This window comes from Oncorhynchus masou, chromosome 7 (assembly GCF_036934945.1).
Source record: "Oncorhynchus masou masou isolate Uvic2021 chromosome 7, UVic_Omas_1.1, whole genome shotgun sequence".
NCBI lineage: Eukaryota > Metazoa > Chordata > Actinopteri > Salmoniformes > Salmonidae > Oncorhynchus > Oncorhynchus masou.
Window position 1 is genome coordinate 18920037 of NC_088218.1, and position 72089 is coordinate 18992125.

Consider the following 72089-nt stretch of genomic DNA (forward strand, 5'->3'; position numbering starts at 1 on the left):
GAAACATCTCAATGATGATCAATGGAAAGAGGATGCACCTGAGCTCAATTTCGAGTCTCATAGCAAAGGGTCTGAATACTTATGTAAATAAGGTATTTCTGTTTTTTATTTGTTAGACATTTTAAACAATTTCTAAAAAACCTGTTTTCGCTTTGTCATTATGGGGTATTATGTGTATATTGCTGAGGGAAACAAATGATTTAATACATTTTAGAATTTGTCTGTTATTTAACAAAATGTGTAATAAGTCAATAGGTCTGAATACTTTCCGAAGGCATAAGGCTGAGACAATAAGACACAGTGGCAGAATAAATTCAATCACACCTTTGTTTCATCACAAAACCGGAGAGCAACATCTATCCGGTGAAGTCCATAAAGCATGTTGCATGTAACAAACATTTACATGACCTACACACCATGGTCAAGCAAGTTTAATGTTTCAGAAATTTTTGGACTACTAAACAACTATTGATTTAGAACCACAGAGAGTTATCGCTAGTTGAAAAGAAAATAGGAGCTGCCTCCTAAGCTTCAAGTTCCTCGGCGTACACATCACTGACAAACTGAAATGGTCCACCCAGACAGTGTAGTGAAGAAGGAGTGTATCTTGAAGTGTCTCTTCAACCTCAGGGGGCTAAAGAAATGTGTCTTAACACCTAAGACACTCACAAACTCTTACAGATGCACAATTGAGAGCATCCTGTCGGGCTGTGTCACCGCCTGGTACGGCAACTGCAACTGCACCGCCCACGACCGCAAAGCTCTCCAAGAGGGTGGTGAGGTCTGCCCAACGCATTACCGGGGGCAAACTTCCCGCCCTCCTGGACACCTACACCACCCGATGCCATAGGAAGGCCAAAAAGTTCATCAAGGACATCAACCACCCGAGCCACTGCCTGTTCACCCAGCTATCATCCAGAAGGCGAGGTCAGTACAGGTGCATCAAAGCTGGGACCGAGAGACTGCAAAACAGCTTCTATCTCAAGGCCATCAGACTGCTAACCAGCCATCACTAGCACATCAGAGGCTGCTGCCTATAGACATAGATTAGAAATCATTGGCCACTGTAAGGATATGAAGCACTAGCCATTTTAATAATGTCTCCATGTCTTGCATTACTCATCTCATATGTATAAACTGTACTCTATACTATTCTACGGTATCTTAGTCACTTTAATTGTGTGTAAATATTGCATCGCCCATCTCATATGTATATACTGTACTCTATACTATGCCACTGTATCTTAGTCCAATGCCACTCTGACATACACTACCATTCGAAAGTTTGGGGTCACTTAGAAATGTCATTGTTATTGAGAGAAAATCTATTTGTTTGTCCATTAAAATAACACCAAATTGATCAGAAATAGAGTAAAAACATTGTTAATGTTGTAAACAACTATTATAGCTGGAAATGTATGATTTTTAAATGGATTCCGTTTTTAGCTGTGCTGACATACTTGCAAAAGCGTTTCATAATGATCAATTAGTCTTTTAAAATGATCAACTTGTATTAGCTTATTCAACGGACCATTGGGACACAGGAGTGATGGTTGCTGATAATGGGCCTCTGTACGCCTATGTAGATATTCCATAAACAATCAGCCATTTCCAGCTACAATAGTCATTTACAACATTAACAATGTCTACACTGTATTTCTGATCAATTTGATGTTATTTTAATGGACAAAACAATAATTTTTCTTTCATAAACAAGGACATTTCTAAGTGACCCCAAACTTTTGAATGGTAGTGTATATGTATATATATTCTTAATCCATTACTTACTTAGATGTATGTGTATTTTGGGTATATGTTGTCGGGAGCTAAAAGCACACGAATTTCGCTACACCAGCAACAACATCGGCTAAACACGTGCATGTGACCAATACATTTGATTTAGATTTTTTTATTATACCTCAGTGGGATAACGAGCTTGGGCCTGCTGTGCATGTGAAGCAACCGGGTGCACACAGGGTTGCCATGTCTGCTGTTTTTGAACACATTGGGGTACTTTCAAAAAATATGTCGCGGGTGAAAATGTATTGGCATTTGGGCTGCTTCTAAATTGCACGCGGCCGCCACGGCAATTTCATACAAATATATATTTCACCGTGACCTGCTGCTGCTGACTATCAGGCAGTGAGGCAGTCTGTTTTTGAGTGAGTGGGAGTGGTGGGGAAAGACGGATGAGTGTCTGTGTGTGTGTTGAGACAGCTGAGTGAGAGGTGTGAAAGGAGACAGAGCAGCACGTGCAGGTAGGCTGTTTAGATTGTCATTACGGAGACACATATTTCCAACCCCTTTTCCATAAAACATATTAACACGCTAGAACTGATGCGCATCAAGAAATAACGGTGACGAAGCACGATAAATTCCCTCAGGGGTGGTTTAAACTGCATTCTAATGTCAACTTTGTCAAGATAAGCCAAGTGTCGCAGCGGTCTAAGGGCACTGCATCTCAGTGCAAGAGGCTTCACTACAGTCCCTGTTTCGAATCCAGGCTGTATCACACCCGGCCCGGATTGGGAGTCCCATTAAGGAGGTGCACAATTAGCCCAGCGTCGACAAGGTTTGGCCGGGGTAGGCCATCATTGTAAATAAGAATTTGTTCTTAACTGACTTGCCTAGTTAAATAAAGGTTACATGTAAAAAAAAAAAAATGTAAAAAAATGTAAAAAATGATCAAGGGAAGGGTTTTCCACATGCTCAGTTCTTGGATCTCAAGCGCTGCGCCAGTGGCAATTTGAAATGGAAGTTAAGGAACTACCTCGCGTTTTTCTGTTGTGAGGAAAAGTCCAGAATGAAACTGACATTAAATGTGGAGAATTATACATTTGCATCTGTTGGCCATCAATTAGGCTATTTATTTATATGCATATTTAGCCTACCATTTTATACAATAAATATGTGGAAATTATTATATCTGGAGTCATTGCAAATTTGTGCCACTTGTATAGCCTACCTGGAGCTGGCAAACGGTTTAGTAAATAGCCTATAACTTCAGTTTGTTGTTGTAACCTTGTGTTGTTATGCAAATATTAATGGCCATGTTTAGTTCAGAAAATGGGAGGTTATCAATTATGATTATGGTCACAGTTCTATTGCAATTGCTGACAGACACTTTATTTTGGGACAATCTCTTGTTTCATGCAGTGAATCTGCTATTCAATGCGTTTGTATGGGCTAATAGCCCAAAATGATTTTGTGTCATATAATTTTGTAAGGCGGTGCCTGCATCTAACTAACCGAACCATGACGAAGTTGAATTACAACAATAAACCCAGATTTTAGTCAGTAGGCCTAGACTATGCCTATTGAAATTATCTTGCAGATAGGCCATTTATAACGGTTTGCAGTCTTAACATCTGGCACATAATAAAGGCACATTCGTATTTTAAAGTTTAATAATGGCAAATTATATTTTCTCTTGTGACATATTCAAATTAATTTATTAGTCACATTTTCTCGCAATAATTAGTAATTTGATGGAAAACCGAATTTTGCTTCGGTCATTAGAAGTTAAATCAAGATTCCTTCTTAATTGGCTCAATAACGTTATGGAAAAATTGTTTATTGGTTAGATGTGGCAACTCCTCTCTTGCTGCGAAAAAAAAATGTGGACTAGTTTTCAGGCCTGTGTGTGGGTTTTAAGTAGTCATTGTGCTATAAATTCAGAAAAACCTGGCAACCCTGGGCGCATATGCGCCTCTAGACTTATCAGGTCAGGCAGACCGGTTGTAGTTTTTATGGCCGATATAACGAGCTGGTGGGGAAAACTTTGATTAAACAATTCAGGGACTGAAATAAATCAATCAGATTACATAATTATATGTCAGGATAGGAAATCGAAATAGAATTACAAAATCATATGTAATTGTCAAAGGTAAAACAAAGCTTAAGACGATGTTTGACAACCTTGAAAACAGAAAATGAATGTGAATTCGTCTGGACACGGTAGACTCCTCCTCACCGGTCTATTTATTTACACATTTTGGCACGGTGTCATAACACCACAATGGAACAACTGAAGAGAGATGTGCAATTTAATCCATTAACAACAGCCAATTTATTTTCACGGGTGTTTTTCTGGTAAGTATACAACGCTGTTTACAGTTAACACTGTAGCTCGATATTTTGAAAGTAGCCGATTAGTAAGGGATAATCAACAAGGGGCTGGCTATGCGTTCTATGGAAAAATAACGAGTGGAGTGGAACTGACCTTTCACGGAGTTGCATTATTTTCCAGAGAACACATAGAGCCCCGAGTTGAATGCTCTGCACCATTGGCTACTGCTTACTCAGGCAAAAAGCAAGTTCAACTTAAAAAAGAAAACAGATACAAAAACGTAATGTATCACAGCGCCTCTCCTCTGTCTAAAGATCTAATTTAACTACTGTATATATAAATATGTATATATGAATAGTGTGTAAATAGTGTTTTTGTTGTCCCTTGGTGTCTTTCCTATATATCACTTTTATTTAATTTTGGCGGGATTTTTTAAATTGAACTTAATGTCATATCGTATGCTGTTGGTCTTGTTCTGTACTTTGTGACGTGTCTGTGCGTTTTATGTGAATCCCAGGAATAGTAGCTGCTGCATGTGCACTGAAGTAGCTAGCAAGTTTACCGGAAGCTAGCTACAGTAGTTGCCTTGATAAGCAAACAACCAGACTTGATAGTTTAGCTAACCAAACCATCAGTCTTAGCTTGCTGTTATGAAAATCAATAAAAGTTCACAATAAGTTACAGAGCATTTGATTTGCCTGCTAAAACCATTAACAACAGTCAAGGGGATTGCTAAGTAAATGTTGATATTAACTATTTGATTGTAATACAGTATCATTAACCTCTTGAAGCAACCTGGCCTCAGAGCATTTTGTATGATTATGTATGTAAATCCTACAATATACACTCCATTTAGTATGATATGTAACATTTCGTATGGATGTATTAATTTGTGGATGTCCATTGTCCTTTTCGTATGATATGTTATGAATTTGCAAACGTACAATATATTAGGAATTTGAAAAATGTATGATATGCTACGAATAGTTAGAACTACACATTTACAATTATTCCATGCCAAACAATTGTGCATGTTTAGCTCTATCATCAGAGTTATACAGCAAATAACTTCATGATGAGTAAACATAAATTGATCATGCAATTACAGATAAGTGAGGGTAGCCTCAAGATATCTCTCTATTGGCCACCATTAATTGTATATTTGAGTGACATAAAAGTGAACTATACCTGACAAGTGTTTTAGGTGAATTTCCCAATCATTTATGGGCTCTGCCTGTCGAGCAGTAGATGGCCCATTTGTGACCTATCGGCTCGATTCAGTCTTATGTAGCAAAATTTGAAATTGTGTTTTTTAAATTGGATAGAAGTAAAGACTCAGAGCTAGACAATTGTATATCATACACTACAGAGGATCAATGGAAAAGTAATTATGCTTTGAAAGTTGATTAACTTGTAACCCCACTTTTGAGAAAATGGTCCTTGAATGTTTTGGTACACCTACTGGAGAGCTCTTTGTCTACACTCATTCAGCATAGTTCACACCCTCTTAAGTCAGCCTTAGCCCTTCCCATCTCTTTAAGGATACACTTGAGGCCATGTGCTAAACAGAGTGAGTGCAGAAGTGTACTAAACAACCAAATATTTCAAGACTAAAGGCTGGTTTATACTGCGTTTACCGACATGTCTGTAGACCGTTAGCATCATGAACATTCTATTGTCGTCCGACATCAAACTTGTCATTGTCATTATGAAAAAGTATAAACACAAAAACTACAGGCTGCATGACACCAATAAACCCATCTGTTTTAAAAATTAATTTAGTATGTGTCAATGTAGCAAACCAGGCAACTAAATACAACTTTCTAAACAATGTTTTGGTTTGCTTCAATTAATGACCATATCATATAGCTGACCATCTTAACTTTAGCTAATTTGTATGAATTATTACAGGAAAATAAGCTTACAACAAGATCATTATTTACAAGTTAATAGCAAGCTAATTGCAGATAATAGATTACGGTTGTGAGTGTGATAAAAAAAGTCATTTTACCAGATACTTTTTTTTTCTTGGACACTGTCTCATTGGCCTAACCTTATATCCTAACTTGACTTTGGTGCAAGTCATGTTGTTCCTCATATTACCGTCTCTGGTAAACACACACTATATCAAAGTTTATTGGTCACATGCACAGGACACAGAAGGTGTAAACGGTACAGTGAAATGGTTACTTGCATAGTGCAGTCTTTTGTTCAGACACGTAGCTAGCTAGCTAAACAATGAACCATAATCCCAACTCATAATGTTCCTGCCCTGCATGAATCTGCAGGTAGCTAACCAACTAGTTTCAATGTTAACTAGCTAGCTAACATTAGGCTATAATTAGCAATGCAAATTGCTCCAAGATATGAATAATATTACTACACAGATCAAACCAGTAACATTAGCTATCGAGCCAGCCAGCTAACGTTAGGTAGCTAGCTAAGAGTACGCTTTAAATTGCAATGAAAACTACTTTCTGAAAAATTTGAAACTGGTCATATCTGAAAATGTAGCTAGCTGGACTCTTAACCTGTCACGGATGCCATGGTTGCCCTTAGTTTGAAGATGTAATCTCGAGAAAGGTGTTTTACACAACAGCCTGTGTGTTTTCTTTTCGACTCCCTCCACATATTTGCAATCAAAAGCCAGAATTTTCTCAATCTCCTTAGCTATCATACTCTGCTTCCACCGGGCATTCCACTGATCTCCAAACTCGGCCCTCCAGAAAGTGGAGAGCAGCAATTTTGCAGTTCCTCTTGATATCTTTTAAAAAAGACACATTAGAAAGAATTACCTACACATAGTACAAGTTAGAGACAGAAGCGTGCTACATGGCAGTCCAATCCGAACTCATCACTCGACATGTCCAGCCCATCCATTATCTCAGCCAGACATGGCTAGCAGGTAGGTTCCTGTCTTTTTCCGGGGCTAAACCAACTATGCTCGTAATTTAAGAATTTATTTGTATTTACAGATAGCATACACATTTGTTATTAAGGCAGATGAAATGTTCACATGTTCCAGAAGGTCAAAAATGCATTTTGATCAAATATAAATGTTTACGTTCAAATGCCTCTCCTGTGAAGTAGTGATGCACGACATATGCCTAGTTTCCTGAAACGAGTCGATGTACACTTAGCTGATAATGGTTACTTTGCAAGCTACCGGTAGAAACTTTGTACAGTTGCCTGAACATAGTGGTAAGTAAACCCAACATAGGCATACCTAGCGAAGTATTCAGACCACTTTTTCCACATTTTGTTACATTACAAATATTTCCTCATCAATCTACACACAATACCCCATAATGACAAAGCGAAAACAGGTTTTTTGAAATGTTTGCAAATTTCTTAAAAAGAAAAAACAGAAATACCTTATTCATAAGTATTCAGACCCTTTGCTATGATACTCGAAATGAAGCTCAGGTGCATCCTGTTTCCATTGATCATCCTTGAGATCTTTCTACAACTTGATTGGAGTCTACATGTGGTAAATTAATTTGATTGAACATGATTTGGAAAGGCACACGCATGTCTATATAAGGTCCCACAGTTGACAGTGCATGTCAGAGCAAAAACTAAGCCATGAGGTCGAAGGAATTCTCTGTAGAGCACAGAGACTGGCCTGTGTCAAGCAACAGATCTGGGAAAGGGTACCAAAAAATGTCTGCAGCATTGAAGTTCCCCAAGAACACAGTGGCCTCTATCATTCTTAAATGAAAGAAGTTTGGAACCCCAAGACTCTTCCTAGAGCTGGCCACCCGGTCAAACTGAGCAATCGGAGTAGAAGGGCTTTGGTCAGGGAGGTGACCAAGAACATGATGCTCACTCTGACAGAGCTCTAGAGTTCCTCTGTGGAGATGGGAGAACCTTCCAGAAGGACAACCATCTCTGCACCACTCCACAAATTAGGCCTTTATGGTAGAGTGGCCAGACACAAGCCACTCCTCAGTAAAAGGCACATGACAGCCCGCTTGGAGTTTGCCAAAAGGCAACTAAAAACTCTCAGACCATGAGGAACAAGATTCTCTGGTATGATGAAACCAAGATTGAACTCTTTTCTCTGAATGCCAATTGTCACATCTGGAGGAAACCTGGCACCATACCTACGGTGAAGCATGGTGGTGGCGGCATCATGCTGTGGGGATGTTTTTCAGAGACTGGGAGACTAGTCAGGATCGAGGCAAAGATGAACAGAGCAAAGTACAGAGAGATCCTTGATGAAAACCTGCTCCAGAACGCACAGGACCTCTGAGGTGAAGGTTCACCTTCCAACAGGACAACGACCCTAAGAATGGGAGAAATTCCCCAAATACAGGTGTGTCAAGCTTGTAGCGTCATATCCAAGAAGATTTGAGGCTGTAATCACTGCCAAAGGTGCTTCAACAGAGTACTGAGTAAAGGGTCTGAATACTTATGTGCTATCATTTGTATTTATTTTTATGAAAAAAACAAACATGTTTTTTTGCTTTGTTATTATGGGTTATTGTGTAGATTGATGAGCGGGGGAAAAAATGATTTAATCAATTTTAGAATAAGGCTGTAACCTACCAAAATGTGGAAAAAGTCAAGGGCTCCTGAATATTTTCCAAAGGCACTGTGTGTGTGATATATACTACCGTTCAAAAGTTTGGGGTCAGTTGGAAATGTCCTTGTTTTTGAAAGAAAAGCTGCATCTTTGTCCATTTAAAATAACATCAAATTGATCAGAAATAGAGTGTGGACATGGTTAATGTTGTAAATTACGGTTGTAGCTGGAAACTGCAGTTTTTTAACGGAATACATAGGCGTACAGAGGCCCATTATCAGCAACCATCACTCCTTTGTTCCAATGGCACATTGTGTTAGCTAATCCAAGTTTATAATTTTAAAAGGCTAATTGATCATTTGAAAAGCCTTTTGCAATTATGTTAGCACAGCTGAAAACTGAAATCTGAAAAGGAAATCCTGGCCGGCCAAACCCTTCTCTAACTCGGACGACTGTGGGCCAATTGTGCGCCTCCTCATGGGTCTCCCGGTCAGCCTGGGATCGAACCAAGCGCTGTAGTGACGCCTCAAGCACTGCGATACAGTGCCTTAGACTGCTGCGGGCACGCAGGTGGCCCTCAGTCAACAACATTCTTTGTTTAATTTCTTTCCGCACTTTTCTGTGGGAGGAAATACAGTACTCAAGAACATCACTTTGGATAGGTTAAACATTTTGTTGATATTGATTCTTGACTTGAAGTTGGTAATTCGGTTGATCGTTTATTTACTTCTTCTTTCACTTCCAACTCTTTTTCTCCCAATTTCTCTCTGCAAACTCTTTATTGCACACAATCAATCCCAATATTTTGATTTCTTCCTTTACCTCTATATCCCAAGTAGTTTTCTTTTCAAGTTTTCCTGTCTATACTGCCTCTGATTTGGCCTGATTTAGCCTTGCAGCAGATACATTCTCATAATGCCAAAAGTACTCTGACAATGTCAAATTCCTTTTTGTGTGTGTGAACAAGAACAGTCACGTCGTCGGCGTATCCTAGACTCGACACTTTATCTTGATCTAATAATACACCCTTTTATCTTCTTTGATGTTTGCCAATAAGGGACTTATAGCCATACTGTATAGGGCTGTGCAAGGGCAACCTTGTTTAACTCCGCTCTTTATGATCACATCCTCTGTCAGGTGGCCATTTACTGTTCACCTGGCATACAGACGTGGCATACAGAGATTTCACCTTGTTTATAAACCTTGTCGGGAATCCATAGGCTGCCATAGCGTTTCCATAAGTATTAGCGTTCCATAAGTCAAAAGCCTTCTTTTGATCAAGAGCCACTATGTCAAAACCGTGTTCACCTTTATTTGTTTTGCTCAGGATCTCTCGTAGGGTACATCAATTGTCCTACATTAGTCTACCCTTTACAGAGCGTTTTTTTTTTCAGTAAAAGTGTCCAAGCCTTGTGATATTTAATTATTTATTTTTTTATGTCTAAAAACCTGTTTTTTTGTCATTATGGGGTATTGTGGTCCTTTAATACATTTTAGAATAAGGCTGTAGCATAACAAAATGTGGAGAAAAGTCAAGGGGTCTGAATACTTTCCGAATGCACTGTTTCAACAACAGTTTTTCTGTGGAATTGTCCAATTTTTCATGTGTCAGTGGTCTTTTAAAGAGACTATCTGGATATTCTCTGCTGTCACGTGCTCATTTCAATTATCATAACCCAACATATGGTTGTATTGTTCTTGTTTATATTTTTGTTGTCTTTTGAGTTTTGTAAACAATCAATGTAAAGCTTCAAAATATCCCATGGACTGTCACTCCATGCATAGACCCACATCTATTACATTTGAGAGCGGTTACACTTCTCCAGCCCAATCCTTCAGTTGAAGTGAGATTATCCATTCAGTGCTGCCTGATTATCCATTCAGTGTTTTCTTGGTTAGAAAACACCACAAAATCAGTAGAGCAAAGCAAGCAAACTGATCACAGGTCAGTCAAAAAGTTAACCTTCTATCCCATGAGCCATACTAGAATTCAGAGAATGTTGCACAGTGTTGATGCACAGTATGATGAACTGGTTGTTTTGAGCAAGATGAAGATTTGTGATTTGACACATCCAGATCTGAATGTGCCATTCCACACTGCTCAATGCTTCAGTCTAGAAGGAGGCAACCAGTTGCAATGCTCTTTCAAGCTGAAAAACAAGGTAACAGTAGTTAGGTTTCCATCCAATTTGCGATAGATTTCCATGTGAATATTCAAAAATCTTTATAAAACTATTTGCGCATTTTAGACCTGAGATGTTTCCATCAAACAGACTTTTTGCGGATAAAAGGCTGTGTGTGAGGACAGTGCACATAACAATAACTTTTGCCTTTAAATGTCCATGTACTGAATGAAAAATACAAGTTAATTGGGTTTCCATCACATTTATCAACACTAGTGATTGTTTTGTCACAACTGTTGTCATATGACAAATGTGCCCACTCTAAGACTTGGCACATGCGCTTTAACCAACAGCTTGCTGATGCAGTGTGGATAGTCTACCTACATTATGAGATTATTATGAATAACCTTTTGTAGTTGTCAAACGACAGCCAAGCATCGATCATCATGTCACCAGAATAAGACCCTCTATATTTATTGGAAAGGAGAATCACCTTGCACATTCACCATCCAGTGAAGTTCCTCTTCATTTATTTAATCTGTTGTTTAATAAACTGCATACTTTCCCGAGTCGTAGTGGGAGGACAACACGACACATCATCGCATGACTCTAAGTTTACTTCAATATGATGGTTATTATATCAATATTTGCCCATAAATACATTTTATCAAGAAATTGATCCCACCATGCTCGAACTTACCATATTCTGTCGACATTTATACAATTGTGCCGGCGTGGTTTGTGGTACTGAGAAAGGGGTAAAGTTCACAGTGCTCCTTGCATTTAGATGTAGAAACATTGTTCTTGCATGCATATTGATCACGCAACAGTTACCACCTGTAATAGAATATTCTTTGTTCCATACTAATTCCTATATCAGTGACACTGCTGAGGGAGAGTGGCTGAGGTCACGTAAAGTTGGCTGACACAACTAAAACAAATGAGCTATTGGTTAACACTTGAACCCTGAAGCAGTCATTCGTAAAAAGATAAAGCTACTTATTTAAGGTACATTTAATTTGTTACTCTTCAACCAAGTTGTCGTAGGGCGGTGCCAACAAACTAGGCCAGTTGAATTCTTCCAAAAACCAGGCCCTTCTACTACATGTATATCCTAATAAAAAATAAAAAAACATAAAGCAGAACATTTAGTACAGTGCATTTTGACGTTGGGGTTCATGGATGAAATGTTGCTCATACACATCCATTTCCTATTTTGTGTTTTCTCTTTCCTCAATCTGCATTGGTTAATTATTGCGTTAGTTAATTGGTTATTGCATTGGTTAATTAATGCATTGGTTAATTGGCTATTGCATTGGTTAATTATTGCGTTAGTTAATTGGTTATTGCATTGGTTAATTATTGCGTTAGTTAATTGGTTATTGCATTGGTTAATTAATGCATTGGTTAATTGGCTATTGCATTGGTTAATTAATGCATTGGTTAATTGGCTATTGCATTGGTTAATTAATGCATTGGTTAATTGGTTATTGCATTGGTTAATTATTGCGTTAGTTAATTGGTTATTGCATTGGTTAATTATTGCGTTAGTTAATTGGTTATTGCATTGGTTAATTAATGCATTGGTTAATTGGCTATTGCATTGGTTAATTAATGCATTGGTTAATTGGCTATTGCATTGGTTAATTGGTTATTGCATTGGTTAATTAATGCATTGGTTAATTGGCTATTGCATCGGTTAATTGATACATTGGTTAATTAACCTGCTCTGTCTCTCTCTCCCTCCTTTTTCTTCTCTATCAGTTGGGTAACCCCTTTATTCAGTATTGGAAATAAGCGGAGGCTCGAGGAAGATGACATGTACCAAGTGCTTCCCGATGATGCTTCTCAGGGCCTGGGAGAGGAACTACAGAGGTATGACATACTGTGGCCCAGCTCTATTTTTCTCCCTAGGACCTAGCCCTACCCCTGGGCCTATCCCCTAACCTAGCCCTATCCCCTAGCCTAGCCCTATCCCCTAACCTAACCCTATCACCTAGCCTAGCCATATCCCTTATCCCCTAGCCTAGCCCTATCCCGTAGCCTAGCCCTATCCCCTAGCCTAGCCCTATCCTCTAGCCTAGCCGTATCTCCTAGCCTTATCCCCCAGCCCTATCCCCTTATCTTCTAGCCTAGCCCTATCCCTATCTCCCAGACCTATCCCCTAGTCTAGCCCTATCCCTTAGGCATATCCTTTAGCCATATCCCCTAGCCTAGCCCTATCCCCTAGCCTTATCCCCTAGCCTAGCCCTATCCCCAAGCCTTATCCCCCAGCCCTAACCCCTTATCTTCTAGCAGAGCCCTATCCCCATCTCCCAGACCTATCCCCTAGTCTAGCCCTATCCCTTAGGCATATCCTTTAGCCATATCCCCTAGCCTAGCCCTATCCCCTAGCCCTATCCCCTAGTCTAGCCCTATCCCTTAGGCCTATCCTTTAGCCATATCCCCTAGCCTAGCCCTATCCCCAAGCCTTATCCCCCAGCCCTAACCCCTTATCTTCTAGCAGAGCCCTATCCCCATCTCCCAGACCTATCCCCTAGTCTAGCCCTATCCCCTAGGCCTATCCTTTAGCCATATCCCCTAGCCTAGCCCTATCCCCTAGGCCTATCCTTTAGCCATATCCCCTAGCCTAGCCCTATCCCCTAGGCCTATCCTTTAGCCATATCCCCTAGCCTAGCCCTTTCCCTCTTCATTGTTTACATCCCTTCTTGTATTGTCTGTCTTTTTTTGTTTTGTTTTCTGAGCGTTGATTGATGACTTTTCCTGGCTCCATTTGGAGTTTCATGCTAAACCACTGAACATAGCACCATCCAAATAGTCCCAGGTAGAGATTACAAAAATATGAATGGCCTATGTTCTGCTTTCTGATCATAGTCTTAACAATGTGCTAATCTTTACAGACATTGGGATAAGGAGGTTCGAATGGCTGCCAAGGAACTGCGTATGCCCAAACTCACCAAAGCCATCGTGAAGTGCTATGGGAAACCCTACGCAGTGCTGGGGATCTTTAGTTTCTCTGTAGTATGTAGAAATATACGTTTGCCTGTTTTTTAAAAGAACATTTGATCTATGTACCTACAGTACATGGTGAGTGGGTTATCTATCCATATATGTCAGCTTTTACAATGTAAATAAGTGGATTTGAGTTCAGGTTGAAATCGCTCTACCTCTCTCTTGTTCCCCCAATAGGAGGTGGTTAAGGTGATCCAGCCAGTGTTCTTGGGAAAGCTGATCCAATACTTTGAGAAGTACGATCCAAATAACATGGATGCACTCTATGAGGCCTTTGGCTACGCTGCTGGTGTCTCTCTGTCCACCGTTGCACTGACCGTCCTCCAAAGTCTCTACTTCTACCACGTCCTGAGGATCGGCATGAAGATACGAGTGGCCATGTGTCACATGATCTACAAGAAGGTCATTCTACGCTGCATACTTGCATACAGCATTAAACAAATTTAAATCTTTAAGAACAATTTACTAGTAAATTGAATTCCCCCATAGGCCCTGTGTCTCAGCAGTGCAGCGATGGGAAGAACAACCACAGGCCAAATAGTGAACCTGCTATCCAACGATGTCAACAGGTTTGATGAGGTAAATGCAGGAAGTGCATGAAGACATGCGGTTACTTTGGATGAAATGGTTGAGCAGATCATCACCCTTCATTCCATAGGTTTCTGAAGAGTATGGCTCTAGCTTATATAACAATTGACCCTTTGTCAAATGGACAGGAATGGAATGCACCAATATTTGAGCCGTCTTGTCATCCTGTCCTGGCAAATAAAGTACATAAGTTAAATCCAGACGTAGAGAACAAAGTCATGGATGAATGGAAAATGCAGATGGTTTCTTAGCACAAATGTTTACAATAGTCAGACGCTAAATTCAAACCAGACTGAAAGAATATAAATGTATATAACATGGGGAGCCCATGCAGCTTCTTCAGTGGTATGATGACAAGCGTGGCCTGTTGGCCGCTGTATTAGGTCATGAATCCAGCTCGAAGGATCATATCATCTATGTTGTGCTAAATGCAACTACTTAGAAACAGTATGTAACAGCTACATTAACCAAGGATCACTGGTCTTTGTAGGTGACCACCAATCTGCACTACCTCTGGATAGCACCTCTGCAGGCTGTGGTGGTTAGCATACTCCTGTGGTATGAGATTGGCCCGTCGTGCCTGGCAGGTGTGGCTGTCCTTTTGTTCCTTATGCCACTACAGACCATGTTTGGAAGGCTCTTCGGCTCCCTCAGGTGAATTACATACGTTACATGACATGACTTTAATTTACAGTCAGAGTGGGGTCTTAGTAGAAGTTGACTATGTCCTTATCTGTAGGGGGCAACATGTTTCAGTGAGTGTTTCCTATGCTTCAATGATTATGTCATAGAGGTACCTTAGGTCAACCTATATTAATGATGCCCATGTTTTAAACCCCTTTTCAGTTATGACTGTAAAGATGACCTCTTGGAACACTTCAAGCACATGTGAAGAAAAGTTAGCTTTGTGAACACTTGCTTGGGAAGTTGTTCACATGATCAACGACACAAGTGCTGGACGTAATAGTTCTGATTAGGCGCTATGAAACCCTAAAGCAATGCAGACTTCTCTGATTCTACGAAAGAGCTATCTTAATTGTAAACATTGCCATTGGTTCATTAAACTCAGGAAATGTCAGAAGTTTTTGTTCACAAGGAGATATGTCTGAACTGACTGAGGGAACTCCTTTCATTGCAGGAGTAGAACTGCTGTCCTCACAGACAGTAGAATACGCACCATGAATGAAGTGGTGTCTGGAATCAGGATCATCAAAATGTATGCCTGGGAAAAGCCCTTCTCAGCACTCGTCAATGAAGTCCGAAGGTAAAAACTACACTAGTAACATAAATGGTATATGTTTATTTCTATTAGCTAGATACACAAATGATACGATAAACCAAGGTCCCCCAGCTAGATGGGATTGATCCCTTTAACATTCACATTCCTTGTACAGTCCATTTTGTCTTGATGGTGGAGCCATGGTGCTTGAACCCCACCATGGCTGTTTGCAGCTATATTTTTTTACATGAATTTCCCTTATGGGAGAATAAATATGTATTGATTTAATTTGAAAATAACTTTTTGCATGTTTGCACCTGTAGTTTTCAAAAGGGAATATCGAAGACCAGAAAGTAAATGGGTCGTTCCACCAAATGAATACCTTCTGTGTAGTGTAACTTATTTCACCTATTTTTAACATTCTGTCATAAAGAGCACATGTTCAACTTAAAGGAGAAATCCACCTAAAACCCCTCGTTCCTTTAATTTACAGTGTTAAATAACACTAATATGTGAGAACAATATTGTTCGTAAACTAATGTTATAACTTGACTTGTTCCAGCTCAAGTCAACTACAAAATCCACAATGCAATGCTCTCTCTATGGGCTGGCTAGCTAGCTAGCTAGATAACACATGTCACTACACACAGTAATATAAAGACAATATCAGCATGTAAAGTGGCTAATTAGCTGTAAAATCACCTAAACAAACTGCACTATCAATTTAGAAGTCTACAATATCACCATGTTCAACTTGTAGATTGATGTGCCTCACAGAGTGGTCTTAATATTCGCAACGGCAGATACCTTTGAGGATATGGAAAATGTTGCCCATGCTACATCAAGGAGCGCTTATGGAGCCAGATACCTGCCAATAGGTTGAACATACGTATCATTAGGATCGTAACACGGAACCCAAACCGGCTGCGCACGTGCGCCATCGTGCATAAATTTATTTTGTCCCCCTACACCAAACATGTATGGCAATTTAGCTAGTTATCTTGCACTTGCAAGCTAATTTGTTATATTTAGCTAGCTTACTGTTGCTGGCTAATTTGTCCTGGGATATAAACTTTGAGTTGTTATTTTACCTGAAATGCACACTCCGACAATTAATCCACACATAAAACGGCCAACCAAATCGTTTCCAGTCATCTCTCCTCCTTCCAGGCTTTTTCATTTTTGAACTTATATGGTGATTGGCATCTACACTTTCATAGTATTCAAATCAAATCAAATCAAATTTTATTTGTCACATACACATGGTTAGCAGATGTTAATGCGAGTGTAGCGAAATGCTTGTGCTTCTAGTTCCGACAATGCAGTAATAACCAACAAGTAATCTAACTAACAATTCCTAATCTACTGTCTTATACACAGTGTAAGGGGATAAAGAATATGTACATAAGGATATATGAGTGAGTGATGGTACAGAGCAGCATAGGCAAGATACAGTAGATGGTATCGAGTACAGTATATACATGTGAGATGAATATGTAAACAAAGTGGCATAGTTAAAGTGGCTAGTGATACATGTATTACATAAGGATGCAGTCGATGATATAGAGTACAGTATATAGGTATGCATATGAGATGAATAATGTAGGGTAAGTAACATTATATAAGGTAGCATTGTTTAGTATTACCACGACAACCGGCAAAACATTTCATCAAAACATTTCATCTTTCAATCACCCACGTGGGTATAGCCAGTGAGGAGATGGCACGTGGGTACCTGCTTCTATAAACCAATGAGGAGATGGGAGAGGCAGGATGCTCGCGCACACGACGTGTCCGGTCTGGTTAGCATGTAAGAAAGGCCATGCGTGAAACATGAACGTAAACGTGAAATTTCATCTGTGAACATACAAACACCATGTTACGATTATGGACCAACATTTTAGACTTGAACAAATCTTGTGTTGCAAGTCAGACGCACAATAATACCTTTCAGAGGTTTGGCAGTTTCGTCTCACCAACAGAAAAAAACATACACTAAACTGCCTGTGAGGAGAGCAACCTGAACATGCAAAACACAGTATAAAAAAACGTAAGTCGGGGAACCAGGAAGAGGTATCCTCCACATTTTCAAGTTAAGTCTCCATTCCCCATTACTCAGTTGAGTTTACTTCACATTTGATAGCTAATGTAATGCATTTGTTTGAAGGAAATAAGTACAAAAGTATCTATATCCACAGTAAAACGAGTCCTATATCGACATAACCTGAAAGGCCGCTCAGCAAGGAAGAAGCCACTGCTCCAAAACCACCATAAAAAAGCCAGACTACGGTTTACAACTGCACATGGGGACAAAGATTGTACTTTTTGGAGAAATGTTCTCTGGTCTGATGAAACAAAAATAGAACTGTTTGGCCATAGTGACCATCGTTATGTTTGGAGGAAAAGGGGGAGGCTTGCAAGCCGGAGAACACCATCCCAACCGTGAAGCACGGGGGTGGCAGCATCATGTTGTGGGGGTGCTTTGGTGCAGGAGGGACTGGTGCACTTCACAAAATATATGGCATCATGAGGTAGGAAAATTACGTGGATATATTGAAGCAACATCTCAAGACAACAGTCAGGAAGTTAAAGCTTGGTCGCAAATGGGTCTTCCAATTGGACAATGACCCCAAGCATACTTCCAAAGTGGAGGCAAAAGGGCTGAAGGACAACAAAGTCAAGGTATTGAAGTGGCATCACATAGCCCTGACCTTAATCCTATAGAAAATGTGTGGGCAGAACTGAAAAAGCGTTCTGCCCACACACCCCTTATTTTTGGCACTAAACAGTCTCCATATATACTACCATTCATTTTTTTCTACTGGTACCAGGGGACCTTCGGATGAGTCTTGTGAGGCCCCAACATGTACGTGTTTGTGAGATTCTCATCTTCTCAGCAGTCATATTCATTTGTATGCCAAACCGTTCAGATACTTCAGACGATTTTGTGAGAAGACAGATTTTCCAGATGTCTCATGGTCCGACAGACACCGCTTTATCTCTGTCACCTTTTACCGCAGATGCGGAAGTGCATCTTAGGCAGATTGAGACACATCCAATGATATCTCTTGCTTAAATTGACCAATTTTTTTTATGGGTATTTTTGTGCTGATTAGATTCCAGAGGGGGCGCAGACATCGACCTTGGGGGTTTTAAAGAGCATTTCAATCATGAAAGGGGGATACCTAATCAGTTTTCCAACTGAATGTATTCAACTGAAATGTGTGTTCTGCATTTAACCTAACCACTTTGAATCAGAGGGGTGCGGGGGGCTGCCTTAATCGACATCCACGTCTTCAGCGCCCAGGGAACAGTGGGTTAACTGCCTTGCTCAGGGGCAGAACGACAGAATTTTAACTTGGCAACTCGGGGATTCGATCCAGCAACCTTCCGGTTACTGGGCCCAATGCTCTAACCACTAGGCTACCTGCAATCGAGTACAGGCTTAACATGACAACAGAGACAGAATATCATAAGGAATTTTATTGAATACTTTGCGGCCGGTAATTATGCTGTATTGGAAAGTATCATATGGAATGTTTATGGATGAAATGAGACATCTGTGTGTATGTCTACCCAGCCACACGATATAAGCTATATGCATGGTTAACATGAAACGGATTTCTGCATAAATTAGTCATATCATTTGATCTGATCTTCATCAACAACAATAGACAAACAGTGTGCTTAAACTAATAACACACATTATTGTATTTTTCTTGTCTACATTGAATACATCATTTAAACATACACAGTGTAGGTTGGAAGAAGTATGTGAACCCCTAGGCTAATGACCTTTCCAAAAGCTAATTGGAGTCAGGAGTCCAGGAGAACTGATTGCTGGGGCTGATATCAAGCAAACGGAAGACATTTTGTTTATGATGAGATTATATAAAAATGCCAAGAGTTAAATGCAGCAGTAGGTTTATTGAGCTCATAAAGCATTGATGACATATATGAGTCGCTGATGAATCGATTGATCAAATGACTAATGTTGCAAAGCTTCACTTGAGCAAGGTTACTTAAAATCAAATATAAATGACTAGCTTACAGACCACGATTGCTGAGATGGATTGTCAATGAGGCCATTCAACAAGTTATCTTGAGTTCAGCTTAGTAAAGTCCACTCCTATGCAGCCAAGAAGCTCTGAACAGTACTCAGTCTGTGTAGATCAGTGGACGGGAATTCTCATACCCGCCAGGGTACGATCATGGATGACACACCAGTGTTATTTAGTGTTCCATACGTTGAGCCACTACCAACAGCATAGATGTACCATTTTCCCTGTAGAGGATAGCTAAATTGCATGTTGTTTAGCAAATGGTGTTTGATATTGCCTGCCTTGACAGCAGAGGGGGCACTTGATAATTGTAATGGCCGTTACTGCAGCACCTTAGTTCCAAGTCCACTCCTATCCAAATCATATAGCTGTGAACAGCACGACAGCAATCAGCCTGTGTAGACCAGTGTACGGGAGTGCTCACGGCTGGCCGGGCACGACCATGAAAGACGTGCCGATGTTATGGCGTTCCATACATTCTAATAGACTTAATAGAGAGGAGAGAGCAATAGCAAGGGAAGAGGAAACAGCACAACATGTTAAGGGGAAAGAGTAGGCCCGTGGTCTATACACCAGAAACCATACATAATGCCTACACTGCGCTAGATCAACATGACATGATCAAATTGGCATAGCCCTATGATGAGTGAACAAGATTATCTATCCTGTATATATGACAATAACATTTGATTTTATTGATTTGTGCAGGCATGATATCTGCTACAAAGAAGACTACGCTATAATGACTCTGCGTTATGTGCAGAACTTAAGAATGAAGTGACAATGAGTAACAATGAATATCGTCAGATAATAGGCTAAGAAATGGATTATACTTGCGAGCCACTACCCGCAGCATATAGCCAATGTGACCGTGTCCATTCGGTGGATATATCTCTGTGTACTTCCTGAAAAATAAAGTTTGACATAAGACAACATATTAAGCACGTTCATATTGCACCATAGCCCTGGGCTAAGGGAGATTTTAGTAAACGTGCATTTACAATGATCCATCCAGATCTTATAGCCAGTCATAGCTGTGGGAACTAGGGGTGCTGAGGCGTCCACCCCTTGCATCGATTTCCACAAATAATTCCACTTGTTGAATAGCCTACAGAAACCAGCTCAGAAACCAGGAATTCAAAAATATGCCATGGATAGTGAAATTATTTGATTGAAATGAGCAACAATTCCCATACAGAAATACCTGAGGTAGCCTACACAATTGCCATGAAGGCAAAGCATGACTGTGTAAATTACAGAGACGATGTGGATGAGTTGTCAAAAACTGTTGCTGTAAATCTAATACAACACGTTACTGAGTACCACTCTGTATTTTCAAGCATAGTGGTGACTGCATCATGTTATGGTTATGCTTCTAATCATTAAGGACTGGGAAGTTTTTCAGGATAAAAAATAAATGGAATGGAGCTAAGCACAGTCAAAATCCTAGAGGAAAACCGTGTTCAGTTTGCTTTCCACCAGACACTGGGAGATAAATTACCTTTCAGCAAGACAGTAACCTAAAACACCAAAGGCCAAATCTACACTGGAGTTGCTTACCAATAAGACAGTGACCGAGCTACTGTTTGGAATTAAATCTACCTAAAAATGGTTGTCTTGCAGTGATCAACAACAAATTTGAAAGATTTTGAGATAAAAAAGTAAGAATAATAGGAAAAGTTGCAAAATCCAGTTGTGGAATACTCTTAGAGACTTACTCAGAAAGACTCACAGCTGTAATTGCTGCCAACGGTGCTTCTACAAAGTATTTACTTATGTAAATTAGATATTTTTGTATTTGATTTTCAATAAATTAGCAAAAAATTCTAAAAACATGTTTTCACTTTGTCATTATGGGCTATTGGCTATATTATGGGTGAGAAATAAAATCACTGCAATCCATTTTGTATTCAGGCTGTAACGCAACAAAATGTGGAGTCAAGTCAAGTGGTATGAATACTTTCTGAAGGCACATATGCGTGTGTAGTTTATAGTATTTGGCTGAGGGCCAGGCACCTCTAGCAGGGCCTCACAGAGGGAGCAAAGTCACATTAACTTCACCAGCTGCCAACAAACAGCTTTCAGTTACATCACAGGTCTGGTCCCCTGATCCCTCTCACCATGAACAGCCAACACTATCCAGCCACGAGACCTGGCTCTGCTTCTCTTTGGCCTTAACATGAGGAGAAGTTGCATGTTTTTAATTATTAACTACTATTTTTAAACAAAAAAGGTAAATATGTGATTTTTCTCTCACATGCTATCATCACTTATGACCGAAAATAACTTCTGGACATCAGAACAGCAATTACTCACCTCGAACTGGACAAAAATGTTTTCTTTAACGAGTCCGACGTGAAGAATATACTTCTTTCTCAGGAACGGGCCCAAATCCCCATCATTTGCATGAAGTTAAGACGTTGGAAAAGGGAGGCAGAGGTCGGGCTGCCTTCTGAGAATTTGTAGGCGAGTGAGTAATCCCCCTCCACCATCAGTCCTGTTAACCAACGTGCAATCATTGGATAACTAAATGATTGAGCTCCGATCAAGGATATCCTACCAACGGGACATTAAAAACTGTAATATCTTGTGTTTCACGAGTCGTGGCTGAACGACGACATGGATAACATACAGCTGGCGGGGTTTTCAGTCCATCGGCAAGATAGAACAGCTGCCTCCGGTAAGACAAGGGGTGGCGGTCTGCGCCTATTTGTAAATAACAGCTGGTGCACAAAATCTAATATTAAGGAAGTCTCTAGGTTTTGCTCGCCTGAGGTAGAGTATCTCATAATAAGCTGTAGACCACACTATTTACCAAAAGAGTTTATCTATATATTTTTTTGTAGCTGTCTATTTACCACCACAAACCGATGCTGGCACTAAGACGGCACTCAACAAGCTGTATAGGGCCATAAGCAAACAGGAAAATGCTCATCCAGAGGCGGCACTCCTAGTGTCCGGGGACTTTAATGCAGGGAAACTTAAATCCGTTTTACCTCATTTCTACCAGAATGTTAAATGTGTAACCAGAGGAAAATAAACTCTAGACCACCTTTACTCCACACACAGAGACGAGCACAAAGCTCTCCCTCACCCTCCATTTGGCAAATCTGACCATAACTCTATCCTCCTGGGATTCCTGCTTACAAGCGAAAACTAAAGCAGGAAGTACCAGTGACTCGCTCAATAAGAAAGTGGTCAGAGGTTGCAGATGCTAAGCTGCAGGACTGTTTTGATAGCACAGACTGGAATATGTTGCTGGATTCTTCCGATGGCATTGAGGAGTACACCACATCAGTGACTTGTTTCATCAATAAGTGCATAGATAACGTTGTTCCACAGTGACCATACGTACATACCCCAACCAGAAGCCATGGATTACAGGCAACATCCGTACTGAGCTAAAGGCTAGAGCTGCCGCTTTCAAGGAGCAGGACTCTAACCCAGACGCTTATAAGAAATCCCGCTATGCCCTCAGACAAATCATCAAACAGGCAAAGCATCAATACAGGACTAAGATTGAATTGTACTACACTGGCTCCGATGCTCGTCAAATGTGGCAGGGCTTACAGACTATTATGGACAACAAAGGGAAGCACAGCCACGAGCTGCCCAATGACACCAGCCTACCAGATGAGCTAAATAACTTCTATGCTCGCTTCGAAGCACACAACACTGAAGCATGCATGAGAGCATCAGCTGTTCCGGACAACTGTGTCAACATTCACAAGGCCGCAGGGCCAGATGGATTACCAGGACGTGTACTCCGAGCATGCACTGACCAACTGGCAGGTGTCTTCACTGACATTTTCAACCTGTCCCTGACAGAGTCTGTAATACCTCCATGTTTCAAGCAGACAACCATAGTCCCTGTGCCCAAGAACACTAAGGCTACCTGCCCAAATGACTATTGCCCCGTAGCACTCACATCTGTAGCCATGAAGTGCTTTGAAAGGCTGGTCATGGCTCACATCAACACTATTATCCCAGAAACCCTAGACCCACTCCAATTTGCATACCTCCCCAACATATCCACAGAGGATGCAATCTCTATTGCACTCCACACTGCCCTTTCCCACCTGGACAAAAGGAACACCTACGTGAGAAAGATATTCATTGACTACAGCTCCACGTTCAACACCATAATGGCCTCAAAGCTCATCACTAAGCTAAGGACCCTGGGACTAAATACCTCCCTCTGCAACTGGATCCTGGACTTCCTGGCGGCCACCTCCAGGTGGCAAGGGTAGGTAACAACACATCTGCCACGTTGATCCTCAACAAAGCGGCCCCGCAGGGGTGCGTGTTCAGTCCCCTCCTGTACTCCCTGTTCACCCACAACTGCATGATGACTCCAACACCATCATTAAGTTTGCAGATGACACAACAGTGGTAGGCCTGATCACCGACAACGACGAGACAGCCTATAGGGAGGAGGTCAAAGACCTGGCCGGGTGGTGCCAGAATAACAACCTATCCCTCAACGTAACCAAGACTAAGGAGATGAATGTGGACTACAGGAAAAGATGGACCCAGTACGCCCCCATCCTCCTCGACCGGGCTGTAGTGGAGCAGTTTGAGAGCTTCAAGTTCCTTGGTGTCCACATCACCAACAAACTAGAATGGTCCAAACACACCAAGACAGTCGTGAAGAGGGCACGACAAAGCCTATTCCCCCTCAGGAAACTAAAAAGATTTGGCATGGGTCCTGAGATCCTCAAAAGGTTCTACAGCAGCTGCAACATCGAGAGCATCCTGACTGGTTGCATCACTGCCTGGTACGGCAATTGCTCGGCTTCCGACCGCAAGGCACGACAGAGGGTAGTGCGTACGTTTCAGTACATCACTGTGGCTAAGCTGCTTGCCATCCAGGACCTCTACACCAGGCAGTGTCAGAGGAAGGCCCTAAAAATTGTCAAAGACCCCAGCCACCCCAGTCATAGACTGTTCTCTCTACTACCACATGGCAAGCGGTATCGGAGTGCTAAGTCTAGGACGAAAAGACTTCTCAACAGTTTTTACCCCCAAGCCATAAGACTCCTGAACAGGTAATCAAATGGCTACCCGGACTTTTTGCATTGCGTTCCCCCCCAACCCCTCTTTTACGCTGCTGCTACTCTCCGTTTATCATATATGCACAGTCACTTTAACTATACATTCATGTACATATGTACATACTATCTCAATTGGCCCGACAAACCAGATGTCCCACACATTGGCTAACTGGGCTATCTGCATTGTGTCCCACCACCCGCCAACCCCTCTTTACGCTACTGCTACTCTCTGTTCATCATATATGCATAGTCACTTTAACCATATCTACATTACATACTACCTCAATCAGCCTGACTAACCGCTGCCTGTATGTAGCCTCGCTACTGTATATAGCCTCACTACTGTTTTCACTGTCTTTTTACTGTTGTTTTTATTTCTTTACTTACCATTCACCCAATACCGTTTTTGCACTATTGGTTAGAGCCTGTAAGTAAGCATTTTACTGTAAGGTCTACACCGGTTGTATTTGGCGCACGTGACAAATAAACTTTGATTTGACTTGAAACCACTACTAAAGGACACCAATAAGAAGAAGAGACATGCTTGTGCCAAGAAACACGATCAATGGACATTTAGACCGGTGGAAATTTGTCTTTTGGTCTGGAGTCCAAATTGGAGATTTATGGTTCCAACCGTTCCAACTGTCTTACAACTTCTTATGGCTGGGGGCAGTATTGAGTAGCTTGGATGAATAAGGTGCCCAGATAAACTGCCTGCTACTCAGTCCCAGTTGCTAATATATGCATATTATTAGTATATTTGAATAGAAAACACTCTGACGCTTCTAAAACGGTTTGAATGATGTCTGTGAGTATAACAGAACTCATATGGCAGGCAAAAACCTGAGAAAACATCCAACCAGGAAGTGGGAAATCTGAGGTTGGTCGTTTTTCAACTCATTCCCTATTGAAGATAGTGGGATATTGGTCATGTTGCACATCCTAAGGCTTCCACTAGATGTCAACAGTCTTTAGAACCTTGTTTGATGCTTCTACTGTGAAGTGGGGCTGAATGAGAGGGGATTGAGTCAGAGGTCTGCCAGAATGCCTTGAGCTCGTGACGCTCGTTCACGTGAGAGCGAGCTCTGTTCCATCACAATTCTACAGACAAAGGAATTCTCCGCTTGGAACATTATTGAAGATTTATGTTTAAAACATCCTAAAGATTGATTCTATACATTGTTTGACATGTTTCTACGGACTGTAACAGAACTTTTTGACATTTCGTCTGCTCCTAGTGAACGCGCTTCGTGAGTTTGGATTTGTTTACAAAACGCACTAACAAAGGTAGCTATTTGGACATAAATTATGGACATAAATTATGGACATTATCGGACAAAACAAACATTTATTGTAGAACTGGGATTCCTGGGAGTGCATGCTGATGAAGATCATCAAAGGTGAGTGAATATTTATAATGTTATTTCAGACTTCTGTTGACTGCACAATATGGCGGATATCTTTTTGGCTTGTTTGGTCCCTGAGCACCGTACTCAGATTATTGCATGGTTTGCTTTTTCCGTAAAGCTTTTTTGAAATCTGACACAGCGGTTTCATTAAGGAGAAGTGTATCTAAAGTTCCATGTATAACACATTTAGTATGAGTATTTCTGTCAATTGATGTGGCTCTCTGCAAAATCACTGGATGTTTTTGGAACTACTGAACAAAACGCGCCAATGTATATTGAGATTTTTTGATATAAATATGAACTTTATCGAACAAAACATACATGTATTGTGTAACATGAAGTCCTATGAGTGTCATCTGATGAAGATCATCAAAGGTTAGTGATTAATTCTATCTCTATTTCAGATTTTTGTGACTCCTCTCTGGCTGGAAAAATGGCTGTGTTTTTCTGTGACTTGGCTCTGACCTAACATAATCGTTTGTGGTGCTTTTGCCGTAAAGCCTATTTAAAATCGGACACTGTGGTGGGATTAACAAGAAGTGTATCTTTAAAATGGTGTGAAATACTTCTATGTTTAAGGAATTTTAATTATGGGATTTCTGTTTTGAATTTGGTGCCCTGCACTTTCACTGGCTGTTGTCATATCGATCCCGTTTGCGGGATCTCAGCCCTAAGAAGTTTTTAATGAAAGCCTTCACTCTAATTTTGACAAAGTATTTTAATTTTAAGTGAAAGTGTACTGTTAGCTAGCTAGCTAACATTAGCTAGCTGGCTTGCGAAGTAACATTACATCATGTGTTGGGATTCATTGTTTACTTAGCTAGCTATCTAGCTACATTTCTTAACAAAAGACTCATCATAGTGTGCCAGAGCGCAGAATAACTGATGCATTTTTGAACGCTCAACACCCGTTGAATATGTGCTGTGTCAGTAAACTATTGTTGTAAGCAGCACAGTTACCAATGCTCTAGATAACATGAAAAAAGCATAACCAGCTCTGCTAGGGCGAGTAAAATGATCAGAGTGGGGTGTTCTTTCATTATGTGTCAGGAAGTAGCTAGAAAATGTTAGCCAGTTAGCTTGGGTGCTTGACTGTAGTTGTGAGGTCAGAGCTTTCTGAACAATCCTACTTATTGGCCAGAGCGTCCAGTGTGCGATAGGGCGAGCAATATTCAGTGAGCTGTTCTCTCTCTCTTAGATGTCTGGAAGTAGCTGGCAAGTTAGTACAGAATGGTTGGATCAACCTTTAAAGAGATGGGTGGCGCTAAGGCTTAAGACGGTGTGAACAATTATGAATGGGTGTAGACAAAGAAGGGCTCTCCAATAGTAGTACCAAAACATTGAAAGACAGTTTTCTCAAGTGAGTTTACAAGTTGATCAACTTTCAAAGCAGAATTACTTTCCCATTGTTTCCTCAAATGCAGTGTATCATATACCATTATGTAGCTCTGAGTCTACTTTTATCTAATGTAAAAAATAAAATATATATATTTTTAAATGTTGCTACATAAGACCGAATCCAAGTGTTGAGTCACAAATCTAAAACATTTTTTGATTTGTTTAACACTTTTTTGGTTACCATATGATTCTATATGTGTTATTTCACCATTTCATTATTCTACAATGTAGAAAATAGTAAAGATAAAGAAAAACCCTTGAATGAGTAGGTGTTCTAAAACTTTTGACCGGTACTGTATATACCTAAAGGTGTCCTAAAATTCAAAATCAAATAGCTAAATGATCCTTATGGTATGACCATCTTAAAACAATTCCATATGTTAACTTAGTAGAACCTCCCCAATGACTTTTACAGGTTAAAGGAAAGATTTATAAAGACTCCATGAATTTAACACGTGTTAACAGAATGTTTTGTTTTATTGCGTTATTATTGAAAGACTTCACTTTCATTCTTCCCTCAGGAAAGAGATCTCCAAGATCATGTCTAGCTCCTTCCTGCGAGGCCTAAACATGGCCTCCTTCTTTGCGGCCAGTAAGATCATTGTTTTCATCACCTTTGCCGTCTACGTCCTCCTGGGGAACACCATCTCAGCCAGCCGGGTGTTTGTGGCAGTGTCTCTATATGGTGCCATCAAGCTCACGGTGACCCTCTTCTTCCCACTGGCCATCGAGAAGGTGTTCGAGACCATCATCAGTATCCGCAGGATCAAGGTACTCTATAGATCATCTGGCACAAAATGGCTGCTGTGCCTCACCAAGGTGCAATGAGTTATTGTAGTTTAGTAAGGTTTGTTAGGCTGAATCATCTCTCTGTTGACCCACAGAATTTCCTTCTGTTGGATGAGATTGAGAGACCCAACATGAGATTCACCCTGGAGGAAAAGAAAGACGCCTCTGTTGAGATCAAGGACTTAATTTGCTACTGGGACAAGGTGAATATTCTGGCAGGGTCAAATATTTAATGTCCACATGTTTTATAAAATGTTTATTATTACATTTTTTTGTATTTTGCAATCTTTCTCCTCAAATTCGATCTCGCCTCATCGCTACAACCCCCCAACGGGCTCGGGAGGTGAAGTTCGAGTCGTGCGTCCTCCGAAACATGACCCGCCTAACCGTACTTCTTAACACCCGCCCACTTAACCAGGAAGCCTGCCACACCAATGTGTCGGAGGAAACACCATTCAACTGACGACCAGAGTCAGCCTGCAGGCACCCGGGCCATCCACAAGAGTTTCTAGAGTGAGATGAGCCAAGTAAAGCAATGTAAAGTTTTTACAACTTAATTGGTTCAATTGATTAGACATGATTTGGAAAGGCACACACCTGTCTATGTAAGGTCCCACAGTTGACAGTGCATGTCAGAGCAGAAACCAAGCCATGAGGTTGAAGGAATTGTGCGTTTAGTGCCAAGACAAGATTGTGTCGAGGCACAGATCTGGGGAAGGGTACCAAAAAATGTCTGCAGCATTGAAGGTCCCCAAGAATACAGTGGCCTCCATCATTCTTAAATGGAAGAAGTTTGGAACAACCAAGACTCTTCGTAGAGCTGGCCACCCGGCCAAACTGAGCAATCGGGGGAGAAGGGCCTTGGTCAGGGAGCTAATCAAGAACCCGATGGTCACTCTGACAGAGCTCTAGAGTTCCTCTGTGGAGATGGGAGAACCTTCCAGAAGGACAACCATCTCTGCAGCACTCCACCATCCAGGCCATTATGGTAGAGTAGCCAGACGGAATTCACTCCTCAGTAAAAGGCACATGACAGCCCACTTGGAATTTGCCAAAAAGCTCCTAAGACTCAGACCATGAGGAACACGATTCTTTGGTCTGATGAAACCAAGATTGAACACTTTGGCTTGAATGCCAAGCATCACATCTGGAGGAAACCTGGCACCATCCTTACGGTGAAGCATGGTGGTGGCAGCATCATGAAGTGGGGATGTTTTTCAGCGGCATGGACTGGGAGACAAGTCAGGATCGAGGCAAATGTGAATAGAGCAAAGTACAGAGAGATCCTTGATGAAAACCTGCTCCAGAGCTCTCAGGACCTCAGACTGGGGCGAAGGTTCACCTTCCAACAGGACAATGACCCTAAGCACACAGCCAAGACAATGCAGGAATGGCTTCGGGACAAGTCTTTGAATGTCTTTGAGTGGCCCAGCCAGAGCCCGGACTTCAACCTGATTTGAACACCTCTGGAGAGACCTGAAAATAGCTCCCAACACTCCAACAGCAACACTCCCCATCCAACCTGACAAAGTTAGTGAGGATCTGTAGAGAAGAATGTGAGAAACTCCCTAAATACAGGTGTGCCAAGCTTGTAGCCCAGGGGTGCAGCGGTCTAAGGCACTGCATCTCAGTGCAAGAGTTGTCACTACTGTCCCTGGTTCGAATCCCTGCTGTATCACTTCCGGCCGTGATTGGGAGTCCCATAGTGCGGTAGGCGTCATTGTAAATAATAATTTGTAATATCATTTATTTTTAATTTTTAATAAACTAGCAAACATTTCCAAAAAACTGTTTTTGCTTTGTCATTAAAGGGTATTGTGTGTAGATTGATGAGGGGAAAAAAAACGATTTAAACAATGTTAGAATAAGGCAGAAAACTGTTATGTTTTAATTCTCAGAGTAAAAACTCTATGGACACTATTAAAGCTCAAACCAAGTTTATTCTTTCGAGTGTCAATACAGCTGCATTAGACAAAGACATTCACACAAGCACTGATATTTAACCTGTTCTCCTATGCTGAATCTCCTCTTACACATCTGAACAAACATTGCATCTTTATTGCTAGGCAGGAAACTAAGTGATACAGGCCATAAACTGGCACCCCTCAGGTCTCTATTACAACTAATGACTAATAACATTTAAAGTTCAGAATTCCAATCCTATCAAAACTAACAAAATGTGGGGAAAAGTCAAGGGTTCGGATTACTTTCCGAACGCACTGTACAAAACAAGAAGACGCCTGTCCTGTGTGGTAACTTCATTTGTTGCTATGACATGTCCCTCCCTTCTATCACCACAGTGTCTGGAAGCCCCGTCTCTCCAGAACCTGTCACTCACAGTGAAATCGGAGCAACTCGTTGTTGTCATTGGACCTGTGGGAGCTGGAAAGGTCAGAGGTCATGCATAGTTAGGACTGTTACTGTGACCATATTACCGCCACTCCGGCGGTCACGAGTCATGAAGGCAGTCAATATCCACGTTACCATTTAGTCACAGGAATTAGGCTTCTCCAAGCTCTGATGGTCATTAGTAGCCTTCCAAACTTACTAACTGCCTGGTACTCAGCACTCTATTGTCCCTCTAATCACTCTGACATCAATGCAAATGTGTCGAAAATGTAATCAAACACTTCATGAAAGCCCATGAGCTCAACATTTGTATAGGCTATGCAAGCGCACATGAAAACAGAGTGGTGGCCTCTATTAAAAAGAGGAGGACCCCATCAGCTTTCTATAGGTAGGCTATATTTATTTCTCAACTTTCCTAATATTAAGCACATTGCATCTCTTTACAACATGAGTATAGCCTACCTGGCTGGCCAACAAAATGAACCACGGGACAAGCGTCCTCCATTCGCTATTTAAGTGCATAGATTACATTAATTTGATTCCCCTGCCCCTGTTTTGAGATAGGTGCATGATAATGGTCCATTTTAAATCAAAACAAAATTTCACACATACAGTACCAGTCAAAAGTTTGGACATACCTACTCATTTCAGGGTTTTTCTTTATTTTACATTGTAGAATAATAGTGTAGACATCAAAACTACGAAATAAAACATATGGAATCATGTAGTAACCAAAAAAGTGTTAAACAAATAAACAAATTTGAGATTCTTCAAAGAGCTACCATTTGCCTTGATGATAGTTTTAGTATATGTAAAGTCAGTGTTAAATCAAGAATAGTCTGATGGATGACAATATTACCCTATCACTTATATATTATCACCTTTTCTAATCATAGTTGCACACCTTATGTACACTGTATGTAGCCTTGCCCATAGGCCTATATGTTTTGATAAGGTTTGTATCACAACTAAAGTGGACAAATAAAATTAAAATTAAACACATTAATTTGCTTTATGAGGGCTGTAGAGCCTAAATGGTATACATAAGCATCGCGTGAGTTTCAAGTTTGGGTAAGAATTTTCACCATAAAAATGCACCTTAATAATAAAAGCATTACTTTTGATAATGGTGTTTTCCCGCTAATGGAACATTCACGCTTATAGCCTACTGCCATGTGCGTATTGCTGCGCACATAATGTGAAGAAATAGCCAAATAGTTAATCAACATTTTAAGCTAAACGTTCTGATCTGTTGCTTCAGCCTCATTGCGTAAAACAGGTTTATTGATGCTGGTGGTTGTATTAATTTGGGATCTATCGCTTCCCACAACTGTCCCAGACTATATATATCTTTCTCGCACAGAATAGGTCACCTTTTGTACTATGGGGTAGTGTAGACTGACATAGGCTAGTGCTTTTACTGTTCGTTAGGCCCACTCATCTTGTTGGCTGACGAAAAGTACATGTGGACAGTTCTTCCAATACCTTTAATATGCACCTTGGAATTGGATAAGTACGCCCGCAGTTGCGTCACCGACGTGTCTGTCTTCACTTGTAGCCTGTGAGAAAGACCCTTCTGCTTTTGAGAATACAATACTCAGGAAGAAGGGAATTATAATTATTATATTGAGCCCAATGGCACTGTGTCCACTGGCTGCAAAAGGCATGGATTTGTTTAGGGGACATTACGGCCACACGGGATGTAAGAGAATGCCTCCGGGAAATTCGAGGCATTATCAAGTGCTTGTCAAGTTGTGAATGAGAGTGATGAAGTGTGTACAGCCTGTGTAAAAAACAAACAAAGCAGGGCTCATTCCTTTCATGCAATGTTTTTCAAATCATCAGAGTCACATCATGCAGCCTTACAATGTATTCAAACTCAAAACATATAGTCCAACATTTGTAGAATAACTAAAGTTACATTAATAATTCTATATTAAGCATATAGGAGTACCTATCTTTGATAACCACTCAACACGGAATAGCCACATGTGCGCACTCCTTCAAATCGTTTGGAGAAAATATCCTTGCTATTTTATTCAGCTTTGTTCAATTGGATTCTTCATACTATAAAGTAATGCCACGAATTCTAATCAAATCTTGTCTGCTAAATGAACTAGTGTAGCCCACAGCCATATGGCATAACATAAGGATAACTCAGAGTTAGCCATTCTGAAATAGACTACTATTTCTTCATACCATGTTTCTTTAGACCTGTCTAAAATAAATATTGAATCTATTGTGAGGGTGTAGACTATATTAAATGGATTTATTAGACTTTTTAAAATGTAGATGTTCCAAAGGTCTGCATCAGTGGCTTATACTGTAGGCTGTGTGTTGAAGCCAGGAGATGCTAAATGTGTTTGCTAATTAATAGTCAATTACCGTGAGACCGGCAGTTATTTGCTTGACCATCACCGGCTGATGAAATGTTGTGACCGCCACGGCCTAATGCACAGTACATATAGTAAAATATCTAGTAAGCCATATCAGCCAGCTCACTTGTTTACCCTCCCATCTCCCATAGTCCTCCCTGCTCAGTGCTATCCTGGGGGAGCTGCCTCATGACAAGGGGGTGTTGAGGGTCAAAGGTCAGCTGACCTACGCCTCCCAGCAGCCCTGGGTGTTCCCTGGAACCATCCGCAGCAACATCTTGTTTGGCAAAGAGCTCCATCCTCAGAAGTATGAGAAGGTCCTGAGAGCCTGCGCCCTCAAGAGGGTAAGACACACTGACTGGAGCTCTCATGGTATTTATTCTAGGAGTGTTGCAGTGGTTGTAATGGCTTTGTGTTCAATGACTGTTAACCCCTGTTGTCGCTGTTATCACTTCTGTGTTTAGGACATGGAGCTGCTGCCAGACGGGGACCTGACATTGATAGGGGACAGAGGAGCAACCCTCAGTGGGGGACAGAAAGCTAGAGTAAACCTGGCCCGGTAAGAATTCAGCTCCACTTCATACCAGAGTAGAAATGAGTTGAGGTACATTCTATAGATGAATATCCTCCAGTCTCTATCTGAAAGCCCTGTTGTGTCTCAGGGCTGTGTACCAGGATGCTGATATCTACCTGCTGGACGACCCTCTAAGTGCTGTGGATGCTGAGGTCGGGAGACACCTGTTTGAACAGTGAGTGAACCACAGTTTCAGCTGAACAGGTTGTATTTTTTTAACCTTTATTTTACTGGACTTGTCCCATTGAGATAAATAATTACTTTACAAGAGACAAAATAACAGCTCAAAGTTTGACCCATTTACAACATAAAACAACCCACTACATTTACACATTGAGCAGCAAGATGATTTGGGGAGGTATGGTGCAACTATGAAATGATGACCTCTTCCTAAAACTCAGCAAAAAAAGAAGTGTCCCTTTGAGGACCCTGTGTTTCAAAAGAGAATTCTTAAAAATCTAACTAACTTCACAGATCTTCATTGTAAAGGGTTTAAACACTGTTTCCCATGCTTGTTCAGTGAACCATAAACAATTAATGAACATGCACCTGTGGAACGGTCGTTAAGACACTAATAGCTTACAGACGGTTAGCAATTAAGGTCACAGTTATGAAAACCTAGGACACTAAAGAGGCCTTTCTACTGACTCTGAAAAACACCAAAAGAAAGATGCCCAGGGTCCCTGCTCATCTGCGTGAACGTGCCTTAGGCATGCTGCAAGGAGGTATGAGGACTGTAGATGTGGCCAGAGCAATAAATTGCAATGTCCGTACTGTGAGACGCCTAAGACAGCGCTACAGGGAGACCGGACAGACAGCTGATCGTCCTCGCAGTGGCAGACCACGTGTAACAACACCTGCACCTCAAACATCACACCTGCGGGACAGGTACAGGATGGAAACAACTGCCCGAGTTACACCAGGAACGCACAATCCCTCCATCAGTGCTCAGACTGTCCGCAATAGGATTAGAGACGTTGGACTGAGGGCTTGTAGGCCTGTTGTAAGGCAGGTCCTCACCAGCAACAACATCGCCTATGGGCACAAATCCACCGTCGCTGAATCAAACAGGACTGGAAAACAGTGCTCTTCACTGACATGTCGCAGTTTTGTCTTACCAGGTGTGATGGTCGGATTTGCATTTATCGTTGAAGGAATGAGCGTTACACCGAGGCTTGTACTCTGGAGCGGGATCGATTTGGAGGTGGAGGGTCCGTCATTGTCTTGGGCGGTGTGGCATAGTATCATCGGACTGAGCTTGTTGTCCTCCCTCATGTGCTACCCTTCCTACAGGCTTATCCTGACATGACCCTCCAGCATGACAATGCCACCAGCCATACTACTTGTTCTGTGAGTGATTTCCTGCAAGTCAGGAATGTCAGTGTTCTGCCATGGCCAGCGAGGAGCCTGGATCTCAATCCTATTGAGCACATCTGGGACCTGTTGGATCGGAGGGTGAGGGCGAGGACCATTCCTCCCAGAAATGTCTGGGAACTTGCAGGTGCCTTGGTGGAAGAGTGTGCTAACATCTTACCACAAGAACTGGAATATCTGGTGCAGTCCATGAGGAGGAGATGCACTGCAGTACTTAATGAAGCTGGTGTCCACACCAGATACTGACTGTTACTTTTGATTCTCCCTTTGTTCAGGGACACATTACTCCATTTCTGTTAGTCACATGTCTGTGGAACTTGTTCAGGTTATGTCTGTTGTTGAATCTTGTTATGTTCATACAAATATTTAAACATGTTAAGTTTGCTGAAAATAAACGCAGTTGACAGTGAGGACGTTTCTTTTTTTGCTGAGTTTATTTGGTCACATGATTCATTTTGCATATGGTTTTCTAGAAATAAAGGGTGGCTCAACTTACCCCACTATCCTTTAGTACAACTGAACTACATTCTTCCCAGACTCAGATTAGGTCTACTTACTGGCTGCTTCTTTAGGGCAGGAATGTTTTTTTGTATAGCATTTACAAGTAAAAGGATGTTCATGGTCATGTGGATTCTCTGTAGTTAGAACAGGCCTTAGGCCTTCACCAGTAGGGTGAAACTGCTCTTAAAGTGTCTGTCTGTCTCTCTCCATGTGTCTGTGTGTCCAGGTGTATCTGTGGTATTCTGAAGAATAAGCCCCGCATCCTGGTCACCCACCAGTTGCAGTACCTCCAAGCAGCCAACCAGATCCTCGTCCTCAAGGAGGTGTGTTCCTGGCAGGGTTTAACATTCTACACATGTTTTGTAACCTACATAGGACCACAGGTGCAGTTCTGCTTACCTTTAACTTTGTTGAGCAAATAACACGTCTGCTCTCAATCTTTATGAAATGAATAGTTCACCCAAAGGCATATGCATTTACATATGAATACAGACTCCAGAAGTCGGGCAGGGCGTTGACGTGTGAATGTATGTGTGTGTGTGTCAGGGTCACGTGGTAGCGAGGGGGACATACTCCGAGCTGCAGCACTCTGGGGTTGACTTCACCTCCCTGCTGAAGAGGGATGAGGAGGAGGAGCCACAAACCAACAACAATCACTCAGTGGTCAAACATGCCTTTTCCCAGAACTCAATATCCTCCCACACCTCCTCCATGCACTCTGTTAAAGATGGAGCTGACCAGCTTCCGGTGGGTCCAAACCCCACTCACTTCCTTTCAAGCCCTTAGATACAGTCACTAGGAGGATTTTAATTCTGAAGTCTCCCTGAATGTTTGCCCCTTAGTTAAAAGTTAACATCTATTACCTGTCCATGTCTCCTCCCAGGAGGAGCTTGTCCAGACAGTAGCAGAGGAGAGCCGATCGGAGGGCAACATCGGCGTCAGCCTCTACTTCAAGTACTTAAACGCAGGAGCCAGCATCCTGGTTATGCTGGGCACAGTCCTCCTCAGTCTCATCGCGGAGGTATTAACGCATCCAAAATGTCAGGCAGTGAATAGACATATGTCACCATTCTACCTCATAGCATCTACAGTAAATACCAGCATTTTGACTTCTGATAGATGTGTGCAAAATCTAACTCTGAACACATCAGTGCATTGGAACCAATGACATTGCAATGGTCGAACCAACTATAATGTAATTTGTCACCCACAGGTAGCGTATGTTCTTCAGGATTGGTGGCTGGCTTATTGGTAAGAAGCATCTATCGTTACAGTAGTTATTTGTTTCACAGTTCAGTTGGACTATAGTGAACATTCAAATAACAATGCTGTTTGATTGACAGGGCAGGAGAGCAGGAGAAACTCAATATTAACAGCACTATGATTGTCCAAAATGGCCTCAACATCACTCAAGAATTGGACCTCCGTTTCTTCATGGGTATTTATGCAGGTATACAGAGGAAGAGCATTCCTAAATATACTGTATATAAATATACTGTATATTTCCTTCTCCCTTTAAGGAATATTTTGCAAGTAAGTATGAGGTTGTCCCCTTCCCTGGGATGAAGCTTGGGAAAATTGTGTAATGACTGACAAGTCACCTTCTCTGTGTTCAGGTTTGACTCTGGCCTCGGTCATCTTTGGCTTTGCCAGGAGTCTGGTGATGTTCAATGTGCTGGTGAAAGCTGCTCAGTCTCTGCACAACCACATGTTCAACTCTATCCTCCGGACACCTGTACGTTTCTTTGACATCAACCCAATTGGTGAGAAACCCCCCTGTGAAATAGAATCTGTTTGTGTTGTCTTTTTCTTGTTGTGTACAATACAATTACTTCGAATTGATTCCTGACCTCAAAATGCTTTGAAACCGGTTAGGGTGAGATGGGTTGAAGGGTTAAATGTTCTCTTCCCACTGGGAACATATGTAATTTTAACATCTAGTTGAGATTTACATTTGGTGTAAAGTGTATATACAGTTGAAGTCTGAAGTTTACATACACCTTAGCCAAATACATTTAAACTCACTTTTTCACAATTCCTGACATTTAATCCAAGTAAAAATGTCAGTTAGGATCACCACTTTATTTTAAGAATGTGAAATGTTAGAATAATAGTAGAGAGAATGATTTATTTATTTCATCACATTCCCAGTGGGTCAGAAGTTGACATACACTCCATTAGTATTTGGTAGCATTGCCTTTAAATTGTTTAACTTTGGTCAAATGTTTCGGATAGCCTTCCACAAGCTTCCCACAATAAGTTGGGTGAATTTTGGCCCATTCCTCCTGAGCTGGTGTAACTGAGTCAGGTTTGTCGGCCTCCTTGCTCGCACACACTTTTTCAGTTCTGCCCACACATTTTCTATGGGATTGAGGTCAGGGCTTTGTCATGGCCACTCCAATACCTTAACTTTGTTGTCCTGAAGCCGTTTTGCCACAACTTTGTAAGTATGCTTGGGGTCATTGTCCATTTGGAAGACTCATTTGAGACCAAGCTTTAACTTCCTGACTGATGTCCTGAGATGTTGCTTCAATATATCCACATAATTTTCCTACCTCATGATTCCATCTATTTTGTGAAGTGCACCAGTCCCTCCTGCTGCAAAGCACCCCCACAACATGCTGCCACCCCCGTGCTTCATGGTTGGGATTGTGTTCTTTGGCTTGCAAGCCTCCCCCTTTTTCCTCCAAACAGAACGATGGTCATTATGGCCAAACAGTTTTATTTGTGTTTCATCAGACCAGAGGACATTTTTCCAAAAAGTACAATCTTTGTCCCCATGTGCAGTTGCAAACCATAGCCTTTTTTATGGCTTCTTCATTGCTGAGCGGCCTTTCATGTTATGTCGATATAGGACATGTTTTACTGTGGATGTAGATACTTTTGTACCGGTTTTCTCCAGCATCTTATCAAGTTCCTTTGCTGTTGTTCTGGGACTGATTTGCACTTTTCGCACCACAGTACGTTCATCTCTAGGAGACAGAAGGCATCTCCTTCCTGAGTGGTATGACGGCTGCGTGGTCCCATGGTGTTTATACTTGCGTACTATTGTTTGTACAGATGAACGTGGTACCTTCAGGCGTTTGGAAATTTCTCCCAAGGAGAACCAGACTTGGAGGTCTACAATTATTTTTCTGAGGTCTTTGCTAATTTCTTTTAATTTTCCCATGATGTCAAGCAAAGAGGCACTGAGTTTGAAGGTAACCCTTGAAATACATCCACAGGTAACCTCCAATTGAGTCAATTAGCCTATCAGAAGCTTCTAAAGCCATGACATCATTCAGGAATATTCCAAGCTGTTTAAAGGCACAGTCAATTTGGTGTATGTAAACTTCTGACCCACTGAAATTGTGATACATAAGTGAAATAATCTGTCTGTAAACAATTGTTGTGAAAATTACTTGTGTCATGCACAAAGTAGATGTCCTAACCAACTTGCCAAAACTATAGTTTATTAACAAGAAACTTGTGGAGTGGTTGAAAAACGAGTTTTAATGACTCCAACCTCATTGTCTGTACATAATATATATTTCACAGTCGTTGGATTTAGGTTAAAAGTTGGGTGAAAAAAATACCAAATTCCCTTACGTTTGTTAGGAATTCAAAACTGGTCAAGTTGTAGACAAATGCTTGATGCAAAATACAAGGCGAACAACTTCTTTATTTAAAGGTTTAATAGACAAACATATGCACATGGAAAGACCGAAACATTCCTTGAAACGTTGCAGCAAAGCTCTCCCCCTCCAGAGGAGAGGGAGGAACTAAATACTCTTGCCTTACCTGTTCGCTGTTTCATCCTCCCGTGTCTGGTGCCAAAGCATTAAATCAAGGCTAAGACCTTGGGGTTGAATAGACTATACAATTTAAACGTCTTAATGGCTTAGTACACTCATGGTCGATTTTATGGCTCAGGGGCCCAGATACCAGTAATTAAGACGTGATTTATGGTGACCTCTGGCCTTACAGAGAGTACCTAGAGACCAAATTTCAATAGGGAATAGTCATCCAAATATAGCATTCTTAGCACGTTGATGACTTTTTAAAAATCCAATCAGTTTTCCACGTTGATCAATCATCACCACATTGAATTTGTTTTGTTGAAATGACATGGGAAACGGCATTGATTCAACCAGTTTTTCCTCCTGTTTCCTCCTGTTCTACCACAGGAAGAATTCTCAACAGGTTCTCTAAGGACATTGGCCAGCTGGATTCCATGCTACCTATTACCTTTGTTGACTTCAGTCAGGTGAGTTTATAGCCCAAGAGGGGAACACCTATGTATTTTGGCAGGCGGAAAGATTTCCAAATCCTGTATCTATAAATCTTTTCTTCTCATGTCTCCTGGGGCGTATCCGATTTTCCACAGTTGATCCTGCAGAATATTGGCGTGGTGGCGGTGGCAGCGGCAGTCATGCCCTGGATCCTCATTCCTGTCGTTCCTCTACTTATCATATTCCTGTTTCTGAGGCACTACTTCCTGCAGACGTCACGGGACGTCAAACGCCTGGAGTCCACCAGTGAGTGACAGGACTGACTGGGACAGTGAGGGGAGGCAAGGGACAAATGATAATTGTACATTTGGTCTATTAATGTGTATGATTTCTTTTTGTGTCTACAGGCGTGTGTGAGTTTATGTATTTCCTGTGTTCTGCAGCTCGGAGTCCCGTCTTCTCCCACCTGTCCTCGTCCCTCCAAGGTCTGTGGACGATCCGAGCCTTCAGAGCCGAGGAGAGATTCCAGAACACCTTTGACACTTATCAGGATCTGCACACAGAGTCCTGGTTCCTGTTCCTGGTCACTTCTCGCTGGTTCGCTCTCCGACTGGATGGAATCTGTGCGGCCTTTGTCACTGTCACCGCCTTCGGCTGCCTATTCCTCAGAGATGGTAAGAGGTTGAATTATTATTGCTTAAATGTCACACCGTATGTAGTGCACTTTTGACCAGTGCCTTAAGACTACAGAGCAATAGTCATTCAGACAGGTTACCATGGCATTCTTTGGCACAGGGACTATGGTGGTCTGATTGAAATGTAGGTATAACAGACTAGGTCAGGGAGAGGTTGTAAATATCATTGAAGACACTTGCCAGCTGGTCAGCATAAGCTCTTGAGTACATATGGTAATCCATCTGGTCCTGCGGCCTTGTGAATATTAACCTGATTAAAGTTCTTACTCACGTCAGCTATGGAGGACGTGATCATACAGTCGTCTGGAACAGCTAGTGCTCTCATGCATGATTCAGTGTTGCTAGCCTCAAAGCGTTTAGCTCATCTGGTAGGCTTACGTCTCTGGGCAGCTCGGTTTCCCTTTGTAATACGTGATCGTTTGCAAGCCCTGCCACATCCAACGGGTGCCAGAGGATTCGATCTTAGTGCTGTATTGACGCTTTGCCTGTTTTATGGCTCGTCTGAGCTCGTAGTGGGATTTCTTATTAGCGTCCGGATTTGTGTCTGTCTCCTTGAAAGCGGCAGCTCTAGCCTTTAACTCATTGCGGACGTTGCCTGATATCCGTGGCTTCTGGTTGATGACACGCTATGTGGGCCAATTAATTGAGTAAATGTTCTTATCTGTCCTAAATCAGGGCTGGAGGCAGGAGCTGTGGGTTTGGTGTTGTCCTACGCTGTCACCCTTCTTGGGAACTTCCAATGGACCATTCGTCAGAGTGCAGAGATGGAGAACATGGTAAGATCACATTAAAGTCCTAACTCTGGTATTGTCCATCCCTCAGCTCCCCAGGCCCTTTTACAATATGTGAAGGATTTTACCTGGGAATGAATATCCACAGAGAAAATAATCAAACCCAGAGATCTGCAAAAATAAGATTCATTGGAATCAAAGGGTTTTAATTGCATCCTGTAATTCAGGAATGTTCAGCTGAAACAGCTCACTTAAGAAAACAGGGTGAGGATTATTGAAGTTCTGTAACGTTTTATAATTTAGAAGCCATACTATCATAAGGCCAAGGTTAACGAAGCTCCCAGTCTCAGAGTGGGCCGGTCGACGAGATTAGAACCAGGTTTGTTTAATTGATATGGTAATTTATTCACCGTCCTCAGATGACATCAGTAGAGAGGGTGGTGGAGTACACAGAGCTGGAGAGTGAAGCACCCTGGGAAACCCAGAAGCGTCCTCCTCCTGAGTGGCCAAGCCAAGGCCTCATCACCTTTGACCGGGTCAGCTTCTCCTACAGCTCAGATGGACCTGTGGTCCTGAAGGACATGAAGGTCATGTTCAGGCCCAAAGAGAAGGTTGGCATCGTGGGCAGGACGGGTGCAGGGAAAAGCTCCCTGGTATCGGTGCTCTTCCGCCTGGCAGAGCCAGAGGGCAGGATCTACATCGATGGAGTTCTGACCTCCGAGATCGGCCTTCATGACCTGCGCCAGAAGATGTCCATCATACCTCAGGTACGGTGCATTCGGGAAAGTATTTTCCCACTTTTTCCCCATTTTGTTTTACGTCACAGCCTTTTTCTAAAATTGATTAAATCGTTTTTTCCCCTCAATCTACACACAATACCCTATAATGAAGCAAAAACAGTGACATTTTTGCAAATGTATTAAAAATAAAAAACTGAAATATGCATAATATACATATGCATAAGTATTCAGACCCTTTACTCAGTACTTTGAAGCACCTTTGGCAGCGATTACAGCCGCAAGTCTTATTGGGTATGATGCTACAAGCTTGGCACAACTGTATTTTGGGAGTTTCTCCCATTCTTCTCTGCAGATGCTCTCAAGCTGTGTCAGGTTGGATGGGGAGCGTTGAGACTTGTCCTGAAAACACTCCTGCACTGTCTTGGCTGTGTGCTAAGGGTCGTTGTCCTGTTGGAAGGTGAACCTTTGCCCTAGTCTGCGGTCCTGAGCGCTCTGGAACAGGTTTTCATCAAGGATTGCTCTGTGCTTTGCTCCATTCATCTTTCCCTTGATCCTGACTAGTCTCCCAGTCCTTGCCACTCGAAAAACATCCCCACAGCATGCTGCCACCAACATGCTTCACCGTAGGGATAGTGCCAGGTTTCGTCCAGATGTGACACTTTGCATTCAGGCCAAAGAGTCTAATCTTGGTTTCTTGTTCCTTATGGTCTAAGAGTCTTTTAGGTGTCTCTTGGCAAACTTCAAGTCGGCGTTCATGTGTCTAACTGAGGAGTGGCTTCCGTCTGGCCACTCTACCATAAAGGCCTGATTGGTGGAGTGCTGCAGAGATGGTTGTCCTTATGTAAGGTTCTCCCATCTCCACAGAGGAACTCCGGACCATCTGGTTCTTGGTCACCTCCCTGACCAAAGTCCCGATTGCTCAATTTGGCCAGGCGGCCAGTTCTAGGAAGAGTCTTGGTGGTTCAAAACTCCTTAATTTCAGAATGGATGCCACTGTATTCTTGGGGACCTTCAATGCTGCATAAATGTTTTGGTACCCTTCCCCAGATCTGTGCCTCAACATAATCCTAATGGACAATTCCTTCGACCTCATAGCTTGGTTTTAGCTCTGACATGCACCGTCAACTGTAGGACCTTATATAGACAGGTGTTTTATTTATTTGTAGTATTTTCTACATCGAAGAGAAACTTTGAAATAACACATTTGGATTCATGTAGTAACCAAAGAAGTTGATAAACAAATCAAAATATGTTATATTTGATATTCTTCTAAGAAGCCACCCTTTGCCTTGATGACAATGTACAATGTAGAAAATAGTACAAATAAAGAAAAACCCTTGAATAAGTAGGTGTCTGAACTTGACTGGTACTGTATATAATTTTTTTGTTTGCAAAAATGTCTAAACTTGTTTTCACTTTGTCATTATGGGTATTGTGTGCAGATGGATGAGGAAAACTATTTATTTAATCAATTTTAGATTAAGGCTGACAAAATGTGGAAAAATTCAAGGGGTCTGAATACTTTCCAAATGCACTATAGCTACTGTGGGGGGGATCTTTTGTGGTTGCTCTGTCCCTTCGTCCTTCTCTTTTCAGATATGGCTCTGTTAGAGCTTATTACATTTTTCTGTTTGTGGCCCCCCTGTTCTGCAGGACCCAGTGCTTTTCACCGGCACCATGAGGAAGAACCTGGACCCTTTCAGCCAGCACACAGACGAGGACCTGTGGAACGCTCTCCAAGAGGTACTGCTCCTCAGACTCCTATCGATGCAGATAGAGTTTCGAGATATACTCTCACACATTTACATACAGGTTAATGGGCTTTTGGTGGCATCGGGGTCTTACTCCAGTAACTGTTTCCTCTCCAGGTCCAGCTGAAGTCTGTGGTGGAGGAGCTGCCCAATAAGATGGAGACGGTTCTGGCCGAGTCTGGCTCCAACTTCAGTGTGGGTCAGAGGCAGCTGGTCTGTCTGGCCCGAGCCGTCCTGAGGAAGAACCGCATCATCATCATTGACGAGGCCACGGCCAACGTGGACCCCAGGTACAGAGCTGCCTCACTCACATACACACACGACTGTCTGTCCTTTAGAGCTGATCAGCAGAGGCAGCTGATGTGCTTTACGACTGGGAGGCATCTACTAGTCAAGCAAAGCGTGATGATGTTTCTGTATCTTGGTTGAGTCTCTGATAAACTGTGTCCTGGATCTGTAGAACAGACGAGCTGATCCAGAAGACAATACGAGACAAATTCAGGGAGTGCACCGTGCTCACCATCGCCCACCGCCTCAACACCATCATAGACAGCGACCGCATTCTGGTGAGAGCTCTTACCTTCAAGTAGACCAATCTGTCTCAAAAACAAGATAAAAAACGAGGGGGGGGGGGCATCCCCCTGAAGAAAAAAATTGTGTTGAGGAACTCAGTCTGGCTTTAAACTTACTCATGAAAGTTGTAATAGTGGAATGCAATTTTGAAATTGAGTAATGCATCAGAAGTTTTCCTCATTGTGTCAGTCATTGCAGACCTTAGAGAGCTATTTATAACTTGCCAGAAATGTCCAGATCAACTAGGCCATGTCAGCTAACATCTTTGTTTGAGTTTTAATTTTGCAAAATGTATAGAATTGCAGGAAATAAGCTTTAAACCTGCTAAATGTTCTCTCCGCCAACAAGAGGGGTGTGAACAGAACATAAAAAGACAGGGGGCACGGGATGTTTCCCAATGCTGGAAAGGGGCCTGAGTGAAACTGCTTGGGAACCCCATAGAATTTCAGTCCAGCCAGGTTGACTTACTGACCTTTGACCCTGCCAGGTGCTAGGCGCTGGTATGATCGAGGAGTTTGACGAGCCGTACGTCCTGCTTCAGAACCAGGAAAGTGCCCTCTACAGGACAGTCCAGCAGATGGGCAAGGCTGAGGCAGCTTCCCTGCTGGAATCAGCCAAACAGGTGAGCACTGACACTGCATCCCAACCCAGCATACACATTCTCTCAACCTAACTTGATGTCTTTAGTTTAATCAATACACTAACAATTTATTCAAAAGAGTTTGGCCAGGAAATCTGTATAATTTGTTACATTTTATTCCATCATTGCCACGGCTAATGACTTGACTGGTATATTACACTTTTGGTGAATTCTGATAGCCCAACTGAAAATGTCTACCAAGTCACTTACACAGTTCACAATATTTTCATTCAGGCGTATATGAACAACGGCAACAGCCATGGTCCAAAAATGGCCATGGCCTTTGAGACGGTTGTGTGACGGTGCAGGGGCTTGACGAGCAGAAAGAGATATCACATATCTGCCCAATTTATATATTTGTTCCACTAATTGATCTTTTAACCAATCACATCCCCTGGCTGTGTAAACGTAGCCAGAGTCATTTTAAAATGGTAAGTTGTTGATTACTTGTTTGCAAAATCAGGAAAGATTTATGGAACTGACTTTATTTCATATGCAGTGCTTTATCAGCTTTTTTTTATTTAAATAAGGAAGCAAAATGTGTTTCCTTAGACACTTTGATGTGTGTTGCATCTTTACTACTACTTGCATTGACAATCATAAGAATAGTGTTACAACAATGGAAGTAGCATTGCATTTTCATACTTTGTGCCTCAATCTTTTACTATTTGAACTGTTGCTACTCCTATTGATTTATTCTACTGCACAGTATCCTGACATCATGCTGCACTGTTTATGCAATCACTTTACTGGGCAATGGAACTAATTGGCATGTGTATTCATATACTATACGTGCAATAGAAAATTACATTTCACCATTGTACGCACATGAAAAGTCATGCTGTCATTATGCTATAAGGGATTCAGGGATTTTCATGAAGATTAACTTGACCAAAGTGAGTAACCCATGTATGTCTCACGTTGTTTGCATGAGTGAAAGCTGTGTGATGGTTGTAAGGACAATCTAGATAATTTACAAGCAGGAATACCTACCCGTCAATGTGAAAATGCATTGAACTTTAAACTTATCTTTAACTTTGACTTATTCCCTAATGGGGCAGTATAGAGAGACCTTGACCTTAGCTTTAAAACATGTATAATTTTGATTCCATTGGTTTTGCAGTGGATGTAAAATTAAATTGTTTCCCCAAAGGTGTTCTTATGTTTATATGTACCTATAGCAACATTGTACCTCTTTTTCAAGTTTCAGATATATGGATGTTCTTTCCACAGTGAAGTTTGTATTAAAATGAAGGTTACATTTCAAACAAACTTATTTAAAAGTCTTCTCTCTTATATCAGGTCTTCAAATCAAACATGTAGTTGCTTTTCTTTGAGTTTGTTAATACTAATTAGTATTGCCTAAAGAAAAGGGACCAAAATGATAACTCCTCAATTTTACACCATCTTTTCACAAGCTGGTTTTGTAAGCCTCTTCCCACAATTATTTCCCTTTACACTCTTCAAACAGTGTTACACTATCCACCTTTAGATAAACCAAGTATAAACAGGTTTGTCAAGTATATCAAGTATTTAAATGCATCATCCGTGACATTCTTCAGTGAATACTTAGTGAAATCCTTTGTGATAATCATGATTATCTGAGGAGAACCTTTTGCAATGTGAGGAGGATGCATTATATAAAAGGCCAAGTAGGCTGCGTTTAGACAGGCAGCCTGATTCTGATATTTTTCTCCACTAAATTGGTCTTTTGAACAATCACATCAGATCTTTTTCAGACCTGAAAAAAATATCCAAATTGGGCTGCCTGTCTAAACACAGCGGTAGAGTTTTCCTTATCCAATCTTGTTCTGGGGACGAAAGTGAATGGTTGGATGAAAGTTCAAATGGTCAGTGGGCGGAGCTTGCAAGAGGTGAGAACAGGTGAGAGTCAAATAAAAGAACAGCCTTTTAGGGTTGCAGGTTGGAGGGTGTTAAACACAGGCTATGATGGGCTAGGTTGCCAGTTTGAACCCGGCATGTGCCTTTTCTTTTTATACACTGCTCAAAAAAATAAAGGGAACACTTAAACAACACAATGTAACTCCAAGTCAATCACACTTCTGTGAAATCAAACTGTCCACTTAGGAAGCAACACTGATTGACAATAAATGTCACATGCTGTTGTGCAAATGGAATAGACAACAGGTGGAAATTATAAGCAATTAGCAAGACACCCCCAATAAAGTAGTGGTTCTGCAGGTGGTGACCACAGACCCCTTCTCAGTTCCTATGCTTCCTGGTTGATGTTTTGGTCACTTTTGAATGCTGGTGGTGCTTTCAATCTAGTGGTACCAGGAGACGGAGTCTACAACCCACACAAGTGGCTCAGGTAGTGCAGCTCATCCAGGATGGCACGTCAATGCGAGCTGTGGCAAGAAGGTTTGCGGTGTCTGTCAGCATAGTGTCCAGAGCATGGAGGCGCTACCAGGAGACAGGCCATAGGAGGGCAACAACCCAGCAGCAGGACCGCTACCTCCGCCTTTGTGCAAGGAGGAGCACTGCCAGAGCCCTGCAAAATGACCTCCAACAGGCCACAAATGTGCATGTGTCTGCTCAAACAGTCAGAAACAGACTCCATGAGGGTGGTATGAGGGCCCGACCTCCACAGGTGGGGGTTGTGCTTACAGCCCAACACCGTGCAGGACGTTTGGCATTTGCCAGAGAACATCAAGACTGGCAAATTCGCCACTGGCGCCCTGTGCTCTTCACAGATGAAAGCAGGTTCACACTGAGCACATGTGACAGATGTGACATAGTCTGGAGACGCCGTGGAGAACGTTCTGCTGCCTGCAACATCCTCCAGCATGACCGGTTTGGCGGTGGATCAGTCATGGTTTGGGATGGCATTTCTTTGGGGGGGCCGCACAGCCCTCCATTTGCTTGCCAGAGGTAGCCTGACTGCCATTAGGTACCGAGATGAGATCCTCAGACCCCTTGTGAGACCATATGCTGGTGTGGTTGACCCTGGGTTCCTCCTAATGCAAGACAATGCTAGACCTCATGTGGCCGGAGTGTGTCAGCAGTTCCTGCAAGAGGAAGGCATTGATGCTATGGACTGGCCCGCCCGTTCCCCAGACCTGAATCCAATTGAGCACATCTGGGACATAATGTCTCGCTCCATCCAACAACGCCACGTTGCACCACAGACTGTCCAGGAGTTGGCGGATGCTTTTAGTCCAGGTCTGGGAGGAGATCCCTCAAGAGACCATCCACCACCTCATCAGGAGCATGCCCAGGCGTTGTAGGGAGGTCATACAGGCACGTGGAGGCCACACACACACACACACTACTGAGCCTCATTTTGACTTGTTTTAAGGACGTTACATCAAAGTTGGATCAGCATGTAGTGTGGTTTTCCACTTTAATTTTGAGTGTGATTCCAAATCCAGACCTACATGGGTTGATAAAGATTTCCATTCAAATTGTGTGATTGTTGTTATCACATTCAACTATGTAAAGAAGTATTTAATAAGAATTTCATTCATTCAGATCTAGGATGTGTATTTTAGTGTTCCCTTTACTTTTTTTGAGCAGTGTACCTTCCAACATTCCTAATCTACATTACTAACGGACTGAACAGCTTTAAATATGTGAAACAACCAGTGTGGTGGACTCGGTACAGGGATCAGGTCACCGGATCTAATCTTGTTGATGCCAGAGGTTCTAACCCAACCCTTATTCCTGAACTTAAATAATCATCTTTGTTTCCACCCTTGACAGAACAACATCTAATAAGGAAAACCACATTCATCAGTCCTGTGACTTTCCTTACAAACAATAGTGCAATAGTGAAATGAGCCGATTTAAAAATGGTATAAAACAAATTGATTAGGGGCTTTATTTAATCCGTATGGCGTAATTGCCTTTCAATTTCCCAGCGTGCATGGGGACTCTATTCAATGTAAACACCACATCAGCTTAATCAGAAATGACCTTTACATTTCAATCATGCTATACTGGGGATCTTCTGCGCTACAGATTTTAAAGGCTAGATTCATCACTCTCAGAAATAGAAGTGATATTCATTCATGCAAACTCATCTGACAAGACCTGTCGATGAGGATCAATGTGAATATAAAAAGGCACATACAGTCAATTACAAGCTAGAAAAGCTCCCGTATACACCATTTCAAGTCCCAGTGCAGTCAAAAGTGATTTTCCTAGGTTGGGTTGCCAGTTCGAATCCGGCGCGCGACTTGTTTTTCAACATTACCCAACATTCCTCACTAATCACATTTCTAATCTACATGACTAACCATTTCTTAACCCAGTATAGTCAAACATGATTTTCCTGTGTTTCATATACCTTTCCACACTATTGGAGTAATACTATGAAATTATGAAAATGATGATGCCCTTGTAGTGTAAGAGCTGTTTGAAAAGACAGGCTAAAATTTCAGGCAATTTTGGGATAGAGTTTTGAGCTTCCATGGTGACATCACCATGCGGTAAATGAGTCAATAGACCAATAAGAAAGAGTGTTCCAAACCTCTCTGCCAATTGTCAGTTTTCCCCTCCCACTCAGGCCACTCCCAGACAGTATTTGCAACATTGTTGCCTGAGAAATTGCCCTTTTGACTAAATATTTAGTGGGATTCATATTCAAACTACTAGTATTGAGTTTCAGAAGACATTCGCAAACCCTATTTGGTACATTGATGCAGTGACTACAGCAGATGCAGTAAATATATTTGGAGCTGCTGGTGCAAATAAGTCTTTAAAAAAAAAGTATGCAATAACAAAACAAAAATGACACTTTATGAGATTGATTTGGTAAACTTATGTTTTTACTTTGAATACAAATTACATTTATAATAAATATGATTTATATAGAAATTATTAAAATAAAACTGCTTCAAAAAATAAAAGCACTAAACTACATTACAAGGTATTTACTTTCAAATCAGATATTAATTGGCCACATTTGAATCTAAGGAAAGAGTCCTCAAATGTTGGCCCTTGTAAATTGTATACGCAAGTCTGACTCAAATATCAGTCAAGTCACGATTATACAATCAATTGTCATGGGTCTCGATGATTATTACTTTAAATCGATTGATTGGTTACTGCATGTTCATTTAATGATAAATAAAATAAATAAGGGACAGTTAACATTTAGTGTTATCCCACCACGTACTTTCCCAACTTTGTTTTAGCTTGGGGAAAAATCCCTACAACTGCATACGTGGATTTAACTCAACTCAGCCCCAACTGGACCAAACCGTTGTGATTCCTGTCCAAATGTAGTTTCCAACATGTAGTTTTTGCTGGGTGATAAGGCACTGTTGATCTCTGTAGACTGGAGAATGCCATGGGACTGCAGTGCCAGCCGACTCCGAGGAGCAGTACTCCAGGCTTTAAACTATAGTCAAAGCCTCCTCCAGGTTCTTACAGGGCTGTCTCAAAGATGACCAAGTTGCCGTCTGCGCCGACCCCGCCGTTGGTCGTACTGGGACGACTCCGGCTATTGTATGCCTGAATCAAGATGAGACAACCGGTGTTAGTGTATGCCAACCCGAAACACCAGAGGTATGTGGTGGAAGCACAAGAACACAACTCCCTGTGTGGTAACATGTCACTTTTGAACATTTCTAAGCTATTTCACTGGCAGAGAACAGAGTGGGAGAGTAAAGTAGAAATGCTCTGTTGAGTCAGTGTGCTACTTACCTGTTTAGCTGACTGCAGGAGGGCAACGGCCTCCTGCCTGCCTGTCTGCTGGACCATCTTGAAGAAAATACCATCGTGGTTCTGAAGTAGGGTGTGGGGCTCGTCGTATGCGTGGATCTGACCCGCGTCTAGAACCTGGGAACAGAGTCAAGTTATATAGTAAGTAATCTATAGTGTATCATTAGGGATACAAAAAGGACCTGACAAGTCCTTGGGGGACACGCACACAACCGTTCAAAAAGGTTTGGGGTCATTTCGAAATGTCCTTGTTTTTGTCCATTAAAATAACATCAATTTGATCAGACATTTAAAAGGCCCATTTTCAGCAACCATCACTCCTGTGTTCCAATGGCATGTTGTGTTAGCTAATCCAAGTTTATAAAAGGTTAATTGATCATTAAAAAAAACATTTTGCAATTATGTTAGCACAGCTGAAAGCTGTTCTGATTAAATAAGCAATAAAACTGGCCTTCTTTAGACTAGTTGGGTATCTGGAGCATCAGCAAAAAACGTAAGATCTCATACAATGTCTCCTTTCACAGAACAGCCCAACCTGGCTCCAACCAGAATAGAAAGAGTGGGAGGCCCCGATGTACAACTGAGCAAGAGTACAAGAACATTAGAGTGTCTAGTTTGAGAAACAGACGCCTCACAAGTCCTCCACTGGCAGCTTCATTAAATAGTACCCGCAAAACACCAGTTCCAACGTCAACAGTAAAGAGTTGACTCCGGGATGCTTGCCTTCTGTCCAGTGTGTGTTCTTTAGCCCATCTTAATATTTTCTTTTTATTGGCCAGTCTGAGATATGGCTTTTTATTTACAACATGCCGGAGTCGCCTCTTCACTGTTGACGTTGAGACTGGTGTTTTGTGGGTACTATTTAATAAAGCTGCCAGTTGAGGCCTTGAGGGGCCTGTTTCTCAAACTAGACACTAATGTACTGGTCCTCTTGCTCTGTTGTGCATCGGGACCTCCCACTCCTCTTTCTATTCTGGTTAGAGCCAGTTTGCGCTGTTCTGTGAACAGAGTAATACACGCTGTTGTATAAGATCTTCAGTTTCTTGGCAATTTCTCGCATGGATTAGCCTCAGAACAAGAATAGACTGACGAGTTTCAGAAGAAAGTGTTTATTTCTGGCCATTTTGAGCCTGTAATCAAACACACAAATCTAGATACTCAACTAGTCTAAAGGCCAGTTTATTGCTTCTTTAGTCAGGACAACAGTTTTCAGCTGTGCTAACATACTTGCAAAAGGGTTTTCTAATGATCAATTAACCTTGGATTAGCTAACAACATGCAATTGGAACACAGAAGTGATGGTTTGGGCCACTGTAAGCCTACGTAGATTTTCCATTGAAAAACATCTGCCGTTTCCAGCTACAAAAGACATTTACAACATTAACAATGTCTACACTGTATTTCTGATCAATTTGATGGACCAATTTTTTTTGCTTTTCTTTCAATAATGTCTAAATGACCCCCAAACTTTTGAACGGTACTGTATATAAAACAAAAGAATACTGTAGAGTAGACAGGTACCCGAGTTGGGTGGTCATTGTGTAACTGTGGAGCGCTCTCACCAGAATGCGGTCGCTGTCGATGATGGTGTTGAGGCGGTGGGCGATGGTGAGCACGGTGCACTCCCTGAATGTCTCTCGTATTGTCTTCTGGATCAGCTCGTCTGTTCTACAGAGCCAGGACAGACAGATGAGGACACACTCAGCTGGGAGGAAGAAACACTCACTTTCCTCTACTACTTGATAACTCCCAGTCTTGTGTTGCATTCATAACCAAGTGGGAAGTTGGTAATTACCAGCTGGATGCAGTCAACTAATTGAGAAAAGACGAGTGGCTAATTGACCATAGGCTGCATCAAACTAAAATTACAGCCATCATGCCTGTAAACAAATTAGTGTTCGAAAACCATATTAGTAAGTTGCTTTTATTTATTTATTAAAGTATGGTTTTACTGTTTCATTTAACTGCCAAAAATGCTGCTTTTATCGAGAATTTCCTTACTAGAGGATGTCAGAGGTCAGCATGTGAGAAAAGTCAGAGCTCAGGAATGATAGACAAATTTCCCCACTAGTAATTACCAGTTGGAGGGGACTTCAAGTGGATTTTTCCCAGTCATAAGTGGTAAATACCACCTTCCCACGTGGCTATGAATGCAGCATTAAAGCATGTCAGCTGCTTAGCTCTAAAGGGCAGACGGGAGGTTCTCCATGGCAATGTGTGTGTGAGACAGGAAGCTCTTTACCTGGGGTCCACGTTGGCCGTGGCCTCGTCGATGATGAGGATGCGGTTCTTCCTCAGGACGGCTCGGGCCAGACAGACCAGCTGCCTCTGACCCACACTGAAGTTGGAGCCCGACTCAGCCAGAACCGTCTCCATCTTATTGGGCAGCTCCTCCACCACAGACTTCAGCTGGACCTGGAGAGAAAACAGTTACTGGAGTAAGACCCCGATGCCACCAAAAGCCCATTAACCTGTATGTAAATGTGTGAGAGTATATCTCGAAACTATCTGCATCAATAGGAGTCTGAGGAGCAGTACCTCTTGGAGAGCGTTCCACAGGTCCTCGTCTGTGTGCTGGCTGAAAGGGTCCAGGTTCTTCCTCATGGTGCCGGTGAAAAGCACTGGGTCCTGCAGAACAGAGGAGCCACAAGCAGAAACATGTATTAAACTCTAACAGAGCCATATCTGAACTAGAAGCCTTTCCTTTACTACATTCAGAAGGACTAAGGGACAGAGCAGCCACAGAAAACCCACCAACAGTAGCTACCTGAGGTATGATGGACATCTTCTGGCGCAGGTCATGAAGGCCGATCTCGGAGGTCAGAACTCCATCGATGTAGATCCTGCCCTCTGGCTCTGCCAGGCGGAAGAGCGCCGATACCAGGGAGCTTTTCCCTGCACCCGTCCTGCCCACGATGCCAACCTTCTCTTTGGGCCTGAACATGGCCTTCATGTCCTTCAGGACCACAGGTCCATCTGAGCTGTAGGAGAAGCTGACCCGGTCAAAGGTGATGAGGCCTTGGCTTGGCCACTCAGGAGGAGGACGCTTCTGGGTTTCCCAGGGTGCTTCACTCTCCAGCTCTGTGTACTCCACCACCCTCTCCACTGACGTCATCTGAGGACAGTGAATAAAGCACCATGTCAAACAGCCCTGGCTTTTGTACTAGCATGGCTTCTCTAAGCAGCCCAGTACATCATTGGGGGTGAGCTCACTACCATCCAGGAAGATCATTAATGATTCCAGCCACCCAAGCCATAGACTGTTCTGTCTGCTTCTGCACAGTAAGCAGTACCAGTGCATCAAGTCTGACAGCAACAGGCTCCTGAACAGCTTCTATCCACAAGCCATAATACTTCTAATAATTAACAAAATGGCTACATGGACTATTTGAGTTACCCTTGTATTAATTTAGTCTCTATGCTCACTCACAGGACTCTACACACTCAATTTGCACACACAAATACATACAATCGTCATATTAGCTGCTGCTACCCTGTTTATCATACATCCTGATGCCTAGTTACCCCACTCCTATCACTCCAGTACACCTGCACATTGTAAATATGGTACTGGAACTGACTCACCCTGAATATAGCTTACTGACTTCTCATGTTCTTATTTCTATATCTCATGTTTTTGTTCTGTTATTTTTAATACTACATTGATTACTGCATTGTTGGGTTTAGAGCTTGCAAGAAAGGCATTCCACTGTACTTGTGCAGTATGTTAAAACGTGAAACTGGACATCTTCATACAATAGAGAGCGGCATTAAGAAGCTTCAGAAATCCCTCAGGCTGGATTCTTGAAAGAGCTGTTATGGATGAACATTCCATCCTGGCACGAATACCAGCATGAAAGGCCAAATAGACCAGGAGGCAGTTTCAGAGTCACCACTAGTAGTTCTGAGAACTGGGTTACACATCTCAATCAACATATTTACAGACTAAGTTCTCTGGTGAGTTTGTAAAGCATTTAGCATCTCTGAGGAAGGGATTGATTGTAAATACAGGTGTTCCTCTACATATCAGGGTTGTCTCACCATGTTCTCCACCTCAGCACTCTGCCGTACCCCCCACTGGAACATCCCCATGAGAGTCACAGCGTAGGACAACGCCAGGCCTACAGATCCAGCCTCCACCTCTAACAAGGCCAGAAGAGAAACAAACAGGACACTAGTTAGACCCAATGCTCAATCAATCATTTCTATTCTAGGTCTGGAAACAAGCTGTAGTTTTCATAGCCTCTTTCAGCTAACTGTAATTGTGTTGGCTCTGTGTGCCGTTGTCTCTTACGGTCTCGGAGCAGAAGGCAGCCGAAGGCGGTGATGGTGACGAAGACAGCGCACATGCCATCCAGGCGGACGGCAAACCAGCGAGAGGTGACCAGGAACAGGAACCAGGATTCTGAGAAACGAGAGACACTGATTCAGTTTTATTCCTATAGAACAGAGCGGAGACTGTTTGAGAATTATATTTAAGAACACGTATACATTCTACCCAATGTACTTGTACAAACAAAATGGAAGTAAGGCAGCATTGAAAGGAGAACCACCTGAGTGCAGATCCTGATAAGTGTCAAAGGTGTTCTGGAATCTCTCCTCGGCTCTGAAGGCCCGGATCGTCCACAGACCTTGGAGGGACGAGGACAGGTGGGAAAAGACTGGACTCCGAGCTGCAGAGAGACACATGATTACTGTGAGCACACACACACACACACACACACACACTTTAAAAAGCCACTGGCACTCACTGGTGGATTCCAGGCGCTTCACATCTCGTGACGTCTGCAGGAAGTAGCGTCTCAGGAACAGAAAGATGATGACAAGAGGAACCAATGGGATGAGGATCCAGGGGATGACGGAGGCCGCTACAGCGATCACACCGATGATCTGCAGGAATATCTACTCAGGAAAACAGCCCCAAAGACATAACCAGAGGAGAGGGAACAGGTTAACTGGTGATCGAATAGTAAATACCTTGTGAAGATGCAGGGCCAACATGTGTCGTGGCTCACCTGAATGAAGTCCACAAAGGTCCAAGGTAAGGCCGCGTCCAGTTGGCCGATGTCCTTAGAGAAGCGGTTGAGGACTCTTCCTGGGACACAAGAGGAGACAACACCAGGAATTTAAAGACTTTTCTTTCTTTGTCTACAGATAGATTATGTCTGACCTCATGTAAACACAAATACAGCATCCCTCAACACAAAACTGTGGCAACAGAAAATCTTTCCCTATATGTTCCAGTTTGTGCATGGCTTATGGCTCACCAATTGGGTTGATGTCAAAGAAGCGTACAGGTGTCCGGAGGATAGAGTTGAACATGCGGTTGTGCAGAGACTGAGCAGCTTTCACCAGCACATTGAACATCAACAGACTCCTGGCAAAGCCAAAGATGAGAGTTGCTCCAGTCAAACCTGAAAACACAGATTTTCCATTTTAGGATGTTACATTTTGAAGCACACATTTTGTAACACAGACAGACACACAAAGGTTATGGAGGAAGAAAGAGCCTGCATGACACTATTCCAGGAGAAGCAAAACAATTTCCAGAGTAGGGTTTCCACGGTGTCTCACCTGCGTAAATGCCGAGGTAGAAATCCAGGCTCAGCTCTTCAGTGACGTTGACACCATTTTGGACGGTCACAGTGCCGTTAACGTTGAGCTTCTCCTGCTCTCCTGCCCTGTCAATCACAGAGGAGACAGAGACAGTCCCAAACAGCATGTTAAAAGGGTAACATGACAGTTGCATGACTGGAAATGAACAGTGAAATTAAAACGTCTTACCAATATGCTAGCCACCAGTCCTGTAGAATGTATCCTGCCTGCACATAAAAACACATTAGTAGACCTATATCATTTAATGAAGTCGTCATCAGATTGAGTTTCTTCCACACGCACTACTACTTCTGTTTTTGATCATGTAGTTGTACCGGGGTTATGATGTCATTACCTGAGCTAGGAACTGGAGTAATACAACTCCTATCAACACCAGGATGTTGGCACCTGCCTTCAGGTACTTGACATAGAGGCCGACGCCGATGGTCCCCTCCGAGCGGCTCTCCTCGACTACTGTCTGGACAGGCTCTGCCTGCATTGCACACAAACATCATAGGATTTAATGGGGGCTATTCATTAAAGCCACTGCAAATAAAATGACATCTGTGCAACAATGTTAAGTGAGTCATTCTGTGCACTCTGTGTAGGAGAAACTCTGCAGAGGTTCAAGCACGAGGGAAGTTGAGAACTTACACAACCCCTGTGTTGGGGAATCTGAGCATGTCAACAAGATACAAATGAACTTGTTTTTTTTAAGGAAAGTACAACATGTACTTTGCTGTGGCTTGCATAGCTTCTACTAAAATTACAAGGCAACAGTAAACACTTTGTGCCCCACGAATGATGCAGTCCCCCCCCTCTCCCTCTCGGCAAAATTGAGTTATAGCCTGTGACTAAATCATTTCAGTCTATTATTATAGATACTGCCTTGGGCCAAATTGTGTAAATGCCGAATCTCTATGGCAAGACATCATTCACCCAAGTGTCGTCAAAATCGTGTCAGTGCTGTCTGAGATATTACGTATGATGGAATTTGCTGTGTCTGGCAAACTTCTAAAGGTTTGTACGCACTGCCTTCTTGTGGACAAAAAGAGCAAACACAGGTAACTTTTTCTTCACTCACTGCTTTTCTACAAAATATCATCAGGGACACAGAGTGAAAATGCTCCTGGCGACTATAACAAAGGACTGGAAGTGGGCGGGACCCACCGGAAGCTGTTCAGTTCCATCTTTAACAGAACGTATGGAGGAAGTGTGGGAGACCACGGAATTCTCCGAGAGGGTGCGGCTGCGTGGCGAGCGGCTTTCAGTCTCCGCCCCTGGGGCTTGTGGCCCCTCCTCTTCCCTCTTCAGGAGGGAGGTGAAGTCGACCCCAGAGCGCTGGAGTTCGCTGTACGTCCCCCTTGCCACCATGTGACCCTGAAACAGACTCACGAAAGTCACACCCCACCAAACATTTGGAGTTTGTATGTAATGTATGAGTGTTGTCTCTGTGCAATTATAGAAGTGTTCCTACATGTGTTTACAGTATAACCCATGGTAACACATCTCCCCCCTACTTGCAGTGCAGGTCCTGCATTAACTTAAGCACAGGGTATTGCATGTGTGCTCCTATGCAGTCTTAAAGCATGTGTAGAATGTTAAACCCTGCAAGGAACACACCTCCTTGAGGACGAGGATCTGGTTGGCTGCTTGGAGGTACTGCAACTGGTGGGTGACCAGGATGCGGGGCTTATTCTTCAGAATACCACAAATACACCTGGACATACAAACACATGGAGACAGTCTGAGATGACAGCAGACCTGCCAACCCTGTCCAACTTTTCAGAGTACCAGACTCATGTGGGCAAATTGGAGATTGTCACCTATCAAACAGGGCCAATCACTAGGGCCAGCTCACAAGTATTGGCTTTTCAGACACGGATCCTAATCAACACTAAAAGCAAAAACATTTTTTTTAAACAAAATGAACACATCGACAGAGACCTCAAACTGGTTTATAAGCGTGGAAGTAGGCTACCGCAAAGGGAATCTGAAAGCTGTTCGCTAGTTTTCTAAACTCCCGACTCCATTTAATGTCAAGATGTTAATTTTTGATTATACTTGAATTTTTTTTGTGGCATGGATCATAATTACAGTTAGTCTATGAGGTTGCGTGATCCGCGTAATATTACGTGGAAAATACAACTAATAGGGCCTCACGGGTGGCGCAGTGGTCTAGGGCACTGCATCGCAGCGCTAGCTGTGCCACCAGAGACTCTATTCGTCGTCAGGGTTAGGGAGGGTTTGGCCGGTAGGGATATCCTTGTCTCATCGCGCACCAGCGACTCCTGTGGCAGGCCGGGCACAGTGCGCGCTAACCAGTGTTTCCTCCGACATATTGGTGCAGCTGGCTTCCGGGTTGGATGCGCGCTGTGTTAAGAAGCAGTGCGGCTTGGTTGGGTTGTGTTTCGGAGGACGCATGGCTTTCGACCTTCGTCTCTCCTGAGCCCATACAAGAGTTGTAGCGATGAGACAAGATAGTAACTACTAAACAATTGGATACCACGAAATGGGGGAGAAAAAAGGGGTAAAAAAATAAAAAATACATTTAATTATGCGTCCCATTAGTTGTATCACTCGCACAAATGAGACCAGTTATTTTTCGTATTTGCATTTAAATTTTTCACTAACAAATGCGAGTGAACTGCTGGCACTTCAGTGCCCACAGAATGTCCATCTTATGTTCGCTTAACGTTAGCTTGACACAATGTGTTTACCTTTCCACAACAGGGAATCGAAAAGGGATTTGTCCATGTGTTTACGTACAGCTGGCAAACTCAGGATCACAACAAACAGGAGGGGCTACGTCGAATAATGATGTATTGCAGCTGTGTTGCAGCTCGAGAATCGGGACTTTAGATTTACTCAGTGGATTTTTTTTTTTTATTTCTGCATACTTTTAACCGGGATCTCGTGCCTGTGTACACGGACAGAATTACATTGTTGGTACGCAAAATGCGTGCATTTTGGTGGGTCTGTGACAACATCCACACCAAAAACACAGATTTGCTCTTTCAACGGTTAGAACACGTTTCAATAGCGTTATAGCTTTTTGTAAAAGTGAGCCCTGCACAGTAAAAGTGCAGCCCACTGCTCATCACTGCCCTGCTGGTTCCATTATGAACACTTTCAGGCGACCATGTCATGTGACAGGAAGAGGTAGAGTAGGGCTCTGTTGCCATTGTGTGCCTGAGTGGCAGCAGCACCACTCCTTTGCCTGCCTTCCAGAGGCTAGGGCTGCTTTGCTGGAGACCTCAGGGAGGTAGGAATAGAGCACTCCAGGCTTTCCGCTGGACTGGGGGACAGGAGCAGGAACAGAATGCTTCATAACGCCCCAGAACAATAGTGGAAGTACCGTACATATTCCAGTTTATGCTTCAGTAAGTCAGTAGTTCATCCACTGTATTACATACAGAGAGGAACACTTTGCTCATGATCAATGAGGTCATTTCCTTGCTTAGCCAATGTTTAGACTTGGTGAGCTACCCTGTGGCAATCCCCGTGACCCCTTATAAAGGACAAGGAGAGTGAGGATTATGCTGCTGCAAAAATGGATGAGCTCGCACAGACATCAATTCAACATTGGTTCAACATCATTTCATTGAAAGTCAGTTCATCGCCCAGTCAGTTGTGTTTTCTATTGTTTTGCTCTTTTACAGTCATGTTGAGACGGTGTACTGAGAGCAAAGTCCTATCAGTGGATTATTGTATTGCATCACTCTATTCAGATGTAGAAAAAAAATAAAAATGTGTTTAGCTGAAACTGTGGTTCACTCACTGTTCAAACAGGTGTCTCCCGACCTCAGCATCCACAGCACTTAGAGGATCGTCCAGCAGGTAGATATCAGCATCCTGGTACACAGCCCTGAGACACAACAGGGCTTTCAGATAGAGACTGGAGGATATTCATCTATAGAATGTACCTCAACTCATTTCTACTCTGGTATGAAGTGGAGCTGAATTCTTACCGGGCCAGGTTCACTCTAGCTTTCTGTCCCCCACTGAGGGTTGCTCCTCTGTCCCCTATCAATGTCAGGTCCCCGTCTGGCAGCAGCTCCATGTCCTAAACACAGAAGTGATAACAGCGACAACAGGGGTTAACAGTCATTGAACACAAAGCCATTACAACCACTGCAACACTCCTAGAATAAATACCATGAGAGCTCCAGTCAGTGTGTCTTACCCTCTTGAGGGCGCAGGCTCTCAGGACCTTCTCATACTTCTGAGGATGGAGCTCTTTGCCAAACAAGATGTTGCTGCGGATGGTTCCAGGGAACACCCAGGGCTGCTGGGAGGCGTAGGTCAGCTGACCTTTGACCTTCAACACCCCCTTGTCGTGAGGCAGCTCCCCCAGGATGGAGCTGAGCAGAGAGGACTGTGGGAAATGTGAAGGGGGAACAGGTGAGCTTGATAAGAACATACACTGAGTGTACAAAACATTAGGAACACCTTCCCAGTATTGAGTTGGATTTAACAAGCAACATCAATAAGGCATCATAGCATTGACCTGAATTCACCTGGCCAATCGGTCATGGAAAGAGCAGGAATTCATAATGTTTTGTACACTCAAGTGTACACAAAGGCAGGCACTATGTCACAGTAAGAGGAGAAAACCTCAATGTTTACAAATCCTGCAAAACCGGTATCTGATTCACACTGTCGCCAAATAAATATTCCAGTTGGCTTACTTCCCCGCTACGTTGGCGGTCCTCATACAGTGATGCAATAGGCTGCCACACCAAGCTAAGAAACATGACCTCTGACCTTTCCAGCCCCCACAGGACCAATGACAGCGACGAGCTGCTCTGACTTTACTGTGAGTGACAGGTTCTGGAGAGACGGGGCGTCCTGACTCTGTACAGAGCGAGAGAGGGGTCATTTCAGGTTACACTTTATTATAAAAGAGTGAGCACCAAAATGCATAAATATACAAATGCTAACCTGCTTTGTTATTGTAATGGTGAGATGTAAGCATGTCTTGGGGGGGTATGAGCTACCTTCCTCACAAATCATTCAGGACTATCCATAATCATGGTAGCATCCACATTAATGTAGAAGTGTTTAGAAACATATTCTATTCTTATTTACAATAAGTGACATTATTTACCATTAATTTCTATTGGGCACAAAATAATCTTAAACAACCAAAACAAACAGCAAATGCATCCAAAATTTTTGTAGACTCACAAGTTTAATACACAAGTGAATTTGTTTATAAACACTTTTGGTCCCCTAAAATGGGAGGACTATGAACAAAAAGTGCTGCAATTTCTAAGCGGTTCACCCGATATGGATGAAAATACCCTGAAATTAAAGCTGACAGTCTGCACTTTAATGTCCATCATTGTATAATTTCAAATCCAAAGTGCTGGATTAGAGAGCAAAAACAATAAAATTGTCTCTGTCTCAATACTTTGAGCTCACTGTATACACACACACACACACACACACACACACGTAGCATCAAGCTGTAATAAAGGTGTTTGTGATCGCAGTAAACAGTACTGTAGGTTTATCTAGGAGTCTGGGTGGCAGTAGTTGAACATTCACCTTGTCCCAGTAGCAAATCAGTTCCTGGATTTCCACAGAGGGCTCTTGCTTCTCCTCCTGGAGAAATCCATGGTTGCTTTTCACAATCTCATCCAACAGGAGAAAAGTCTGAGTGGAAACAATAGTTCACCAAGAGTTCAACAGTGATATACAGCCATGTCTCCTTATGTTAACAAAACTGCCACATCGAGATGGACCCGAGACTTTGTTTACAATCGTGTTGGATCAAGATGACACATTCAACAACTTGAGGATCTTGACTGCAATGATGCCTGTTACGTCCCTGGCTTTGAACAATCAGATGACATACAGTAATGAAAAGCCTGGCGGTGGCTCAGATAAGTCCCATGATGATTTTACAGTCACTGATCATAAAGCATGATAATGTGACATGATTACATACGAGTCTTAGGGGATCAGCCAGAGCTGGGCCTTGTGTTTCACATTGGCATCCAGGCAACTGTCAGGACAGCTCATCTAAAATTAACTAAAAAGGAACCCAGCGCAGAGACGACACCTGCACTGTCGGATGCCAACACGTGCAGAAGACGAGCCTTGCACAACTTCAGGAGAGCTCTGGTATTGCATGGTTCACACATCAAGAGATTATGCATTATCTCTGTTGACATATGTATTAAGTAAATGCACAATAACCAGAGCAACTGGGCAAGAATGGGATTCATATCCGCAGCAGCGCTTAGATCTGCATTTCACATGGATTCTTTTTAAGGGACGATGTGTCATAGCATCTCTACCTTGCATTAACTATACAGATACTGTGTGCTTCCCAGGAAAACATTACCATATGATAGCACAAATAAACACTAAAACTCCTTCGGAGAATGCAACCATTTAAGAAGTTCACATGTATTGTAATACCTTGATCCTACGGACGCTGATGCGCGTCTCAGACAGTTTCTCTACGGCCGAGGGGAAGAAGAGGGTGACGGTGAGGCGGACGGCACTGTACAAAGACACGGTCACAAACACCCGGCTGGCTGAGATTGTGTTCCCCAGGAGGACGTAGACGGTGAAGGTGATGAAGACGATGATCTTACTGGCCACAAAGAAGGAGGCCATGTTGAGGCCTCGCAGGTAGGAGCTCGACATGATCTTGGAGATCTCTTTCCTAGGGAGGGGGGGGATGAGAGAGGCATTCCGTAACAAAAACAAACCCAGAAAGTCGATGTGCACCACAGAGTACTATCGTATTCCCATAGCGGACGCTTGCTAATTGTTAACAAGTGCCAGTCAACATAAACAAATTGCAAGGACAGACACCCCAGCTCATAAAGCTGTTCAACTATTTTAAATGGTTTGTTGCATGCACACGGGGCGGCAGTGTAGCCTAGTGGTTAGAGCATTGGACTAGTAACCGAAAGGTTGCAAGTTCAAATCCCCACGCTGACAAGGTACAAAATCTGTCGTTCTGCCCCTGAACAGGCAGTTAACCCACTGTTCCTAGGCCGTCATTGAAAATAAGAATTTGTTCTTAACTGACTTGCCTAGTAAAATCAAGGTAAAAAAAAATATATATATTAGACAGCAGGGTTCTTGATCCAGGAGGGGATTTATCGTCTCTGCTGTAACCAAGAAGCTTGATCTTGCAGGCTAGCCACTTAGCTAGCAAGTTAGGAAACCAAATACATAGCCGGATCCCTGAGTTGGAGCGAATTAAAAGTTAAACGTATAGCTAGCTATAAGATATTTAGCTGGCAAACAGTTGTGAATTTCAAGCGTAACTTGAACTTCACCTCTCTTGCGCTGGACAACAGTCGTTAACTCTGTGTGCTCTTTGTAAACAAACATACTGTAATGAAACAGCAGGGAGCAGGTCTCGAACTCTCGACCTTCGAGCCCAAGGTCCGGCGCGCTGTCGACTGTGCCGCCAAAGCATGCACGTGCGGCAGGGTCGATTTCCGCGCTTATAAACCCAGGGTCGTAACAATACCATGATTGGCTCAATCAGCTGCTTTGGGGAAGTGCTTCATAATCAAAACAGGCGAAATGAAGAACACGATCTGCTTTATCTATTAACTTAGTGCACAAGACGACTGCAGGATGACTGCACTCAGTGTCCAGTTTAATTAGGTACACCACCCCGTTCACAAAAATGGTTAGCTTCTACAGACAGTAATTCACGTGGCCATGGTTTGCTATATAAAGCAGGCAGACCGGCATCCAGTTACTGTTCGATTGAACGTTAGAATGGGCAAAGCAAGTGACCCAAGAGACTCTGAGCGTGGTATGATCGTCGGTGCCAGGCGGGCCGATTCCAGTATCTCAGAAACCGCAGTGACTAGGGTTACCGAGAATGGTGCGACTGTCAAAAAAACATCCAGTCCGCGGTAGTCCTGTGAGTGAAAACAGCTAGTTGATGAGGCCGAATGAGAATGGTAAGAATCATGCAAGCTAACACGGGGCCACAAACAGGCAAATAACGGCGCAGTACAACAGCGGTGTGCAGAACGGCATCTGGGAACACACAACTTGTCGGTCCTTGACACGGATGGGTTATTGCAGCAGGCGACCACACCGGGGTTCCACTCCTATCAGCTTAAAAAAAATAAGTGGCTCCAATGGGCACACTATCACCAACACTAGATAATTGAGGAGTGGAAAAACATTGCCTGGTCCAATGGTAGAGAAAGGATTTGGTGTAAACAGCATGCGTCCATTGCCCCATCCTGCCTGGTGTCAACGGTACAGGCTGGTGGCGGTGTTGAAATGGTGTGGGGAATGTGTTCCTGGCACACGTTAAGTCCTTTGATACTAATTGAGCAAAGTTTCCAATCTCCGAAGAATTCAGACTGTTCTGGAAAAGGGGGGTCTGACCCGGTAGTAGACGGGTGTACCTAATAAATTGGCCACTGAGAGAAATAAATATATATAAGTATTGAAAAATCATACCGTGGGTATTTCAAAATACCCCAGTATAACCCTTTTCATGAGGCTTGGGTGGTAATTACTAGGATTTTAGTCGATTTGACTGCCATCTCTATGTTTGTATAACTTACACATTTGTGTCAGTGTTACTTTGGCACAAAGTACTAGATAAGATTATCTAGACAATGCATTGAGTCTATCTAAAATGTCTGGACAAACCCTCAGAAGAGACAATGTAGTTAGTGTGTTTGACAGTTTCCTTAATAAACGTTGTTACATCACAAGAAGCTATTGTTGGTGTCGATTCGTCGTGACAGAAAAATTACAAGAAGAGAAAGGTCTTTGGTTAAAACAGAACAACCAGCGGAAATGAATCATGGGTGATAACAGAATTCTTGAAATAAACACATTTGGCTTTGGACAATAGCGATTGTTAAGCCTTATTACAGTAACAATATCTCAATATTGAGTTTGTTCTGTGCAGTGGGATCCGTGCAAAAGCTTCAATGTTATACTTTTTTTTTTACCTTCTGACATCATTGACCAGTGCTGAGAAGGGCTTCTCCCAGGCATACATTTTGATGATCCTGATTCCAGACACCACTTCATTCATTGTGCGTATCCTATTGTCTGTCAAGGCTGCTGTTTTACTCCTGCAAGGAAAGGACAGTCATATTAGGTCTGGGTTCCTCAACCCTCACCCCCAGCGATTTTATTTTTGGAAATCTGTTCCAAAGTATTCCCAAGCATAATAGAAAGATACATATGATTGTATACAAATGTAAGTAATGTTTGAAATTACTATGATTTAGTCAAATATATCTGTTTGTGCTTCCTGCAGCCAATTTGCAGTCCACAAATTTAATCGTTTTCCAGCCCCCTGAACATCTGCTCAAGAAAAAAAAAATCATCCCGCAGCCAGCTGAATCTAGTTGATGATCCCTGCATTAGGTTAAAAAAGACCACATATACACACACATATATATATATCTCTTAGACAATCCTGGTCTATTGACAAGACAGCCAATTGTGCCCTCACATGGTCCACGCTAGGGTTAGGCCCTCACATGGTCCACGCTAGGGTTAGGCCCTCACATGGTCCACGCTAGGGTTAGGCCCTCACATGGTCCACGCTAGGGTTAGGCCCTCACATGGTCCACGATAGGGTTAGGCCCTCACATGGTGCCGTGTCTCCCGCATGCTAGCGTAGCAACGACTACCCCGCTGGACCCTATGATCACTTGGCTACATAGCTGATGCTTGCTGGACTGTTCATTTATCCCCGTACTCCACTTTGTTTACCTTTGTTTATCTGTCGGCCCTAGCCCCGAACTCAGGCCCTGTGTGTAGTTAACCGACCCTCTCTGCCAATTCATCGCCATTTTACCTGTTGTTGTCTTACCTGTTGTCTTAGTTAGCTCTCCCAATCAACACCTGTGATTGCTTTATGCCTCGCTTTATGTCTCTCTCAAATGTCAATATGCCTTGTATACTGTTGTTTAGGATAGTTATCATTGTTTTAGTTTACTGCGGAGCCCCTAGTCCCACTGCACATGCCTCAGATACCTTCTTTGTCCCACCTCCCACACATGTGGTGACCTCACCCAGTATCACCAGCATGTCCAGAGATGCAACCTCTTATCACTCAACTCAGTGCCTGGGCTTATCTCCACTGTACCCACACCCCACCATACCTGTCTGCACATTATGCCCTGAATCCATTCTACCACACCCAGAAATCTGCTCCTTTTATTCTCTGTCCCCAACACACTAGACGACCAATTTTGCTAGCCTTTAGCCGCACTCTCTTCCTACTCCTCCTCTGTTCCTCAAGTGATGTGGAGGCGAACCCAGGCCTTGCGTGTCCCCAGGCACTCATTTGTTGACTTCTGTAATTGAAAAAGCCTTGGTTTCATGCATGTTAACATCAGAAGCCTCCTCCCAAAGTTTGTTTTACTCACGGCTTTAGCACACTCCCTAAACCTGATGTCCTTGCCGTGTCTGAATCCTGGCTTAGGAAGGCCACCAAATATTCTGAGATTTAATTACCCAACTACAACATTTTCCATCAAGATAGAACTGCCAAAGGGGGAGGAGTTGCAAACTACTGCAGAGATAGCTTGCAAAGTTCTGTCATACTTTCCAGGTCTATGTCCAAACAGTTTGAGCTTCTAACTTTAAAAATGAATCTCTCCAGAGATAAGTCTCACTGTTGCCACCTGTTATAGACCCCCTCTCAGCTCCCAGCTGTGCCCTGGACACCATTTGTGAATTGATTGCACCCCATCTATCTTCAGAGTTCATTCTGTTAGGTGACCTAAACTGGGATATGCTTAACACCCCAGCAGTCCTACAATCTAAACTAGATACCCTCAATCTCACACAAATTATCAAGGAAACCACCAGGTACAACCCTAAATCCGTAAACATGGGCACCCTCATAGATATCATCCTGACCAACTTGCCCTACAAAGGGATCTCAGCGATCACTGCCTCATTGCCTGCATCCGCTATGGGTCCACGGTCAAACGACCATCCCTCATCACTGTCAAACGCTCCATAAAACACTTCTGCGAGCAGGCCTTTCTAATCGACCTGGCCCGGGTATTCTGGAAGGATATTGACCTCATTCCGTTAGTCGAGGATGCCTGGTCATTCTTTAAAAGTAATTTCCTCACCATCTTAAATAAGCATGCCCCTTTCGAAAAATGTAGAACTAAGAGCAGATATAGCCCTTGGTTCCCTCCAGACCTGACTGCCCTTGACTAGCACAAAAACATCCTGTGGTGGACTGCAATAGTGTCGAATAGTCCCCGCAATATGCAAATGTTCAGGGAAGTCAGGAACCAATACACACAGTCAGTTAGGAAAGCAAAGGCTAGCTTTTTCAAACAGAAATATGCATCCTGTAGTTCTGACTCCAAAAGGTTTAGGACACTAAAGTCCATGGAGAACAAGAGCACCTCCTCCCAGCTGCCCACTGCACTGAGGCTAGGTAACACGGTCACCACCGATAAATCCATGATAATCGAACATTTCAATAAGCATTTCTCTACGGCTGGCCATGCTTTCCTCCTGGCTACCCCAAACCCGGCCAACAGCTCCGCACACCCCGCAGCTACTTGCCCGAGCCTCCCCAGCTTCTCCTTCACCCAAATCCAGATAGAATATGTTCTGAAAGAGCTGCAAAACCTGGACTCGTACAAATCAGCTGGGCTAGACAATCTGGACCCTCTCTTTCTAAGATGATCCACTGCCATTGTTGCAACCCCTATTACCAGTCTGTTCAACCGCTCTTTCGTATCGTCCGAGATCCCTAAAGATAGGAAAGCTGCCGCGGTCATCCCCCTTGAAGAGGGGGAGACACTCCAGACCCAAACTGTTATAGACCTATATCCATCCTGCCCTGCCTTTCTAAAGTCTTCGAAGGCCAAGTTAATAAACAGATCACTGACCATTTCGAATCCCACCGTACCTTCTCCGCTGTGCAATCTGGTTTCCGAGCTGGTCATGGGTGCACCTCAGCCACGCTCAAGGTACTAAACGATATCATAACCCCCATCGATAAAAGCCAGTACTGCGCAGCCGTCTTCAACCTGGCCAAGGCTTTCGACTGTCAATCAGCGTATTCTTATCGGCAGACTCAACAGCCTTGGTTTCTCTAATGACTGCCTCGCCTGGTTCACTTACTACTTCTCAGATAGAGTTCAGTGTGTCAAATCGGAGGGGCTGTTTTCCAGACCTCTGGCAGTCTCTATGGGGGTGCCACAGAGTTGAATTCTCAGGCCAACTATTTTCTCTGTATATATCAGCGATGTCGCTCTTGCTGCGGGGGATTCCCCGATCCACCTCTAAGCAGACAACACCATTCTGTATACATCTGGTCCTTCTTTGGACACTGTGTTAACAAACCTCCAAACGAGCTTCAATGCCATACAACACTCCTTCCATGGCCTCCAACTGCTCTTAAACGCTAGTAAAACCAAATGCATGCTTTTCAAACGTTCGCTGCCCACACCCGCCCGCCCGACTAGCATCACTACTCTGGACGGTTCTGACCTAGAATACGTGGACAACTACGAATACCTAGGTGTCTTGCTAGACTGTAAACTATCCTTCCAGAAATCTCCAATCCAAAAATCAAATCTAGAAATCGGCTGTCTATTTCACAACAAAGCGACCTTCACTGGCGCCGCCACCAAACTTACCCTAATAAAACTGACTATCCTACCGATCCTCGATGATGTCATCTACAAAATATCTTCCAATACTCTACTCAGCAAATTGGATGTAGTCTATCACAGTGCCATCTGTTTTGTCACCAAAGCCCCTTTTACCACCCACCACTGTGACTTGTATGCTCTAGTCAGCTGGCCCTCGCTCCATATTCGTTGCCAGACCCACTGGATCCAGGTCATCTGTAAGTGCCAGCAGCATACCACCCTGCATACCACTGCTGGCTTGCTTCTGAAGCTAAGCAGGTTTGGTCCTGGTCAGTCCCTGGATGGGAGACCAGATGCTGCTGGAAGTGGTGTTGGAGTGCCACTAGGAGGCACTCTTTCCTCTGGTCTAAAAAAAAATATATCCCACTGCCCTATGTAGGGTGCTGTCTTTCAGATGGGCCGTTAAACGAGTGTCCTGACTCGGAGGTCATTAAAGATCCCATGGCACTTATCGTAAGAGTAGGGGTGTTAACCCTGGTGTCCTGACTAAATTACCAATCTGGCCCTCAAACCATCACGGTCACCTAATAATCCTGTTTACAATTGGCTCATTCATCCCTCTCCTCTCCCCTGTAACTATTCCCCAGGTCATTGCTGTAAATGAGAATGTGTTCTCAGTCAACTTACCTGGTAAAATAATGGATAAATGAAAAAAAAAAGTCTATGCTAGGTAAAGCTCTGCCTTATCTCAGCTCACTGGTCACGATAACAATACCCACGCGCTCCAGCAGGTATAGCTCACTGGTCATCCCCAAAGCCAACACCTCCTTTGGCTACCTTTCCTTCCAGTTCTCTGCTGCCAGTGACTGGAATTAATCGCTGAAGCTCGAGACTTCCCTAACTTTAAACAGCAGCTAATCGATCACTGCACATAGTCCATCTGTAAATAGCCCTACCTCATCCCCCATATTGTTTTTATTTACTTTGCTGCTCTTTTGCACACTAGTATCACTACTTGCACACCATCATCTGCTCATCTATCACTCGTGTTAATCTGCTAAATTGTAATTACTTTGCTACTATGGCTTATTTATTGCCTTACCTCATTTAATTTGCACACACTGTATATAGACTTATTTTTCTATTGTGTTATTGACTGTATGCTTGTTTATTCCATGTGTAACTCTGTTGTTGTTTCTGTTGCACTCCTTTGCTTTATCTTGGCCAGGTCACAGTTGTAAATGAAAAATGGTTCTCAACTAGCTTACCTGGTTAAATAACGGTGAAATTAAAAAAATGTTCAACACTAGGGTTAGGATTATGTTCTCATATGGTCTATTCTAGGGATAATCATTACACATCATAAATGCAGTCCAAAGATCAATTTGTAAAGCAATTGGTATGTTCATTGGGTTTCATATTGGGCAAGAAAAGGCACTCACTGACTTCCCTGCGTGTTTTGAAAAATCTTAAGCTCAGACTCCTATCTACATTGTGTGTTACCTGAACTTGGAGAAGAGCCTTCCAAACATGGTCTGCGTTGGCATAAGGATGACGAGGACAGCCATGCCTGCGAGGCATGATGGGCCAATCTCCACCCACAGCAGCCCCAGGACGGCCGCCGCCTGGAGAGGCCCTACCCACAGGAAGTGCAGGAAAATAGTCACCTGTAACCAAGAGGGATCATGTGTTGGAACTCATAGGGTGAGTGTTTCTAAACAAGAACAGGATTTTGGGAGGTTATGGTACATCAGTTGTCTCAAATTCCCTCCAGCAGGCCACCACAAGGCAGTTAACCCACTGTTCCTAGGCCGTCATTGAAAATAAGAATTTGTTCTTAACTGACTTGCCTAGTTAAATAAAGGTAAAATAAATAAAAAAATAAACAAAAACTTATGGGCCTGATGTGGCCCACAAGCCATGAGTTTTAGACCCGTGTTCTAGACCCCCGTGTTACATCTATAACATGGCTGCTTCATCTACACTGCAGTTTGATGTTTCAGTCACTGAATTCAACTGCACTTGTCCAGGGTTACAATAAAAAATGTGTACTGTTGGGGGTACTGGAGGACCAGGATTGGGAAACACTGGAGTAACAAGTCAAAATGTTAATATGTCTGACAGGTGCCCGGAGAAGCCTGTGACTCTGACCTTTATCAAAATGCACAGTACTGTACTTTAAAAACTCAAGTGTTACTTTGACTGGCACCATGCAGGTTAACAACTCAGTCAGCCTTGTGCGACTTCCAGGGTTGAAGTAACACAGCTGATATTGGATTGGGTCTGTCTGACTGCACAGTGGATCAAAAGGTCTTAAAATTATAGGTTCATTTTCAACAGCTTTTTCTACTGTTGCTAATACACTAAGTCAGCAATATGCAAAGTGACAAAAAAACAATGCATTACAGGGTTCATACCTCATCAAACTTGTTGACATCGTTGGATAGCAGATTCACTATTTGGCCTGTGGTTGTTTTTCCCATCGCTGCACTGCTGAGACACAGGGCCTATGGGGAGACATATACATTACCAAGTTAATTATTGCAAACTCAATAAATGACCAGGTCATTTGTCACAATACGAAGAAGAAAATACCTACATGTCAGGTTGGAAAGGCAGTCATACCCTAGAGCAGGGTTTCCCAGCCCTGTCCTCAGGGACCACTAGTTGTTTCACATTTTTTATGTAGCCCTAAACTGGCACACCGGATTGAATTACTCTATAAATCATCAACCCCTTGACTAATTGAATCAGGTGTGCAAGCTTAGATTTAAAAAAGTGAAACGTATGGGTTAGGAAATACTGCCCTAGAGCAGGGGTGTCAAACTCAAACCAAGGAGGGCCAAGTGTCTGCAGGTTTTTCCTTTCAATTAAGACCTAGACAACCAGGTGAGGGGAGTTCCTTACTAATCAGTGACCATAATTCATCAATGAAGTACAAGGGTGGAGCGAAAACCCACAGATACTTGGCCCTCTGGAATGAGTTTGACATGTGCCCTAGAGGGAGGGTGGCTCATCCTTTAGTCTGCCAAGTTCAAGTTCAGGACATCAGATACAACCTTGAAAAAAGCAGTTAAAAATGTTTAAAAAAAAAAAAAAAAAAGTCTGTAGGCATGTGTCTCTTATACTGACCTTCTTGTAGATCATGTGACACATGGCTACTCGCATTTTCATGCCGGTCCTCTGGACGTGGAAGAAGTAAAGGTGATGCGTGATAGCCAAGATCAGAGTGGACAGACAGACACCAGCAGCGTAGCCAAAGGCCTCATACAGTGCGTCCATATTATCAGGATCGTACTTCTCAAAGTATTGGATCAGCTTTCCCAAGAACACTGGCTGGATCACCTTAATCACCTCCTATTGGGGGAACAAGAGAAGAGGTAGAGAATACAGAGGATATGAGGTGAATCCACAGCTTGATATATAAAACATATGGCTAA

General features: G+C 42.7%; 2 protein-coding genes across 4 annotated transcripts in view; one reads left to right on the plus strand and one right to left on the minus strand.

Annotated features, from left to right (window-relative positions):
- Positions 1–3748: 3748 nt before the first annotated feature.
- LOC135543456 (ATP-binding cassette sub-family C member 4-like) lies at positions 3749–46062 on the plus strand. Of its 3 annotated transcripts, none has more exons than XM_064970733.1 (29): positions 3749–4092; positions 12485–12595; positions 13621–13741; positions 13910–14134; positions 14222–14311; positions 14811–14974; positions 15459–15584; positions 27983–28232; positions 28346–28453; positions 30551–30640; positions 33127–33318; positions 33439–33533; positions 33637–33723; positions 35650–35746; positions 35970–36170; positions 36307–36444; positions 36637–36674; positions 36767–36873; positions 37040–37186; positions 39590–39669; positions 39790–39940; positions 40042–40308; positions 41005–41105; positions 41480–41827; positions 43454–43543; positions 43669–43841; positions 44012–44117; positions 44612–44746; positions 44999–46062. In XM_064970733.1, the coding sequence occupies exons 1-29, from the start codon at positions 4019–4021 to the stop codon at positions 45062–45064; spliced, it is 3978 nt and encodes a 1325-aa protein (XP_064826805.1). In that variant the 5' UTR covers positions 3749–4018; the 3' UTR covers positions 45065–46062. The 3 variants fall into 3 exon arrangements, with proteins under 3 accessions (XP_064826805.1, XP_064826806.1, XP_064826807.1); XM_064970734.1 differs by having other exon boundaries at positions 40078–40308; positions 44999–46061; XM_064970735.1 differs by lacking the exon at positions 30551–30640.
- A 2515-nt stretch (positions 46063–48577) lies between these two features.
- Positions 48578–72089, minus strand: part of LOC135543458 (ATP-binding cassette sub-family C member 4-like) — a 27437-nt gene continuing 3925 nt past the window's right edge. The window contains exons 4-30 of the mRNA XM_064970736.1: positions 71782–72006; positions 71067–71156; positions 70153–70316; positions 65014–65139; positions 62480–62729; positions 61601–61708; positions 60815–60904; positions 60234–60425; positions 60019–60113; positions 59829–59915; positions 57671–57767; positions 57218–57427; positions 56403–56540; positions 56237–56274; positions 56027–56133; positions 55720–55866; positions 55468–55547; positions 55204–55354; positions 55006–55125; positions 54747–54857; positions 54494–54594; positions 53220–53567; positions 52991–53080; positions 52695–52867; positions 52015–52120; positions 50435–50569; positions 48578–50242 (exon numbers count right to left, since the gene is read on the minus strand). Coding sequence (XP_064826808.1) covers positions 50156–50242; positions 50435–50569; positions 52015–52120; positions 52695–52867; positions 52991–53080; positions 53220–53567; positions 54494–54594; positions 54747–54857; positions 55006–55125; positions 55204–55354; positions 55468–55547; positions 55720–55866; positions 56027–56133; positions 56237–56274; positions 56403–56540; positions 57218–57427; positions 57671–57767; positions 59829–59915; positions 60019–60113; positions 60234–60425; positions 60815–60904; positions 61601–61708; positions 62480–62729; positions 65014–65139; positions 70153–70316; positions 71067–71156; positions 71782–72006 — 3666 coding nt within the window. The 3' untranslated portion in view covers positions 48578–50155. The remainder of the gene's footprint in view (positions 50243–50434; positions 50570–52014; positions 52121–52694; positions 52868–52990; positions 53081–53219; positions 53568–54493; positions 54595–54746; positions 54858–55005; positions 55126–55203; positions 55355–55467; positions 55548–55719; positions 55867–56026; positions 56134–56236; positions 56275–56402; positions 56541–57217; positions 57428–57670; positions 57768–59828; positions 59916–60018; positions 60114–60233; positions 60426–60814; positions 60905–61600; positions 61709–62479; positions 62730–65013; positions 65140–70152; positions 70317–71066; positions 71157–71781; positions 72007–72089) is intronic.

Excerpts from the sequence above, each read along its gene's own strand:
- LOC135543456 (XM_064970733.1), top strand. The coding sequence starts at position 4,019 with ATGGAACAACTGAAGAGAGATGTGCAATTTAATCCATTAACAACAGCC. Across the intron at positions 28,454-30,550 it reads TAATTTGCTACTGGGACAAG|TGTCTGGAAGCCCCGTCTCT; the intron begins GTGAATATTCTG and ends CTATCACCACAG. Across the intron at positions 36,445-36,636 it reads TCCTCAGTCTCATCGCGGAG|GTAGCGTATGTTCTTCAGGA; the intron begins GTATTAACGCAT and ends TGTCACCCACAG.